Source organism: Macrobrachium nipponense, chromosome 11 (assembly GCF_015104395.2).
Source record: "Macrobrachium nipponense isolate FS-2020 chromosome 11, ASM1510439v2, whole genome shotgun sequence".
Classification (NCBI taxonomy): Eukaryota; Metazoa; Arthropoda; class Malacostraca; order Decapoda; family Palaemonidae; genus Macrobrachium; species Macrobrachium nipponense.
The window spans coordinates 105,803,425-105,868,001 of record NC_061087.1 but is presented as its reverse complement, the minus strand read 5'-3'; the positions used below and the strand labels follow the sequence as shown (position 1 = coordinate 105,868,001).

General features: G+C 40.5%; 1 long non-coding RNA gene across 1 annotated transcript; it reads left to right on the top strand.

Moving 5' to 3' along the window:
• Positions 1 to 4,701: 4,701 nt before the first annotated feature.
• LOC135210714 (uncharacterized) lies at positions 4,702 to 22,738 on the top strand. Its single transcript, XR_010313569.1, has 3 exons — positions 4,702 to 4,777; positions 20,852 to 20,958; positions 21,972 to 22,738. It is a non-coding gene; the product is annotated as an uncharacterized LOC135210714 (long non-coding RNA).
• Positions 22,739 to 64,577: the final 41,839 nt, after the last annotated feature.

The window sequence follows — 64,577 nt, the reverse complement described above, 5'->3', positions numbered from 1 at the left end:
TATATATGTATATATATATATATATAATTTTTTTCATGTGATTTGGTGGGATTGTGAAGGAGTGCCAGCATAAAATGATTGCATTAGTTAGGGTGCCATCACTGAAAAAAAGATTGAGAACCACAGATAAAAGTGAATGTAATACACAAGTAAAAGCTAACGTACGTATCATATTTGGCATAGATTAGGTAAGTGTGGTGACTTGAGTATTTTATTTCACGAAGACCTTTATCGGGAAAAAGGATAAAGACGACGACTGCTGTTAGATCGGAAGGAGTGCCTACGGCTCATGTTGACGGCGATGATGATAAGGACGTTGGTTGACGGTATAAAGTGACGTTTGAAGTATCTTACATTAATTTGTAATCCATGTAGGCCTGTAGGGAAGGCTGCTGCCTGGTAACGTGGAAAAAATGGATTTTTTTTTTTTTGGTCAATCAGAAGTTACGTGCAAGTTTGGTAAGGATTCCAAACTTGATTACTTTGCTGTTTTGAGCGCTAAACTATTATGATTGGCTCGTATAGGTACTTACAGAATATATTCCATAACTTTGATGTAAATGTAATGTTAAAACAAAACTACGCTAGGTACGTATTCATGGCCCAATGGTATTCTTAAGGTTTTATGTATATATGTATATACTATGTAATTTTGATCGATTACTGCACCCTTGCAATTAGGCCTTAGCGATCGACGGTCAATTGAACAAATAATCCTTCGTCTTGGATGATGTGATTTAATCGATTTAATTTTTTTAAGCTCTAGTAGTAACCGACATTAAGAAAGAACATTGTGTCTTATGGCAATATTAAAAAGGCAACTATGAATGTTGGTGGTGTTTAAGCTTTTATATATTGAGTTTGGTTACGAGCAGTGAGGTATATTTAGCACTTGTTATTGCGATGAAACATTTTTAAAAGATAACGTGGAATTTTGCTATTGATGGGTAAAAGTGAAGCCTATTGCTTATGTTGACGGTATGTAAGTAAAGTCATGTTTTAGGTAAATTTATAGTTTTTTGTATTAAAGGTAAAACTGATGATATAGGTGGTGGGGTGGTTAGGGTTGGGAGTGGAGGGTTAGTGGAATAAAGCGAGGTTCATTTTAGTTTTAATGTTTCTCTAAAACAGATTTAATTTTTAAGAATAGACTTATTGCACGTAGCTGGTCGTCATCATATCTTAAAGCGCCATGCTTAGCTGGTGAGTTGTGCTATATAATTTTCGGTGACGTAGGATATGTTAATTCTTCGGTTGTTACCCGAAAGTGCTGTGTTAATACCTGACTTGGTCTGGTTACAAGTTAATTTTATGGGAGCGGAAAGATACCCAAGTCGATATACTGTAATACCAAAGGAAATGTGTTTCTGGAGAGACTGTTACTACAGTCGTACTATACCGACTTGCTTATATAATCATGATACGTCATTAGTATATTATTTCTATAGCTATTTGTTGATATTTAAGCTACAGATCTCTTGTGGAACTAACTCCTCTTGAGTTATGAATATAATGGCGATATTTTTGTTTTATTAATTTAAGAAATAAAAAAAAATTGAAAAATGACTGGGCTGAGCACGCACACTTCCTTGTCTGATTTCTTTCAGCAGGAAGAACTCACACTTACTTGTGTTACGAATAATATTTCGTGCTAGGGTATTATTTGCCGAAGATGGCCAAGGGAACTGGAAGTGTTTTTAAATACCTTACATTTTTTCAGATAGCCAGTATAAGTACGCGGTTTTATATTCGTACATTTCTCAGCCATTCTTAGGCTGAGGTAATTGGCCTTTTGTAACACATTTTTTCTTCCTTATTTCGATTTCACAGCTCAGAAAATACCATAAAGTATTGTACTGTTATATGTAATTGCAATAAATAATGAAATAAACGCTGCAACATCTAGAGACACTGGAGAAATGTCTCCATAAGGGCTTGCATGAAGGAAATGACTCGGTACCCACCACTCAAATTATAATTTGTCAGTTTGTATAGAATACGAATGATAAAATATTCAAGATCGTTCTCAGTATCAGAAATTTGCAACAATAATCACTCAGTTGCTGTGGAATTATTGAATGTTCTCGAGACATTTTTCCTGGTCTGTGACACGACAACAGGACGATGTAATGGAGAGTTTTGACAACCAGTACCGAGACGATTATGAATAATAGCTCGGGTCTTGACTGCAATATAACAGACTACGATTTGTGATTATCATTGACGCGTAGGTATACAACTTAAAGAACGATATAGTCGAAAACCTCTGCAATTGAACATTCATCGACAATTATTAGTATCGAACCCCTTTTCTTAACGGGTGATTAATGTAGATTTTTTTTCACAGGCAAATCGCTTTAAGGGCTAAAGGCATTTCAACTCAATTCGTTTCAGTACATCCATGAAGCCGATTCGATACAACCCCGGTCTTTCGATAGCTCGGTTAAGTCATTAATTGCCGAAAAAAAGTAACAGTTTTAAACAATTGAAGTTACCGCGTGTAACAAAACTTTCTCTTAATTTTCAAGACATTTAAGTAAAGATACAGCACTCGATAAATAAGCAAACCTAATTCCTTAACAGGGAACGTACCTGTTATTCAGCAAAGCGAAATTTGCTACATTGCCTATTATTGCAAATGTGTCATTTCAAGATAAGTACGACATTCGTCTTTGGAACAAACATTGTCGTCAGTCAGTCTATGAGAACCGCATTTCTAAGCGTGTTTAGTACGTACTTGTTTTTGTTTTGTGCAGTCAATTAGCATCTCGAAGTCAATAAATTAATTTTACCCTTGAAAATTTAGATTTGCGAAATTAAGACTAAAAAAGAAATAAAAACTAACGAGTATGAGGGCTGTAAGAGATAAGAGACATTCGAATTATGTAAACTTTGTTAAAATTGTAAGAGATTTTTTTTTTTTTATAAAAGTCAGATACGTGCCTATAAATCAAACGTAAGCGAAACAGTTTTGATAAAGATACACGTAAATATTTAAAGAAATAAGTTTTAGTGTTTCAATTGTTTTATGTGGAAACGAACGCGGCTGTATCAGATTGTCTTGATGGATGTATTGAAACATCAGTTTAAATCAAAACGATGGAGGAGGAACAACCAGGAACGAAGTAGCATGAAAACATGTAAACGCGGCGAGGTACAAGGTGCTATTCAACCATCATGACAGAAAGGGCAGGAGTCGACGATTGAATTTGGTAAGTTTATCTGGTTAGAGAATCTTAAAAAAAAATAATGTCGATAATTACGCAAGCAAATATTCACGTATTCACATTTAGTAAGAAACGCTAAAGGTTTTATAAATAGTTCCAATATAAATGTATAAAGGTTTTATATATATTCATATATAAATGTATGAAGTTTTTATATATAGTTCCTATATAAGTGTATGGAGGCTTTATATATTGTTCCTATATAAGTGTATGAAGGTTTTATATTCCAATATAAATGTATGAAGGTTTTATATTAATTCCTATATAAATGTATGGAGGTTTGATATTAGTTCCTATATAAATATGTGAAGGTTTTTGTATATAGTTCCTATATAAGTGTGTGAAGGTTTTATATATAGTTCCTATATGAGTATATGAAGGTTTTACATTAGTTCCTATATAAATGTATGAAGGTTTTTATATATATAGTTCCTATATAGATACAAGAAGGTTTTATATATAGTTGATATATAAATGTATAAAGGTCTTATAGTTCATATATAAATTATGAAGGCTATATACTTAGTTCCTATATAATTGTTACCATATAAAAAAAGCCTTGAGGAGGGGTGGGGGTAGGTTAATTAAATTTACACAGTACTGAAGTCTAAACCTAAAACGAGAAGTGTCTTGTTAAATTGTACGATTATAGGGTCAGCATTCCATTCAAGCTTTGATTCTTTTTCTCATTGAAAATTAGTTTTGTGGTACTGAATGCATTTCATAAGGACACTCGTCCTATGCCTTTGATTTGTTTACAAAACCTGTCAATTAATAATAGGTTGGTGAGGCACTGGTATGTAATGTCCGCAAAATAGAAGCTAAACTAGTTTCTTAAGGTTGTTAAATGATGTTCCTCGTGAAGGTATCATGTCTCAAATTCTTTGTCTGATAAACCAGAGGTTTATCAGACCTTAGTTAATCACTGAAAAATTCCGAGCATCTTGTTATTAAGATATATCAGATATATCACAATACTACCTGCTCTCCATCATCCATCATATTGGCTAAAAGGTATAGACTTAGTTTCTCCTAAGCCCATATCACACAACTAATAGTAAAGTTATTTTGTTTTGTGAAACTTCTTGCAGAGTTCATTCATCCTTTTAACTTGATTCTGTTTTTATCTGTGTTCAGCAAGCTTGACTCTTCATCCAAGCTGTACTATGCATAGGTACTACATGATACCTGACTCATTGCCTTTCGTATATGAAATAGAGCTCCGAAGAAAGTCGGGATAGCATGATTAGGTCAAGGTTTTAGGCGTAGTTGTGTTCCTGAGTGTTCCAGAAATGACAAGCAAGCACTTGTGTCTACTAGATCTGTTCATTCACTAAATAGACTTGCTGCTGCTTTTGTCGAGATTTTTAGCCTCCAAATACCACATTAGGTCTTAATCCTTTGTCAGCGATAGGGTTAAATTCAGTTAACACTGTACTAATAATAAAACCTGGTTTCCTAGGTCACTGGGCGTTATGACGAGTTATCACGTCTGAAGTCTTAAGATATTGCTACGGAAATGTCATCCTTTGGCCAATTATTCTTGAAAGGTAAGGAAATGTAACATATTTTCCCAGTTTTCAATCCAGTCAGTGGTAAATAGGTACAGTAGTACCTCGTATTTCGAACTTAATCCGTTCCAGAGGGCTGTTCGAAGTACGATTTGTTCGAAATATGAAACAAATATCCCCATAAGAAATAAAGGGAATCAGGATAATTCGTTCCAGCCAACCCAAAAATTCCCCCTTTTCACATTTTTTCTATTATTAATGTGTTCAAAAGTTAAATCAAGAGTGTAAAGTAATGAAACAGTACTTTATATGAAGTAAAATTTTATAAATTTTATTTTTTCTGTGTACGATTTACGAACTGTTTGGTAAAAACGGCGCCGGCCGGCTGGGGGATGGAGGAAGGAGAGACGGGAACCCTCTTGAGCAAACCGAATTGATTGCAGTATGCAAAGGTTGATAACAAAATACATTCTATTCACATTAGGTACAAAGATAATTAAATGAATCGATAGTGTGTGTGTGTCGGATTGTCTGAGAGAGAGAGAGAGAGAGAGAGAGAGAGAGAGAGGAGAGAGAGAGAGAGAGAGAGAGAGAGAAATCAGCGTGTTTACACTTGGTTCTTAAGTGCACGAAATAGATTAATTATGCCACAATACATCAACTTACTGTTGGAAAACGGCAGACTTTTAAAACGAACATGAGGATTTTACAAATAAATAAGTAATAAGTCAAGAATGCAAGAAAAGGAAAGAGAAATAAAATAACTTTTCGCAAGGAAGCCGTTTAAACAAACAATCGAAGGCATGCAGAAGCTGAAAGCGGCGCCACTTTGTTTATTACAGAGCCGAGTTACTTTTACAGTAGTGAAAATATAGTTAAAAGCAATTATCACTAGATTGGTATTTTACCGCAACAAAGATAAGTGATTTGGACAGATCGAGTGTGAGTGAAAGAAATGAGGGAATAATCATCCCAGATCAGCTAATAAGTCAATGGTAAGCAGAGCCGTTCTCTCTCTCTCTCTCTCTCTCTCTCTCTCTCTCTCTCTCTCTCTCTCTCTCACCGAACACTGACTCGAGCAAGCGTTTTTTTTTACCGTGTTGCATTTGTTTTCATGTTTTATCATTGTTAGATATAATTTTTTGTGAATTGGTACTGCTTTTACGTACACATTATATAGTAAAGATTTTACTGCCTCTTCTTTTCTCCTCAACAATACCACGACGCACGATAACTTAAAATCATTCATTCATTATTCCTAAAAAGTATAAACGCTACCTCCCTCTACATCAAGTTAGCTGTGTATCACCGCAATGACGAATGAATTTGTTAATCATTTGTGCTAAGTTTTAATGTGAAAAGCTTTGTTCTTGCATTTACTATTTTGTTAATATTGTTCAACTCAAGGTCCAAAGAGTATAGGAGGTCTTGTCAGCGCTGACCCAAAATAAGCTTCTGTCAGGTCGAGAGCGTGACGTCAACTCAACCTCGCCCTAGGCTACCACGAGGAAGGTCCTTTATTAATCCAATGGACAACAGCAAATACTATACGTGTTTGCGGATGCTCTACATCTAGTTAAGCTTTTTAGAAATAATTCTCTTGACCATGGATTCATATTGGCGGATGGTACAGTTGCCTCAAAGTGTTCCTTTACCCCGTCCCCTTCTGTTCCAGATAATGGTCTAGTAACAGCAATGCAGCCTGTTTGTCTTGTAACGACGGATGTGAATGGTCGAGCTATTGATGCCAATGTTCATATTTTCTAATCCCTACTGTAGACAATATGTTAATGATATACGAATAATAGTTCACATTACCAGTGAACTGAGTCGATGTTAAACAAATAGAAAAATAGTATAGTAACAGAGCAATAAAAACAGCAATGGTAAAAATCATATTCAGTCCTTATTAATCATAATCGTCAACCTTTGTTCCATTCAGGTGTGGCTGTGCAGGCGCTTGCTGGGATCCTAATTTTGTTCATGGTAGATCATTATTAGGTGTCAATTTCAGAACGTTATTTGAATGGAAATACGCTTAGGATTTACACAATCCATCTATAAAGTAATGAAATTATAAACCTCAAATACCAAGACCTATAAATATAATTTCATAAAGGTAATTATGATAGTCATTGACAGGTTAGGATATGGAAGGCTTTGGAGAAAAATTATCGACCACCAGATATATAAAGGAACTAATGTCTCCAGTGTGTCACTCAAACTTGTTTTTTATTCAGCCACTTCTCACCAGAGTAGCCTAGATGGAAATTTCCCTGGCCGGTATTTAACTCGAGTCATCCGAGTAGTAACACACCTTAACCGCCCTGATGGTCCTTATATACCAACCCAAGAGTGGATAAAAAGGAAGTTTGCAGTCGATATGAGTTATCATTTCAGTCTTTTGTCTCGTGGGATTCGTGACTGGATTTCTTGTCGCTTCAGTCTCGAATTTGTCGACTATTTATGATCCCGTGGATTTGTCAGTTTAATGAATTCAAGATACATTTTGCTAATTTTGCGTCCTTGTGCACTAATTTTATTTTAATTTTTAATAAAATTTTAATTGAAACTGAATTTGATTAGTTTTTTGTTTGTGAAAATGAGCACCAAACTAATCTTGAAGGGAACATGTAGTTCATTTGGCTACATCCACTATAATTGTTATTCATACTTTTTCATGTTTAACGAGTATTGTTCCTGATTCCAGTAACTGCAGCTTTGTATTATCCTGACCCTTCCCTGATTAGAGCATCAGTGTCGATTTTTGCTTTCCTTATCGTTAGGATCAAATTAAATGAGAGTCAGTTTAACCAACGGCTCCCCCACCCCCATTACTGATTCTCCAGCCGCCACCCGCCCCCGTCCCTTACCTATCTTCTAGTCCCACCCTCCCTCCATCCTCAGGTAGCCCTGCAACCCCCCAGGTCACTCATGACGAGATATGGTGTGGAAAAATCAGTAATCCTAAAATTTCAACGATCACATGACCATTCTTTCCCCTCTTTTTCAAAACTCCGGAACTGCTGTCTAATAAGTTCTGTTTGCCTTTGCTTAAAGGTCAACCCTTGATATTCTAATATCTTGTTTGTTGTTCTTGATTTTTTTTTTGGGGAGGGGCTTTTGGTTTGGTCATAGCACCTAACCCATTCATTCTCCTCATGATTAGAAAGCAGCAGTGCTTAGGTCTAACAGAATTTAGTGCTGCCCTTGACGTGGTAGCCAAAAGGCTTCTACAAATGATTAACCTGTTATTTAATTTTCTGCGTAAATTTGATTTGACTGGCATTTCACCAAGCTTAATTTTCCTTTCGAAGCAATGAAATCTTTACAACCTATTATATATGTTTATAAGATGCAGATAAAGCTTCCTGACAGCTCAGGATATAATTATGAGATGAAAGTGTTTTTGAAAGTAAAACAACAGGATGCACAAACTTTTTGTTCCTTCTTTTGGTGCTTTTCCTGTCAATCATGAACATCTTAAGCAGGTCAACGCCAACCAAACCTACATATGAGAAGTGATAGACGTTTTACATACACACACTGCATTGAAAGTAGTGTAGAGACCACGGGGGTGGATTCTTCTGACCTTAGCCTAGGCCTATGTCTGACATTGGAATACCATGACTGAAACTGACATAGTCTCTCTGTCTTCAGCCCTTGAAAATTTAGGCCAAGGTCACAATTTATATAATGTATGTCATTGGTTTCGATACTAAAAGGCCAGATTCTTCTGACCTTGGCCTAGACCTAGGCCTAGGCCTACATCTTGAGCAGGACATTCATTGAATGACTCATTAACTTAGTCTAGGGTTCTATGTCCTTGATGATTTAATCTGAAGCCACAATATATTTGATGTGTTAATAGAGACTAAGCACTTCTGCATTGAAGTCTCCAGGTATATAGATAACTACTTACTGAAGAGCAAGCAGCATTGAAGTCTCCAGAAATATGGACAACTACTTAACCCTTATTAGACAGGTAAATATATCAATATGCAGCCAATCAAGCTGGGTAAACTTTGAGGTGGGCCAGTTAATGAAACAATGCATCAATGGAAAGAGGAAGATATGCAGGAATATGGATAACTACTTACTAGGGAGTAGCATTGAAGTCTCCATGAATATTGATAACTATGTACTTACTGGAGGCAGCATTGAAGTCTCCATGAATATCGATAACTACTTACTGAAGAGAAGCATTGAAGTCTCGAGGAATGTAGATCACTATTTACTGGAGAGAACCATTGAAGTCTCCAGGAATATGGATAACTACTTACTGGAGGCAGCATTGAAGTCTCCATGAATATGGATAACAACTTACTGGAGAGAAGCATTGAAGTCTCATTGATGTAGTTAAACTACTACAGGAAAAAGAGGCATGAAGTCCAGAATATGGATAAACTGACTTACGGAGGAGAGCATTGAAGTCCCAGGAATAGGATAACTTGGATTAACTGGAGGAAAGGGTTCTCCATTGAAAGTCTCCAGGAATATGGATAAGTACTTACTGGAGGCAGCATTGAAGTCTCCATGAATGTAGATAACTACTTACTGGAGAGAAGCATTGAAGTCTCAATGAATGTAGATAACTACTTACAGGAAAGAGGCATTGAAGTCTCCAGGAATATGGATAACTGCTTACTGGAGAGGAGCATTGAAGTCTCCAGGAATATGGATAACTGCTTACTGGAGAGGAGCATTGAAGTCTCCAGGAATATGGATAACTACTTACTGGAGAGCAGCACTGAAGTCTCCATGAATGTGGATAGCTACTTACAGGAGAGAAGCATTGAAGTCTCCATAAATGTAAATAACTACTTATAGGAGAGAAATATTGAAGTCTCCAGGAATATTGATAACTACTTACTGGAGAGCAGCACTGAAGTCTCCATGAATGTAGATAACTACTTACTGAGAGAAATGGAATATGGATAACTACTTACTGGAGACAGCATTGGAGTCTCCAGGGATATAGATAACTACTTACCGGAGACAGTAATGAAGTCTCCAGGGATATAGATAACTACTTAGTGGAGGCAGTATTGGAGTCTCCAGGTCACAGATAACTACTTAATGGAGGCTGCATTGAAGTCTCCAGGGATGTAGATAACTACTTAGTGGAGGCAGCATTGGAGTCTCCAGGGATGTAGATAACTACTTAGTGGAGGCAGCATTGGAGTCTCCAGGGATGTAGATAACTACTTAGTGGAGGCAGCATTGGAGTCTCCAGGTCACAGATAACTACTTAGCGGAGGCAGCATTGGAGTCTCCAGGACACAGATAACTACTTAATGGAGGCTGCATTGAAGTCTCCAGGGATGTAGATAACTACTTAGTGGAGGCAGCATTGGAGTCTCCAGGTCACAGATAACTACTTAGTGGAGGCCAGATGGAGTCCAGGTACAGATAACTACTTAGTGGAGCAGCCTTGGTAGTCTCCAGTCACAGATAACTACTAGTGGAGGCAGCATTGGAGTCTCCAGGTCACAGATAACTACTTAGTGGAGCAGAATTGGAGTCGGCCAGGTCACAGATAACTACTTAGTGGAGGCAGTATTGGAGTCTCCAGGTCACAGATAACTACTTAGTGGAGGCAGCATTGGAGTCTCCAGGTCACAGATAACTACTTAGTGGAGCAGTAATGGAGTCTCCAGGTCACAGATATACTAGTTATGGAGGCAGTATGGAGTCTCAGGTCACAGATAACTACTTAGTGGATGCAGCATTGGAGTCTCCAGGTACAGATAAACTACTTAGTGGAGGCTGCCTTTGAAGTCTCCAGGGATGTAGATAACTACTTAGTGGAGGCAGCATGGAGTCTCCAGGTCACGGTAAATACTTAATGGAGGCAGCATTGGAGTCTCCAGGATGTAGATAACTACTTAGTGGAGCAGAATTGGAGTCTCCAGGTCACAGATAACTACTTAGTGGAGGCAGCAGTGGGAGTCTCCAGGTCACAGATAACTACTTAGTGGGAGCCGCTGGAGGTCTCCAGGTCACAGATAACTACTTAGTGGGGGCAGTATTGGAGTCTCAAGGTCACAGATAACTACTTAATGGAGGTGCATTGAAGTCTCCAGGATGTAAATAACTACTAGTGGAGGCAGCATTTGGAGTCTCCAGGTTCAACAGATAACCACTTAGTGGAGGCAGGCATTGGATTCTCCAGGTTCACAGGATAATACTTAGTGGAGGCAGCATTGAGTTCCAGGTCACAAGATAACTACTTAATGGGGGCAGCATTGGAGTCTCCAGGGATGTAGAAACTTACTTAGTGAGCAGCAGTTTGGAGTCTCGCATGTCACAGTAACTACTTAGTGGAGGCAGCATTGGAGTCTTCCAGGTCACAGATAACTTACTGTGGAGGCAGCATTGGGTTCTCCAGGTCACAGATAACTTTGTTGGGGCAGTATTGGAGTCTCCAGGTACAATAACTCTTATGGAGGCTGCATTGAATCTCCGGATTGGGTAATAACTACTTCGTGGAGTGCTAGCATTGGAGGGTCGTCCAGGTCACAGTAACTACTTATGGAGGTCAGCATGAGTCTCCAGGTCACAGAGAACTACTTAGTGGAGGCGAGCATTGGAGTCTCCAGGGATCACAGATAACTACTTGAATGGGCAGTATTGGAGTCTCCAGGTCACAGATAGAGCTACTTTAGTGGGAGGCAGATCTGGAGTCTCCAGGACCCTCGCTACCGATAAGCTACTTAGTGGGAGGCGCGATCTGAGTCTCGCAGTCACAGAGAACCTTACTATAGTGGGGGCCAGTAATGGAGTCTCCAGGGGTCACAGATAACTACTAATGGAGGCTGCATTGGAAGTCTCTGCAGGGATTGTAGATAACTACTTAGTGGAGCGAGCAATTGGACGTCTCCAGGTCACAGATAATACTATGGAGGCAGTATTTGGGTCTCAGGACACAAGTAACTACTTAATGGGAGGGCTGCATAGAAGTCGTCCAGGGATGTAGATACTACTTGACTGGAGGAGCATTGGAGGTCTCCAGGTCATGATAACTACTTAGTGAGGCAGCATTTGGAGTTTCAAGGTCACAGATAACTCCTTAGTGGAGGCAGCATGTGGAGTCTCCAGGTCACAGATAAACTACTTTAGGTGGGGCGAGTATTGGAGCTCCAGGTCACAGATAACTACTTTAGTGGAGGCAGCATTGGGAGGTCTCCAGCGATGTAGATAACTTACTTAGTGGGAGGGCAGCATTGAGTCTCCGAGGTCACAGAGTAAACGACTTGTGGAGGCAGCATTGGAGGTCTCCAGGGATGTAGATAAACTACTTAGTGGAGCAGCATTGGAGTCTCCATGGGGGTCACAGATAACTACTTAATGAGGCAGTATTGGGTCTCAGGTCACAGATAGTAGCCTTAGGTGGGAGCAGCATGGAGTCTCCAGGTCAACAGATAGACGTTAACTTAGGAGGCTTGCATTGGAGTCCTTTCAGTCACAAGATTAACTAACTTCTAGTGGAAGGCAGCATTGGAGGTCTCCAGTCACAGATAACTTACTTAAAGTGGAGGCAACGCATTGGCAGTCTCCAAGGTTCACAGTAAGGCTACTTTGTGGAGGCAGCATTGGGAGTCTCCAGGTCACCAGGATAGACTAACTTAGTGGAGGCTGCAAATTGAAAGTCTCCAGGAGTGTTAGATAACTACTTTACTGGAGGCAGCATTGGAGTCTCCAGGTCACAGATAACTAGCTTAGTGGAGGCAGCATTGGGGAGGTCTTCCAGGTCACAGATTAACTAACTTAGGTCGGAGGCCAGATATTGGGAGGTTCATCCAGGTCAGCGATAACTACTTAAAGTGGGAGGCTTGCAATTGGGGGTACTCCAGGGATGTAGATACACTACTTACTTGGAGGCAAGGCATTGGAGTTCTCCAGGTCACAGAAACTACTAGGTGGAGGCTTGCAGGTGGAGTTCCCCAGGTCCATTAGATAAAACTACTTAGTGGAAGGGGGCAGCCATTGGAGCATCCAGGGTCACAGATAACTACTTAGTGGAGGCAAGCATGGAGTCCTCCAGGGATGTAGATAACTACTTAGTGGAGGCAGCATTGGAGTCTCCAGGTCACAGAATAAACTACTTTATGGAGGCAGTAGCTTGGAGTCTCCAGGGATGTAGATAACTACTTAGTGGAGGCAGCATTGGAGTCTCCAGGTCACAGATAAACTACTAGTGGAGCACGCCATTGGAGTCTCAGGTCACAGATAAACTACTTAGTGGAGGCAGCATGGAGTCTCCAGGTCACAGATAACTACTTAGTGGAGGCAGCATTGGAGTCTCAATCAGGTCACAGATAACTACTTAAGTGGAGGGCAGCATTGGAGTCTCCAGGTCACAGATAACTACTTAGTGGAGGCTGCAGTGGAGTCTCAGGGATGTAGATAAACTACTTAGTGGAGGCAGCATTGGGAGTTCTCCAGGTCACAGATAACTACTTAGTGGAGGCAAGCATTGGAGTCTCCAGGGAAATCCACAGATAATCTACTTAGTGGAGGCAGCATTGGAGTCTCAGGTCACAGATAACACTTAGTGGAGCTGCATTGGAGTCTCCAGGTCACAGATAAACTACTAGTGGAGGCAGCATTGGAGTCTCCAGGTCACAGATAACTACTTAGTGGAGGCAGCATTGGAGTCTCCAGGTCACAGATAACTATTAGTGGAGCAGCATGGAGTATCCAGGTCACAGATAAATACTAGTGGATGGCAGCATTGAGTCAGGTCAGGTCAGATAAAACTACTTAGTGGAGGCAGTATTGGAGTCTCCAGGTCACAGAATAACTACTTAGTGGAGGTCTGCATGGAGTAATCACACCTCCCGGTCAACAGAGAACTACTTAGTGGAGCTGCATTGAGTCTACGGGAGTAGAAATACTTAGGGGAGGCAGCATTGGAGTCTCCAGGTCACAGATAACTACTTAGTGGAGGCAGCATTGGAGTCTCCAGGGATTGTCGGATAACGACTTAGTGGAGGCAGCAATTGGAGTCTCCAGGTCACAGATAACTAATTAGGGAGGCAGCATTGGAGTCTCAGGCACAGATAACTACTTAGTGGAGGCTGCATTGAAGTCTCCAGTGATGTAGATAACTATTATGGAGGCAGATTGGAGTCTCCAGGTCACAATAACTAATTAGGTGGAGGCAGCATTGGATCTCAGGTCACAGATAACTACTTAGTGGAGGCAGTATTGGAGTCTCCAGGTCACAGATAACTACTTAGTGGAGGCTGCATTGGAGCTCCAGGGATGTAAGATACTACTTACTGGAGGCAGATTGGAGTCTCAGGTTTTCACAGATAAACTACTAGCTCGGAGGCAGCATGGAGTCTTCATGGTCACAGATAACTACTTAGTAGGAGGCAGTATTGGAGTCTCCAGGTCACAGATAACTACGTAGTGGAGGCAGCATGGAGTCTCCAGGTCACAGATAACTACTTAGTGGAGGCTGCATTGGAGTCTCAAGGTCACAGATAAAGCTACTTAGTGGAGGCTGCATTGGAGTCTCCAGGTCACAGATAACTACTTAGTGGAGGCCGCATTGGAGTCTCCAGGTCACAGATAAATACTTAGCGTTGGTGGGTGCATGGACGTCACCAGGGATGTAGATAAATAATTAGTGGAGGCTGATTGGAGTTCTAACAGGGATGTAGATAACTACTTAGGGAGGCTGCATGGAGTCTCAGGGTGATGTAGATAATACTTAGTGGAGGCTTGCATGGGGAGTCTCCAAGGTCCAGATAACTACTTAGTGAGGCTGCATTGGAGTCTCCAGGGATGTAGATAATACTTAGTGGATGGCAGCATTGGAGTCTCCAGGTCCACAGGATAACTAGTTAGTGGAGGCTGCATTTGGAGTCGCCAGGGAGTAGAGAATACTTAGGAGGCTGCATTGGAGTCTCAGGGATGTAGATAATACTTTAGTGGTAGAGGGCAGCATTGGATTGGAGTCTTCCAGGTCAAAGGATAATACTTAGTGAGGCCGCATTGGAGGTCTCCAGGTTCACCAGGATAACTACTTAGGGAGGCAGTATGGAGTCTCAAGGTCAACAGATAACTTAACGTAGGTGGAAGGCTGGCATTGGAAAGTCTCCAGGGATTGGTAAGGATAACTACTAGTGGAGGCAGCCATGGAGGTCCCAGTTACAGATTAACTACTTAGTGGAGGCAGCAAGTGGAAGTCTTCAGATCACAGGATTATACTAATCACGTGGCGGGTGGGCATTGGAGTCTCCAGGGATTGGTAGATTAACTACCTTAGTGTAGGCTGCATTGGAGTCTTCTCCGGGATGTAGAGAACTACTTAGTGGAGGCGAAATTGGACGTCTACAGGGATGGTAGGAAACTACTAAGTGGAGATGCATTGGAGTCTCCCAGGTTCACAGATAATTACTATGGAGGCAGTATTGGAGTTCTCGTGGTCACATATAACTACTTAAAGGTGGACGCAGCATTGGAGGTCTCCAGGGTCACAGGATAACTACTAGTGGAGGGCAGATTGGCAGTCTCCCCAGGTCACAGATAACTACTAGTGGAGGTGCATTGGAGTCTCCACAGGGATGTAGATAACTACTTAGTGGAAGGGCTGCATTTTGGATTCTCCAGGTCACAGATCAACTAGTTAGTGGAGGCTGCCCATTGGAGTCTCCATGGGATTGTAGATAACTACTTAGTGGAGGCAAGCATTGGAGTCTCCAGGTCACAGATAACTACGACTTGTGGAGGCGAGCCATTGGAGTCTCCAGGTCACAGAATAAACTACTAGTTGGGGCTGCATTGGAGTCTCCAGGGATGTAGATAACTGCTTAGTGGAGGCTAGCATTGGAGTTCTCCCAGTGTATGTAGATAACTACTTAGTGGAGGCGCATTGGAGTCTTCCAGGGATGTAGAGAACTCTAGTGGAGGTGGGCATTGGGTCTCCAGGTCAACAGATAACTAAACTTAGTGGAAGGCAGTGTTGAAGGTCTCCTGGTCACAGATAACTACTTAGTGGAGGCCGCAATTGGGAGTCTCCAGGTACACAGATAACTACTTTAGTAGGAGGGCAGTATTGAGGTCTCCAGGTTCACAGGATAACTCTTAGTGGAAGGCTGCCATTGGAGGGTCTCCAGTTATGGTAATATGAACTACTTAGTGTAGCAGCCTTGGAGTCTCCAGGTTCACAGGGATACTTACCTTAGGTGGAGGCAGCATTTGGAGTCTCCAGATCGACAAATATCTACTTAGTGGAGGCAAGCATTGGAAGTCCTCAGGTCACGAGATAACTACTTAGTGGAAGGGCAGTATTTTGGAGTCTCCTTGGTCCACAGATAACTACCTTAGGTGGAGGTCCACGCATTGGGGTCTCCAGGGATGTAGATAACTACTTAGTGGAAGGCAGCATTGGAAGTCTCCAGGTCCAGGATACTAACCTTAGTGGAGTGCGGCATTGGGAGTCTTCCAGGGATGTAGATAACTACTTAGTGAGGCAAGCGTTGGAGTACTCCAGTTTCCACAGATAACTACTTATTGGCAGGCCAGCATTGTGTTGGAGTCTCCAGGTCACAGATAATCTTAGTGGAGGCAGCATTGGGAGTCTCAGGGATGTAGATAACTACTTAGGTGGAGGCAGCATTGGAGTCACCAGGTCAAGATAACTACTTAGTGAGGCAGCTTGGAGTCTCCAGGACACAGTATAACTACTTAATGGAGGCTTGCCATGAAGTCTCCGGGATTGTAGATAACTACTTAGTGAGGCAGCATTGAGTCTCCAGGTCACAGATAACTACTTAGTGAGGCAGCATTGGAGTTTCCCCAGGTCACAGATAACTACTTAGTGGAGGCGCTTGGAGTCTCCTGGGTCCAGATATTACTTAGTGGAGGCAGCATTGAAGTCCTCCATGATGTAGATAACACTTAGTGGAGGCAGCATTGGAGTCATCACCAGGTCACAGAATACTACTATGGAGGCAGCATTGGAGTCTGTGCAGGTCAAGATAACTACTTAGTGGAGGCAGGCATTGGAGTCGTCAGGTCCAACAATAACGACTTAAGTGGGAGGCGCATTGAGGCTCCAGGGATGTACATACATACTTAGTGGAGCAGCATTGGAGTCTCCAGGTCACAGATAAACTACTTATAGGAGGCAGCATTGGAGTCTCCAGGTCACAAGATAATTACTTAGTGGAGGCAGCATTGGAGTCTCCAGGGATGTAGAGTAACTACTTAGTGGAGCACATTGGAGTCTCCAGGTCACAGATAACTACTTAGTGGAGGCCAGCTTGGAGTCTGCAGGTCACAGATAACTACTTAGTGGAGGCCGCATTGGAGTCTCCAGTCACAGATAACTACTTAGTGGAGGCGGCATTTGAGTCTCCAGGGATGTAGATAACTACTTAGTGGAGGCGCATTGAGTCTCCAGGTCAGACCGATAACTACTTAGTGAGGCAGCATTGGAGTCTCCAGGACACAGATAACCTCTTATGAGGCAGCATTGGAGTCTCCAGGGATGTAGATAACACTTAGTGGAGGCAGCATTGGAGTCTCCAGTTCACAGATAACTACTAGTGGAGGCAGCATTGGAGTCTCCAGGACACAGATAACTACTTAATGGAGGCAGCATTGAGTCCCTCCAAGGGATGTAGATAGCTACTTAGTGGGAGGCAGCATTGAGTCTCCAGGTCACAGATAACTAATTGTGGAGGCAGCATTGGAGTCTCCAGGATGTAGATAATCCTTAGTGGAGGCAGCATTGGAGTCTCCAGGTCACGATAACTACTTATGGATGCAGCCTTGGAGTCACCAGGGATGGTAGATAAACTTACTTAGTGGATTTGGGCAGCAATTGGAGTCTCCAGGTTCACAGATAACTACTTATGGAGGCAGCAATTGGAGTCTCCAGGACACAGAATAACTACTTAATGGGAGGCATCCCCCCCCCCCCAGCATTGGAGGTCCTCCAGGGATTGTAATAACCTTACTTGTGGGGAGGCAGCATTGGAGTCTCCCAGGTCACAGGATAACCCTAACTTAGGTGAGCAGCCTTGGAGTCTCCAGGTCACAGATAACTACTTAGTGGAGGCACATGAATTCTCAGGGATTAGATAGCTACTTATGGAGGCAGCCTTGGGTCTCCAGGTCACCAGATAACTACGTATGGAGGCTGCATGGAAGTCTCCAGGATGGTAGATAACTTTTTACTTAGTGGAGGCAGCATTGGATTTTTCTTTTGTTTGTGCAAGGGGAGGGGCGAAGGGGGACTTGAAGAAAGGTCCATGTTGCTGTTATGTACAATAGACAAGAAATTTGTTTAAAAACTTTTTGTAAGCAGTGCTGAAGTGATTGTGCAACATTGCAAATGACTAGTGATTATCATTGACACATATGTACATAAATTATAGGATACCATAGTCGAAAACCTATGTAATTGGAGACTTATTAATCTCTATTTTTTTTATAACTGACCCTTTTTCCTCATAAGAAATTAATATAAATATATATTTTTTTACAGACATTTCTCGTCAAGGGCTAGGGCCACTTCGATTCAATTTGTTTCAATACATACATCCATTAAGGCAATTCGATACAACTCCGGCATTTCGTTAGCTCTGTCAAGTCATTATGTTTCAAAAAAGGAAAGGAGGAAAAAACGTAACGGTTTTAAACAACTGAGGCCACCGCTTGTAACAAAACACTTCTAATTTTCAAATCTTTTTAAGGTCAGATACGGCACTTGATAAAAAAAGTAAACCCAGTTGCTTAACAGGGAACGCAATGTTACTCAAGGAGGCTAAATTTGCTACGCTGTTTGTTTTTTAAGATTATTGTTTTGTGGTAATCAGTGTAAGTACGACATTCGTCTTTGGAACAAATTTTGTCGTCAGTTAGTCTTTGAGAACCACTTTGCTGAAAGCGTGTTATTTAGTACTTGGTTTTGTTTTGTGGATTAAATAAGATCACGAGGTCAATAGATTAATTATACTCTTGGAAGTTTAGATTTGCGAAATTATTAAAACTAAAAAGCAATTCAGAAGAACTAAAGGGTAATTTATGAAAGTTGTAAAACATACAAGATATATGAATTATGTAAGCTTAATTCTAGTTGTAAGAGGCTCTTGTTTGTATGTCAGATACGTGTCCATAAATGTAACGTCAGCGAGACAGTTTTGATAAAGATACTTGTAAATGTTTCAAGAAGTAAGTTTTAGCGTTTCAATTGCTTTTTGTGGAAATGAACTGGGCTGTATCAGATCGTCTTCATGGATGTATTGAAACGATATTAGTTTGAATCAAAACGACGGAGGAGGAACAACCAGGAACAACTTTAGCATGAAAATATGTCAACACGTCGAGGGTAGAGTGCTATTCAACCCGAGCTCTAGACCTATGATAAGATCTTAAAAAACAGGCCCTTTCATCTGTCTATGACCTAAGGTCGATACGCGAGCAAATATATTCACATTTAGTAGGAAACGTGAAAGGTTTTACATATAGTTCCTGAATAACTGTATTAAGGTTTTATATGACCGTGAATTATATTGTTAAAACAGAATTATATCTAATAAAACGAGCCCATAAAAACGCATAAACGTAGAAAGTAAGTTCTATATTTCAGAGATCAGATGCTTCTCTCTGCCCAAAGAGAGCTAGAAATGGTCTCCGAAATATAGTATTTACTTTCTACATTGTGGCGTTTTTATGGGTTCCTTTTATTAGATGTGCCTATGTAAACGTTTGGAGGTTTTATATTTAGTTCCTATGTAAATGTTTGGAGGGTTTTTATATAGTTCCTATGTAAATGTACGAAGGTTCGTATATAAATGTGTGTAAGTTTTATGTGTTTCTGCATAAATGTAGGAAGTGTTTAGATATGTCGGTATATAAATTTATGAAAGTTTTATACATTGTTTATAGATATATGAAGGTTTTATATATATAGTTCATACAAAAATATATGATTCATGAGATGGGGGCAGTTTAACAAAATTTACACAGTACTGATTGTAACCTTTTACTAGGGGGTGTTATGTTCAATTCTAACAAAACTAGGGTCAGGAAAATTCTTATAAACACCATCCCATTTGAACTCTGATCCAGGTTTCAAGCTGAATATTAATTTTGTGGTACTGAATATATTTCATAAGGATATTCATGCTACGCCTCTGATTTGTTTACAAACCCTGTCGATTAAAATAGCCGTTCTATGTAATGTTTATATATAAAAAAACCGAACAAAAAACCGAGCTGTTTCTTGAGCTAATTAACTGTTGTTCCCCATGGAAGCGTCCACTCTGACATTCGTTGCTTGGTAAACCAGAGGTAGAGACCATAGTTACTAAAAGACTCAACATCTCGTTGTTAATACATCACATTATTTCTGTACTTCCTCGATATGTATTATAGTGGCTAGAGGGTTATATATGATATGAATTCACCTTTAATACTACTGCTGTGCTACCTACAATCTAGCCCCCTTATTACGTTAGCGAAGTTCAGTGATGTTTTCGTGTAAATGACACCCCTATCTGTATATTATAGTTCTTCCTTTCTTACCAGTTTTTCGTGTAAATGACACCACTTTCTGTATATAGTTCTTCCTTTTTTACCTGATATTCGTGTAAATGACACCCCTTTCTATATATAGTTCTTCCTTTTTACCTGATTTTCGTGTAAATGACAACCCTTCTATATATAATTCTTCCTTTTATACTGGATTTTCGTTTAAATAATACCCCCTTCTATATGTAGTTCTTTAATTACTTGATTCTGCGTTCATCACACGTAATGTACATCAAGCAAACTTGACTGTTCCGCCAAAGGCTACACGCATAGATAAATAGATAACAGATTCTTCTCAGGTGTAAAACAGAGCCAAGTTCTTAAAGGGGTCGGGACAACTATAATTAGATACAGTTTCAGGCATCGTGGTGTTCTTGAGTATTCCAGAAATGACAGGCGTTTGTGTCTAAGTCTGTCCATTCACTGCATAGACTTCCTGCTGCTTCATGAGTCGAGATTTTTAGCCTCTACACAGTACACTGGGTTCCATCTTTCTGTTAGTGTTGAGGGTAAATTTAACCGACTCCTTACTAATACAGGATATTTTGTTCATAGGTGTCTGGGTTTTTCAACCGGTTGATCACGTTAGATCCACGACAAAGCAGCTTGAAGTCAAGTTTTTTCCTAAGAAAATAACATCCTTTGGCCATCACTCGTGAATGGTAAGGAATTGCATTGCGCATTTTCTCTCTCTCTCTCTCTCTCTCTCTCTCTCTCTCTCTCTCTCTCTCTCTCTCTCTCTCTCTCTCTCTCTCTCTTTCCAAGTCAATGCTGAAGCACGCAGCCTATGTACAATGTATCAGAAAATAGCGACAATATAAACGGTTGTAGTTAATTTTTGTTCACTGACCTAGTTTTCAGTGGAATAGAGGGTAATGTTCTCATTATAAAGGTTAGAGATTGCATGATAATGCGCACTGATATAAATATTGCATCCTCCAAAGCATTCACGGTATTAGTTTTTCCTTTCACTTTCAGTATTTCAGACAAATGTTGGTTTCCTCAGAAACCCAGAATAAAAAGTGTAAGGTCCGATATTTTAGTAGTCTCAGGTGGTATTCATAACTTTTGACACTGGTTTAATGATTAAATCTGTGAGAAAAATGGAACAGTTTTTGAGGGGGGGGGGGGGGGGGGCGAGCGAGGGACTTGAAAGACTTGAAAGATCACACTTACCCTTTTGTACAATTCACAACAATCTGATTTGCTTTAAGCTTTCTGTAACCAACTGACATTCGAGGTAACAAGTTATTGCGTAACCCTACAGAAGGGCATTAAGAATCTTAATTGATTTAACCCTCTGATAAGTGTGACGTCGTCATCTGGCGAGTTTGGCAACGATGCAATAAAAAATAAAACCATTTGTGCAGAATGTCATGTTGTAAAAGGAATTGGAATTGACTGATTCTGTAGCATTGTACTGAACCCTTTACAAATGACTTTCCAGGCTGACCTTTCTAAGGATATAACGTATATTTTTTTTTATTAGTTACCTAAAATATTATTTTTCATTTTTTCTGCCCATTTTATTCAGTGTCACTTGTGTTCCATACATATCATACTACATTCTTCGTATTGCCAGGGGGTACGTTCATTTGGGGAAGGTTTAAACTATATGCTTAGACTATTTATTATTTCAAGGTATGTTCAATCTAACGATTTTTTTTTCTTCCAGGCTCATTGCTAAAGTACCTTCTGAGGGAAGTGAAAGAAAACAAAAAAGGTTCAGAGGGATTCTGAAGGTGAGAAAGCAGGCAGAGCGAGTTTACAGGCTGCTCTATGAACAAGAGTCCTTGCTGGCATAACGCCAGCTTAATCATGAACAACAACAAGGCAGAAGACGACGATGTACTACCAGATGGAATTTTTACAAAACAAACACTTCAAGTTACTGTGGCTGGAAAAGGATTAATATAAAGGTTATATGACAACTTGCTATATACGTATTAGGATGCACAGGCTTTATTGTAAACTTCTTAGTTTAAATCAACTATCAAGTAGTTATGTATGTCTTATCTTCCGCTTTAGCGAAAGATTGTGTGTCTTTTCTTACGACTGTTATTCGTAAGCATTGTGGTTCTGCCTCTCATCTCGTAGACGTGATATCTAGTTGGTTCTTCTTTAGAATAAGGGAGATGATTCAAACGGAGGAAGTTGAAATCTTAACAGCTTTATTTCTCAACTCCATCACTAGAGAGATGGTTTGGTCAGATGACCGCTCCGTTTCGTAACTAGAAGAGAACTAATAATACAAGGCATCGTGTCGATAGCGAAACACTAGCTATCTCAGCGATTTACACATAAAATGAATACGTAGTCCGCCGGCTCGGAAGTCATGAGTTTCCGGTGCGGGTTAACAGGTCAACCGCTTCCCATGGAAGGTGTTGTGATCAGTTGACAAGATACATAAACTGATGATATACCCAAATGCAAACCAGGCTACTGCAAGCATCGCACAGCGTGATCTAGATTCGGATTGTCACGTAGGACGCTCCTAATTCACCAATGACCCCTTAGGTCGCGGGTTCTATTTACAGATATGGAATTATGTTATAATTAATGTATTTATTACATTAGGCTCGGACAGCTACCATTCAAGCCTTGAACAACAAAAGTTATTTTAAACATGGTTTCTTAGGAGTGTGCCCGTAACATATATTTAGACATAATCATATAAATGGCATATAATGTAAATAATGATTATTAGGTACCAGAAAAAAGATTAAAAGGTTAACATGTATACATGAAGATTATAGTAATAGGTAACCTGATTAAGAGTAGTGGTTACTCTGTAAAGATACATAACATGATCATGGATAACTGTTCAAGAGTACTTGTTACTCTTTGTAAAGATATAAAGATAACATATAATTGTGCACAGATATAGATTCCTGGTATGTACACACACCAACAGTTTAATATCTAGGGCTTCAATATTTTACTAGGTGCCCAAAAGATACTCTTATGTATTTTAATATATAGGGCTACAATATTTTATTAGGTGCCCAAAAGATACTCTTATGTATTTTAATACATAGGGCTACAATATTTTATTAGGTGCCCGAAAGATACTTTTAATTGTTCATGCAAAGGCTTGGAGTCTCTTGTCCTACATATTGCCAGCATACAGACCGCTTTTCACACACAACACCATTCCAGACAATTTTCCTCGGAACCAGGTGAAATGGCCAGTTTCAGATGGCTCTGAAAGTAAACGCTTTTAACGCAACAGGAGTGTCGTCTGGACGCGGCAGAACGTTCCTTTGAAGATCCGTCTGTGTTCGCCTCAACCTACATCAAGCAAAGATGTTAACGGCGATAATAATCATTGCCGTAACACAAAACACGGTTAGCAGCACGTAGAAACGAAAATTTTCTCCTCCTGCATAAGTCGGCGACGTGTGGTCCATCTCAGCCAGTTGCGTCAAACAATGAGCCACCCGCGCGTTGTATGGGAGAGGTAGTGATGGGATAATTGTAGTCGCCCACGTATAGTTGGCAAAATAGGTCCTCTCACGTATTATAGTGTGGACCCCTCTGACCGTGTAGTTCGTACATGTTCCAGTACAACCGTCGGCTGCGACAAAGACCTGGGAATGGGCTGTGGTCCCGTCCGGACATGCCACTTGAAAACCTTCCTTGTCGTATCGGATCCACGAGCCGTTGTTCAGTCTGTAATTGAACTTATTACTGTCAAAAGGATAAAGTTTTCTCAGACAACCTTCGTGTGTATGGGAGAGAGAACCGTTTAGCACTATGCCTAACTCGCATGAATCCATTGATATAGGATGGAATTCAAAAGAGTCAGCTGTACAAACTTTATTATTCATGGCTTCTGAACAGTGAGTGAATTTATCTAAGTCTTTAATGACTGTATATGATTTCCTATCGGGAAATCAATACGTGTCCCGTCAAATTGGGAACGGTGCTATTTTGTATGATTGCCAGGCATCAGAAGAATCAAAGGGAATGGTTATCATAATCCTGTAATTTTCAACGCTTACCGATATTAAGCTATAATAAAACTCTATTTTATGGCGTCTATTTTATGGGCGTCTAATAAAGGAATATAACCTAGTTTCTCCCGTCCGTTCTCCAAAGTTAAAGTCAGATCTTTAATAGACATAAGGTGTGGGGATAACACACCCTTTGTTGCTAGCGTAATAGCTTCTACATAGTCCTTTGATTTCTCAATAAAATGTGATATTTTGATACGGATATGATCTATTTTCGAACTATAATAAGCTAATGTAGCCAGCAAGTGTTGTACTTCCATAATCTGATCAATATTACTAGAATGTTCGTTCACCAAACTCATTATTTGATTGATTGAGGATAACTGGCTACGCAGTTCGGACAAAGCTAATTCGGTTTTATGTTGCAAAAACTCAATTCTCTTATTTTGATTATTTATCTTAAGGCGATTTGAAATTCCTAAGCCTAAACTTGCAACAGATCCCAAGATGTTTAATCCAGCAAATATAAGCGGGTTGCGACGTTCGAGAGTATTGTGCCGCACAGACCACATCAACAGGTCTCGAGCCAGATCTTCTGCCTGGGCGGTTTTGTTCTGCAAGTCGTATGATAACATTTCCACGATGCTGATGGTTTGAGCTAGCGAAACCTCTTGAGTTAGCATGAAAATGACGTTGGTGCATTTCCTTTAACGAAACAGCAAACCTCAACAGGTCACTCTTTAGGTTAATGACGTCATCCTCAGGCAGAAATATCGCCTGCATATCGACTTCTATGACTATATTGCTTGCGGTAATGAAAAAGTCTTCTGTTCTTTCTACAATAGTGCCATGAGTAAAATCTAATTCTTTTATTTTAGTGCTCTTCCCACACGACAAAGATGTCTGAACGAACAATATCACTCCTAACAATAACAGATTCATTTTGGAAACCTGCAATGAGTAAAATATATGTAATAACTCATGTTAAAGAATATGGTTACATACAAATATGATATATATATATATATATATATATATATATATATATATATATATATATGTTATTATACAAGTTTCATAGATACAAAAATTTCCCTCACTTCCATCTACCCTTCTTTTTAATTTCTGATATGTGCCAATGGAACGATTCTCATATCAGTGGGTTGGGATACGTTTTGAACCCTAAATCTATTGGCCGTTAATGTTTCTAAAATGTTAAACGGGCCTTCAAACTTAGGTGTCAGTTTGTAGTTTAAACCTTTACGTACGTATACTTGTATGTATACCTTATCGCCCACGGCATATGTTTTAGTTGGCTTAGCTATTTTATCATGATTTCTTTTCATTATAATTTCTGATTCTTCTAGATTCTTACGAAGTATATTATATCGACTTATGCTTGCATCCATAACATCCTTTAGAGGATTTGATAAATTGGTTGTAGGCGTTAATACATGGAAAGGCGTTCTAGCTGGGGTACCGTACAGTGCCTCGTGCGGCAACATTTTAATAGATACATGATAGGAGTGATTAAGAGTGCTTAGTACCGCAGGTATGGCAATGTCCCAGTTGGGGTCCATCCCCCCTAAGGTGACCCTTAAAATGTTTAAAACCTTACGATTTGCTCTTTCCACTAGCCCGTTAGACTCTGGGTGGTAGATCGTGGTATTGATTTTCTTTATGCAAAGGAATTCACACAAGGAGTTAAGGAAGTGATTATTGAATTCTCTGCCAGAGTCGGATATGATCATGTGTGGAATTCCATGTTTACAAATCTAGCACTCGTAAAACTTCCTAGCGCACTCGGCTGTGGTTTTTGTTTTAAGCGCTATCAGTTCTGTATATCGAGTCAAGGCATCTATGATTACTAGGAGGTGCTTATTTCCTCTGTCTGACTCGTAAAACCCTGTTAATAAATCTAAGTGTACTCTTTCAAAGGGTTGATTGGGCACGGGATAAGCCCCTAGGCTGACAGGTGTCTTCGTGTGCCCTTTGTATTCTTGACAAGTGCGACAATTAGCTATGTGCTTTTATATCTGTAAGCATCGTGTGCCAATAAAATAAGGATTTGGCTTTCTGTGACATGATGGAGAAACCCGGGTGTCCATGCAATGGATTTGCATGCAACTAATTTAAGACACTGGGTATGAGTGAAATCGGTACCACCACCTGGTCGTTATTCAGCTGTGGTGTGTTGCGGGTTTTCCTCGTCACGGATCTACACAGGATATTATCTTTGATTATATAATTCTGCTGCTTATACTTTATATATTCCTTTTCCTTAAGGCCTGTCCACACGACCGGGCCTGATCGGCGTGCTCCGGGGTTGACGGGCAAATTCTGGCGGACTTATTCGTGAATGTTGTCCACACGGGTGAGGCGATGGAGAGGTGGGCGAGCCCGACGATGCCAGTAGTGTGTTCAGTGCGGTACGATAAACATGGTGCCTACCGCAAAGGAGAAGATAGTGTAGCATGATAATTGCTTTGTGTATGATGAAAAAGAAGAGAATATGGTGCAAAGAATGGCTCAGAAAAAGAAATGTATATGGTTAACGTACGTCTGCCAGGGTCGAAGCTCAAGCCATCGGGCACCACCATGGTGATTTTGCTACAAGACCCATCGGGCAATTTGACGGTTTGCCCGTCAAGTGTGCCCGTTAGAGGGGAAGTCCGCCGATCAGGCCCGATCGTGTGGACAGGCCTTTAGGATTTCCGCTTAACGCGTTTATGATTTTTTCTAATTGCTGATCTTTTCTTTGTTCCGTCTGTAATAGTTCAGCACTCCAGCCCAGATCTTCCTGTTCAGATATAGTTTTAACAATAGGCGTGGATATTGATATATCTATTAATTCAGCTAATGGCTCCGTACAAGATGACGAGGGGTTGCGTGATAATGCGTCAGCAATGATATTTGCTTTCCCAGGTAAATACCCGATCCTCGCGCCAAAGTCTTGGATGATCATATGCCACCGAGTTCGTTTAGGGCTGTGACTAAAGCCTTTAAAGAAGTCGGTTAGGGGCTTATGATCAGTGAGAACCTTGATGGGATAACCGTATATTATGAACTTAAAATGCACTAGCGAATTAACAATAGCGAGCCCTTCCTTGTCTATTACTGCATATTTTTACTTTTGGAAGGTCTCAGTTTACTTGAATAAAAAGCTATAGGGAAAAACTGTTTGTCATATTGTTGAAGCAATACCCCACCTATTCCTAGGTATGAGGCGTCTGTTGCAATAAAGAATTCCTTACCGAAGTCAGGAAATTTCAAGATAGGGGAACTACACAGTTCATCTTTCAAGGTATTGAACGCCTGTTGATGTTTCTCAGACCACATGAAATCTACGCCCTTCTTTATAAGATCGGTTAGGGGAGCGGCTATGATTGAGTAGTTGCATATAAAATGCCTGTAGTAACCACTACATCCTAGAAATTGCTGTATTCCCTTGACGTTAGTAGGTATCGGAAAGTTACGGATAGCCGATACCTTATCATGGACTACTTTAAGACCTTGACTAGACACCGTGAAACCTAAATAGACTAGTTCTGTTTTAAAAAATTCACACTTACTTATCTTTACCCTTAGGTTATGCTGCCTTAGTCTTTGTAGCACTAACTCTAATTTATGTAGATGTTCTTCTAAGGTATTAGAAAAGATTACAAGGTCGTCCATATAGGCATGTAGGATATCTCCTAACAAGTTTCCAAACACAATGTTGATCATTCTAGTAAAAGTTATGGGAGCACAACGTAAACCAAAAGGCATACGCAAAAATTCATAATGTACCCTGGCTGTGCTGAAGGCAGTGTATGGGATACTCTCTTTTTCCAACGGAATCTGGTGGAAACCTTTGAGTAAGTCCAAACTGGTAAAATATTTGTTCTGACCTAGTAAAGATAGAATATCGTCAGTACATGGCACTGGGAATCGGTCAGGGATTGTTTCCTCATTTAAGCGATGGAAGTCTACGCAAATACGCCAAGTTCGATCTTTTTTCGGTACAACTATTAACGGAAAATTATAAGGGCTGTTTGATTTCCTAATGACTCCTTCTTTTAGCATTTTACCTACTTCCTCATTTATCTCATTCTGGAATTTCATAGGAAGTCTGTACGAAGGTACATAGATAACTTTCTGTTTGTCTTTTAACCTTATTTGATGCTCGATAACATCCGTTTTTCCTAAGGATCCATCCGTAGTGGAAAAAACATCATGATATTCAGTAAAAAGATTAAAAAATTTCTGCTGAATTTCTTCCTCTTGAATGTCTTTATTGATTTTATTTTTTATAGACTGCAAAAGGGATTCATCCGCAACTGATTGAGCATGATTGATCTCAGCTACGGTAAGAATGCGATGTTTATAAACTTCCACATCCAAGATATGTGATTTTTGTGAATTACTAAAGTGGTATTCAAATGATTACAGACTTCGATGTTACATTGTTGTTGTGAGCCGACTGTATAAATGGCTTGTGTGACGGATAATCCGTGTGTTTTCAGAGTGTCGGAAAGGATTAACATTTCAGATCCCAGCAAGGTTTTCTTTACACGCACTAATATGTTCGAAGTTACGTTCGGCTCAAGAGTTTGCGTGCAAGCTGATATTACGGGTGAGCGAGAATTCTTTTGGGTCGCATGGATTATTTCTTGGTTCATGAGACAAGTGATTGGTTCTTCAATGTATGTTACTACTCTATTTGCTGTCTCCTTATTATCTAAAACTGATTTTAAGGTGTTAGAAGACTTATAGAATTTTCCTTTGATATACACGCCGTGTTTTGCAGGGGGTAAGGTAATGTTTTGAGTGCCCCTAGACGGGTATCCTATAATTACAGCGGGATACATATCAATGTTTTGTACAACGATAAAGGTATCGGAAAACGTGCACTTACCGACCTTGTACTGAACATGAGTTACTCCTACCACATTTAATTCATTATTTCCTATACCCGAGAGTCTTACTCCGGACTTCTCTATAGGGAAGTTTGAAAAAAGCAAATGATGAGTCCGCAAATCCATGATATTACGTGGACTACCAGAATCAAAGAATAATGTAAATGACTTATGGTCTAAATTCACTGCATGTAAGGTTGGGCGTAACTCATTTTGACTTATAATTGCGTGAATTTGTTGCAAATCTACGGGAACTTGCACAGATTTTTTGGATTCGGCCATGTGTTTCATAGGAAAATCGATTGCCTCACAATGATCTGGTAAATTATTAAATTGATGATTTGATACAAAAGATGTTGATATGGATGACCCAACATCGTCCTCTCCCCCCCTGGAGCTTACTATGTGGTATTTGCTTTGTTTTGCACTCCCGGAAAATTCGTCTGACCTTGCAAGTTCTGGCTAGACGGCCCAGGAACAGAGGTACTTGAAGCACGATTTGTTTGTTTCTGCTGTTGAGCAGTATTACTGTTCGCTTGTTTCTTTTTAAAGTACTGAGGGCCCTTCTTTTTGTTTTCATAGGCAACTGTTTGTGTGTTTTTAGGATTCTGCTGTTGATTTCGTGAGAAGCAACGATTATATGAATGAGTGGAACTGTTGTGCATTGAACAAAAATGCGTCCGACAGTCTGAAATCATGTGACCTGGTCTTTTACAGTTATAACAAACCATCCCTGCAGCTTGATTATTATTGACCACGTTTACTTGTTGTGGTTTATTCTCATTTTTTGCAAAAACTTGAGTAAGCGAGGGATCAAGGTCAGTACATTTAGACATGTGTTTTTTTATCTGTTTATACACATCTAGTTCCGTACTGTTGGGCTGCAGCTTTTTGTCAAAACACTGCACTAAAGCTTCAGGCAACATGACTGTCATACACGTGAGGTAAATCAGACGTATAAAATCTTCCACGGCGATTCTGGAACTTGTAACCCACTCGGAGTTACTTAAATTTACTTGATATTCATTTAGCCGGTCGGCAATTAGCGCCGCCCGCTCTACAACATTAAGCTGAGTCATAGAGGCTTGGTTAAGGATGTTCCTTAAAGCCAGCACTACGTCTAAAGCCTCTTCACCGCCATATACAGCACGTAACCTAACTTTGAAATCGTCCCATGTAACCGCCTCTTGGAAAGAAACACCTCTCAGATATGCACTTGCGTCTCCTTTAGCAAAGTCTATGAAGCTTTTGGCTTCCTGTAATTGTACAGATGGGTCTGTGATGCCTTTTGCATTTAAATGAGCGTCTACAGATGAGATCCATGACTCAACGTTTTGAGGCAGGAACCCATTGACCCGACCTTGAAAAGGGACTGTTGCTGACCTAGCACTGACGAGAGTCACAACATTGGGGTTACCCGGTGCGGGAGAACCAGCCACAGTAGTTGCCATGTTAACTTTTACTTTTTTCTTGTCACTCCAATTTCTTGCGATCCTATCAAAATATCTATAAGAGTACACACAACCACTACGTAAACGCATATGCAATATAAAGTAAAAATGTGTTGCAAATAATAGGAAAATCCCCCAAAAAAGATAATATTTATACAGATAATTTGATAAAGATATTTCCCGGAGAACTCCTGGAAGAAAAAGCGATTAGCAACAACGAGAAAAGAATCTGCGGGTGAGAACTCGTAGTTGAAGATTGATTCCTGTAATGAATGAAGATTAAGATTGAATAACTCACCCCAGGAATACTGGACGATCGACTCTTGATGTACAACACTTCACTGAAAAAAACCTGAATGGATAAAGGATGTACTTAGCTCTGGTATATATGTGGAAAGAATGTTGACGTTCCGATGACGTCACAGCCTCCCTCTCTCTCTCGCGTCGCAAGAAGCCGTTGATGTCGTGATGACGTCACAGCCTCTCTCTCTCTCTCTCGCGTTGCTTCCTCTTGACCTAATCTTCTACGTCCTTGCTTGTGATCGCGCGTTGTCTTCTATGTTGGTTTCTTCCTTCCCGTTGATGTCCGATGCTGCTTCGCGTCCGGTTTTGATTCTTGGAGATATATGATGACAGTCGTTCACTTAAACGTCGATGTTGATGCTCGAATTCGTCTCGATGAATGACATATCTTCGTATTCATAGGATGTTTACAGTTGCATGTTGATTGAAGATCCCGTTTCCTCAGTTTATTATTGATTTATAGCTGGGATTCGATGAGTTAATTCTTCGGTAGACGTATATGGTTCTTGTGTATGTTGATTTTCGCTTGCCACCATTTCTTATCTTCCGCTTTAGCGAAAGATTGTGTGTCTTTTCTTACGACTGTTATTCGTAAGCATTGTGGTTCTGCCTCTCATCTCGTAGACATGATATCTAGTTGGTTCTTCTTTAGAATAAGGGAGATGATTCAAACGGAGGAAGTTGAAATCTTAACAGCTTTATTTCTCAACTCCGTCACTAAAGAGATGACCGCTCTGTTTCGTAACTAGAAGAGAACTAATAATACAAGGCATCGTGTCGATAGTGAAACACTAGCTATCTCAGCGATTTACACACAAAATGAATACGTAGTCCGCCGGCTCGGAAGTCATGAGTTTCCGGTGCGGGTTAACAGGTCAACCGCTTCCCATGGAAGGTGTTGTGATCAGTTGACAAGATACATAAACTGATGATATACCCAAATGCAAACCAGGCTACTGCAAGCATTGCACTGGCGTGATCTAGATTCGGATTGTCACGTAGGACGCTCCTAATTCACCAATGACCCCTTAGGTCGTGGGTTCTATTTACAGATATGGAATTATCTGTTATAATTAACGTATTTATTACATATGTTGCAGGATACAGAGTTTCGTCTTTACTCGGATCTAGTATTTTGATATCAGTTTGACATGGGTAGTTTAAATTCCTTATTCAATATTAGCTATCTGGTATGTTTCAGGATACGTGCTTCTTTTTTCGTAAGATTCATAACAGTTTAAGATAAGCTTTATAAACCTCAGTTATTCCTGGATAAATACATTTCATCCACGTAGATATCTTAAGAGTTCATTGATATAGCTATGCTTCACGATACACAATTGTCACTTGAACTTCTTAGCAGTGCTATTAGCTATTAAGTAGCTTAGTTCGTTTCTAGATTCATAATTTTTACCCACAATTCTCATTAATTTGATAGCTATCAGGTACTCCGTTTCAGGATTCATAATTTATATCGAAAAGTTACGTATCTTCAAAGCTATTTTTTTTATTTAATGTTCTTATTTTTTATTTGAAGACTCCAGTAAGTCATTGTTCATTGCATATGTACTCACGTGGCTATGAAGGTAATCTTAATTTTCATTCATTTTCCAGAAGTTCATGTAAAATCGTAGCAAAATAATTATTAATCATTTAGAAGTTATGGTTTTGACGATTGGGTAGAATAAAACAGGTCATATTTTCAGCTTAAATACAGATGATTCCCGATAGATTTTCTGAGTGAGTCTTGTTGGTAGATACAACTAATAGGAAGGACTTGGAATTAAGCTTTTCAGGTGTTCCTGGCAGCCACAAAATCTAGTTTGTTCCAGATAGCAATTCATATACGATTTATGTAAGAGTTCCGTCAGAATGAATTTTGTAGTAGTTTCTAGGTCCTTGTTATTGAAATATTCTTTGAATTACAAGTCAATGGCGCCTCTAGACTTGTTCATTTTGAAAGAGTTCATCCTCTGAATAATAATACGTACTGTAATAATGTTAATGTAAGCATTGGTAGGACCTTTCACTTTAAGACTTGGATTATAGAAAGTTTTTTTTCCAGAGAGAGAGAGAGAGAGAGAGAGAGAGAGAGAGAGAGAGAGAGAGAGAGAGAGAGAGAGAGAGAGAGAGAGAGAGAGAGAGGGGTCACTGTCAGAAGCATTTGCGTGTGTACTCTCATAAGTGAAGATATTTCAGTTTGATAAGTTTGCTCTCAATCTTGATAACAGATGTGAACTTGTAATTTTTAAACTGAATTTTGTACAAGGCTTGCCTTGAAAGTAATTCCTCTTGTTTAACGTTAAGCACAAGTCGATGAAAAGGTCTGATGTACTGTAAGTACTGGAATGTTATCTTATGAAAAGTTTTATTATCATGGCATCTCTGCATATTTCAAAACACTGCTGGCACGTGAAAGCCACAAACTAATGTCTTACTTTGAGGGTAGTTTAGTATTGCTAACAAATAGATTTAATTGATAAATGATTCCATAAGTAAACTGAGAAATTCAATTTGGTGCTTAATTAAGTGGTGTTTGGAAGAAGTACTGACAATGGTCTTCTTGGTAAATGGAAAAGTCATTACTCTAATCGCATGTCTATCATTTCAGTACAATTTGGTTCTTGGTGAAAATGGTATTGTAGATAAATGAATCTAAGTAAACTAAAATTCTAAAAATTGCTTTAAAAAAATTAAGTATTGTTAACAACGTTATCTCGAGTATATGAATACACTTAGAAGTGCTCTTTTAGAGGGGATTTGTCAAGGATGTTTTTAAAATAAGTAGGTATTCATAGTTATATGAATGGTTCATTTGTCTTCATTTTGAATTGATAGGTACTCATTCTAGAATGTTCAAAAACATCTTGAGATCTAGCCAGGACTTTATCAGTAGCGCTCTAAATAATTTCCAGTCATTTGATATAAACAAAATTTAATCCTTTCTTAGGGGACAGTTAGCTAATAGTGTGCCCATTTAACTACCATTTTAATCTCTGAAACAAGTCCTTCTCATCTCTCTCCTTGTACGGTTCTCGCAACAAAAGGATTGTTTTCCAATGAAAGGTGTAGATTAGAGTGAGGTTGGGTTGAGGACGTTGAACAGCAAAGTGGAAAAGTCTAAAGGGATAAAAAAGTTAAAGGAAGATTTTTGGTATTCAGGGATTTGTGTTGTGCGTACACCTGACCCGTAGTAAATTGTTTTGAGTTACATTCGAACGACATAGACCTTAGGAGTTTGGGGCTTTGTTAATGCAGTAAATTGTTTGAGAAATTCACATTAATTATTGCAGATTTAAAGGTCTTTGTAGATATTAGAATAACATGCCCCAGTGTGTCTTGACATATGGAGAAGTTCTTAGGTTAAGTTATTATTATTATTATTATTATTTTTTTTTTTTTTTTGCTCTATCACAGTCCTCCAATTCGACTGGGTGGTATTTATAGTGTGGGGTTCCGGGTTGCATCCTGCCTCCTTAGGAGTCCATCACTTTTCTTACTATGTGTGCCGTTTCTAGGATCACACTCTTCTGCATGAGTCCTGGAGCTACTTCAGCCTCTAGTTTTTCTAGATTCCTTTTCAGGGATCTTGGGATCGTGCCCAGTGCTCCTATGATTATGGGTACGATTTCCACTGGCATATCCCATATCCTTCTTATTTCTATTTTCAGATCTTGATACTTATCCATTTTTTCCCTCTCTTTCTCTTCAACTCTGGTGTCCCATGGTATTGCGACATCAATGAGTGATACTTTCTTCTTGACTTTGTCAATCAACGTCACGTCTGGTCTGTTTGCACGTATCACCCTATCCATTCTGATACCATAGTCCCAGAGGATCTTTGCCTGATCGTTTTCTATCACTCCCTCAGGTTGGTGCTCGTACCACTTATTACTGCAAGGTAGCTGATGTTTCTTGCACAGGCTCCAGTGGAGGGCTTTTGCCACTGAATCATGCCTCTTTTTGTACTGGTTCTGTGCAAGTGCCGGGCATTCACTTGCTATGTGGTTTATGGTTTCATTTTTCGTATTGCACTTCCTACATATGGGAGAGATGTTATTTCCGTCTATCGTACTTTGAACATATCTGGTTCTTAGGGCCTGATCTTGTGCCGCTGTTATCATTCCTTCAGTTTCCTTCTTTAGCTCTCCCCTCTGTAGCCATTGCCAATTGTCATCGTTGGCTAGTTCTTTAGTCTGTCTCATGTATTGTCCGTGCATTGGTTTGTTGTGCCAGTCCTCTGTTCTTTCTGTCTTTCTCCTGTCTCTGTATATTTCTGGGTCTTCGTCTACTTTTATTAGTCCTTCTTCCCATGCACTCTTTTTATTAGTCCTTCTTCCCATGCACTCTTTATTATTATTATTATTATTATTATTATTATTATTATTATTATTATTATTATTATTATTATTATTATTATTATTGTTGTTGTTGTTGTTGTTGTTGTTGTTGTTGTTGTTGTTGTTGTTGTTGTTGTTGTTGTTGTTGTTGTTGTTGTTGTTGTTGTTGTTGTTGTTGTTAACAACTTGCTGGATAGATTTCCCATTGAATTTTAAAAATTTGATCAGATCAAAATTCAAGTAACTATTACTGTTAATAATTAAACTTTAACATTAGAATGGGACAAAGATTGTAATAGCATATTGTATGTTGAATTTATTGTGCGAAGACCCCTGTATTTCAGCTTTGCTCAGTTCTCACCAAGCTCTTGGCCCTCATATAGCTAGAAAAAGTAATTAGTGCCTTTTTAAGTTCCTAATAAAAACAAAACAATCCTAAAAACTAGTTAAAAACTTTAGTGGCACCAAATAATCCAGAAAATTACAATATCCGTGTCTTGCGTAGATCTAAGGTAGCATTATATTTTTTTGCAATCTTATCAGCCATAGAAACCGGATATAGAAATGAGGTATTGTTCTCAATTTATATCAATAACTGATACAATAGTGTACTCACTTCTTCCTGTCATCCTTTCATTCTGCCTAGACTTTCCTCTTTTAAGAACTTGAACCACAACACTACGTATTCAAAAGAATTTTTTCAGTCTCCTGTTAAAGCTGTTACACAGAAACACTGGGGAATTACAGTACAACTTGGAAGCTGCAGAATTGGACGCTTTTTCACTGTTGAAGAAGTTATGACCACACTTGACATGCTTTGCTGAAACCACTATACGAATACACATACACATTCACACTGCACACCTGGACAGTTTTGCCATTGCTTCCAGACACAATGATTATATACCTAACTAATACCATTCACACTTGCGCTCTTACTCTAAACACACACACAAAATATACTTAAACTGCACACTAAACTATACACTAGAGAGTTTTTTTATATCACTTCTAGACAGGGATTAATTTACTCACTCGTACTATTTTCACAATTGAATTCATTCTACTATAAACATACTACATTTAAACTAAACACAAGAAGCTTTTGCCTTTGCTCATCGGGCACAGTGATTAAGTACCTGACTCGTATTACCAACTTCACATTTACCATTTTCACCCTTATACTCCTCCTCTAAACACAAGTTTAAAACACTCTTAAGTATTCAATTGTACCATATTAATAGATATTTGTATCTCAGATTGTCCAGGTATAAAACTTGGGTCAATCTTTGGATATAAAGATACTTTCTTTTGCCACCCTATTCTGAAGTGAATTCTGAAGTTTTTGTGTTCGATTTTGAGTAGTACATTTCTTCTTGTGATTTTTAAAAATTTGGAGTCCACTTTTAAATGGTGTGTACAAAGAAAGTGAGAAACTAAACATTTATCCGTCAACCTGAATAGTTTAAGAATATGAACTGTTGCTCATTATTAAGGGACGTAAGCTGAAGTACAGAAGTCCTCATATTTATATATATATGTTTGTGAAAACTGGAAAGATTTAAAATAAAGTACTCCTATGGGACAGCAATGCTATTCCCCGGAGGAGGGAATGCCCCCGGCAGGAGGTATATGCAGCCAGTCGGTTGCCAGCTTTGAAGTCGACCCAAAGGGCTTAAGTTTTCTAAGCTGACAACTTATTGCTGAGATGGGAGGAGCCTTGGAGACTTTCATTGTGCTCTCCCAAATGTCTTCCAGTTTTCTATGTTATTCGTGAGGAATGCTGTAATAGCCCTTTCAAATGTCGAAGAAAACGTCAATACAGAGAGTCAAGGTGGGCCTGGTCAAGTTACCATTGAGACAAGCGTAAGCTTACGTTCACTCTTAGAACTGTGACTTTGTACTTAGGCAAATTCTTGCTTGGTGTGTAGTGTCTTATGAACGATGGCGTTGAAACCTAATTGACTTAGACCACCAGAATTTCGTTACGAAGTGTAATGGCCCCCACAAAATAATCTTAAGTCCACTTCCTCTATGGATAACTTTGTATTAAGTCTACGGGTGTAAACATACATATTTGGCATTCTTATTTCCATTTACTTGAAATTTCGAAACTTTAAACGAGTTCCTCACAGATCCTCTTAATAGAAAATGAGTCCCTAACGTAGATTTAACCTCATAGAAAACAGGAATACAAAGGAAGAGACGGTGACGAATGAAATGAAATAAATTTTTTAGCTGACAATTCTTTCCTTAGAGCCGTGTGTAAGTTTACTTGTAAACATTTGTAGATAGAATCATTTAATCTGTCTTCAGTGATATTTATTTATAAGATTGGCTTCTTTTAAAGGTTACTGATAAAAATTAAATTTGGCAATGTAATACGGAGAATTCTGACTTGTGAAGCTTAATATACCAAGATTATAGAGATTAATTCCTTGGGGAGAATTATCATTCTTGGCTAATGTTGGATTGGACTGACTGTATCACAAGATAGTTTTTGTTTTCTTAATATCATTTATATCCTTCCAGATGTCACACAAACATCTAAAGTAAGTCTCTGAGAATATTTTGAAAGTTAAAACTCATCCTTTTGGTCATGTTTATGACAAAACTTTTGGTTACATTTGTGACACATGTCGTCATTTCAAAAGGTGGTACCAGCTTAGGGCTCAAACACCTTCTCGTCTTGGGCTTGACATTTCATTCGTGTATGTGAAATAAAGAAAGGCAAAAATACCACGATGGCCAGTTTTAGAAATCTGTGTGAGAAACTTTACAAGTTTATCGCAGAGTCAGTAATTAGTCAACCGGGTGTGTGTTAATTAGGGGGGATTTTGGCAGAAAATAGCCACCTGACTGAGAAGCCTCTTAAAAATGACAATTTGTCCAAAATTGCATTTTTCCTAACTATACAAACCTGAGGTCCTTTTACAATAGGAAGGTACTAGCGGCAGCTGGATAGGTCGTAAGCTTTCGAACAAGGGGTTCGGTAGTTAACTGCTTGTCCGACAGGCGCGCGCGCGCGACTGGGAGGTAAACAAATCACTTTTGCTTTTGGCCCAAGCAAAAACTGCAGAGTGAGGGGTGGCATGAGGTGGGACTATGTGTAAAAGGACCTCAGGTTTGTATAGTTAGGAAAAATGCAATTTTGGACAAATTGTCATTTGTTCCGACACGGCATACAAACCTTCGGTCCTTTTACAATAGGAAGACTCACTTCTTGGTGGGAGGAATCTGAGTCTTTTGTGAACAGACTGGTGTTCGCCCAACCTTGGAAGCCTCCCTGGTCGTAAGAGCGAGGGAGGGATCCAAGCCTCTGTCCGATTGATCGGGGTGTGCACCGCAGGATCAATGGTCAGACCTCTGGACCGAGTACTAAGAGAGAGGCAAGCGTATCTCTTCATACCAGCAATGTAAGAACTTGTTCCTGTACAGGAGCAAATATAAAGTCATGGGTTTGTCTCTTGTAGGCATCCACTTACCCCCCCTTGTAGGAGGAAATGGTGGATATTCTGCTCCTATCCCTAGTGAAAGGGATAGGATGGGGCTCTGTCATATAGCTCACCTGCATCTCGTCCTCATCCAGTGTAGTGACGACCGTGGCCCTCTGCCCACAGGTAGAGGAGGAGGAAAAGATGGGAAGAGGAAGCCAGTCACTCACTCATTCACACATCCATCCGCACAGTCACACCAGGACTCGATGCTGTTTCAGCCTGCGAGGGTCTGGGTTAGCTACACAACTTGTTGAGCAGCCACCACGGGTCCCAAGGAAAAGGTATCCAAGGACCTGTGGGCAATATCCCGAAGGTAGAAGGAGGTGAAGGTAGTCTGGTTAGACCAGACACCTGCCTTCAGGACCTGCGCCACGGAGAAGTTCTTACGAAACGCCAACGAGGGGCCAATACTTCTGACTTCGTGAGCTCTCGGACGGGACGTACGGATGTCGTCACTACCATCAGCCTCATACGCCCTCCTGATGACCTCATGCAGCCAGAATGAAAGAGTGTTCTTGGACACTTCTTTCTTGGTTACCCTGGTGCTAACGAAGAGGCGTCGACACTCAGGCCTGAGGTGTTGAGTTTTCTTCAGATAGCGCCGTAGCGCCCTCACAGGACAAAGCAGCATCTCATCCGCATCATTATCGGTGAAGTCCATTAGGGAGGGAATCGTGAAAGACTCGAACCTGTCGTCAGGGACCGACGGTTTCTGAGTCTTCGCAACGAAGTTCGGGACGAAATCGAGCGTCACAGATCCCCATCCCCTGGAGTGTCGTACATCATAGGAAAGACCATGAAGTTCCCCTACTCTCTTCGCCGATGCCAGGGCCAGCAAGAAGAGGGTCTTGAGGGTCGGATCCCTGTCTGACGACTCTCGGAGTGGCTTGAAGGGTCTTCGAGTCAAACTCCTAAGGACGAGAGTCACATCCCACGCAGGGGGCCTGAGTTCCCTGGGTGGGCAAGACCTTTCGAAGCTCCTCATAAGCAAGGAGATCTCGAACGAGTTCGAGATGTCCAATCCCCTCAGCTTTAGGACAAGTGCCAGGGCGGCTCTGTATCCTTTGACTGTGGGGACTGAGAGGAGCTTCTCTCGGCGAAGAAACACGAGGAAATCCGCTACCTGCTGAAGAGTGGCTCTGAGAGGAGATAGACACCGTCTACGACACCAACCACAGAAGACGGCCCACTTCCCCTGGTACACAGCTGCAGAGGACTGACGGACGTTTCCAGCCATCTCTGTTGCTGCGCTACGAGAAAAGCCTCTCGTTCGCAAGAGATGGTGGATAACAGCCACCCGTGAAGTCGTAGGGACTGGACTGCTTGGTGGTACCGCTCGACGTGTGGCTGGGCGAGAAGGTTGTGCCAAGGGGGAATCTCTCTCGGTTCTCTGCGAGAAGAGCCAGCAGGTCCGGATACCAAATGGCCTGTGGCCATTTGGGAGCCACCAGGATCATCCTGAGATTCGGGGTGACCAGTGCTCGACTGATCACCTTGCGAATCAGGCTGAACGGGGGAAAGGCATAGGCGAAGAGGTTGTCCCACAGGTGTTGAAGAGCGTCCTCTGCAGCTGCCCATGGGTCCGGTACGGCTGAGAAGAAAACCTGAAGCTTTCTGTTGTGCCGGGTGGTGAACAGATCCACGACTGGTCGCCCCCACAGGTCGAAGAGCCTTTCCGCCACGTCCTGGTGTAGAGACCACTCGGTCCCTATCACCTGATCCCGACGGCTGAGCGTGTCTGCTACTACATTCCTCTTCCCTGGAATGTAGCGTGCCGACAGCTCTATTGAGTGTGCCTCGGCCCACTCGTGCACCTGCCGAGTCAACTGGTACAACGGGAGAGACACTAGGCCCCCCTGTTTGTTGACGTAGGCCACTACCGTGGTGTTGTCGCACATCAACACCACTGAGTGTCCCATCAAGCGGTCCTGAAACTCTTGGAGAGCGAGAAACGCTGCCTTGAGTTCCAGTACATTGATGTGAAGGTGCTTGTCGTTCTCGTCCGACACTCCTGAAGTCAGCAACTCCTCCAGGTGTGCGCCCCATCTCTCGGTCGATGCGTCTGAGAACAGCTGCATGTCCGGGGGGGGGAGTGCGCAGAGGCACTCCTCTTAAGAGGTTCCTGTCGTCCAGCCACCAGGCTAGGTCCTGCCTCACCTCCGGTGTCAGTGACACTGGAAAGCTTGGGGGATCCGTCGCCTGTGACCAACTCTCCTTTAGTCTCCACTGGAGAGACCGCAGGTGAAGACGCCCGTGAGGGACTAACTTCTCGAGTGACGACAGGTGTCCAATCACGACTTGCCATCGCTGAGCTACCTGTTCCTGCCGAGACAGGAACTGGTTGGCTGCCTCCCTGAATCTGCTGATCTGCGAGTCTGCGGGGAAGACTCGCCCTGCTACCGTGTCGATCAGCATACCCAGGTACTTCATCCTCTGCTTGGGCTCGAGATCGGACTTCTCGAAGTTCACAACGATCCCCAGATCGCGACAGAACTCGAGTGGTCGATCCCTGTCCTGTAGCAACGACTAACCAATCGTCGAGATACCTCATCAGACGTATCCCGTGCGAATGGGCCCAAGCAGACACCAGAGTGAACACTCGCGTGAACACCTGTGGGGCGGTTGAGAGACCGAAGCAAAGTGCCCTGAATTGGTACACCGTCCCGTCGAGGATGAAGCGGAGGTACTTTCTGGAGGACTGATGAATGGGTATTTGGAAATACGCATCCTTCAAGTCCACTGAAAGCATGAAATCGTTCTCCCTGATGGAGTCGAGCACGGAACGTGCCGTCTCCATCGTGAACTGGGTCTGGCGAACAAACCGATTCAGGGGAGAGAGATCTATCACCGGGCGCCAGCCTCCCGTAGACTTTTCCACCAGGAAGAGTCGACTGTAAAAGCCCGGTGACTGATCCGTGACGATTTCTACAGCTCTCTTGCTCAGCATGGTCTTGATCTCCTGTCTCAATGCTACGTCCTTCGATGACCCTGGAACGTACGACTGCTGTTGGACCGGGTTGGAGGTGAGGGGTGGCCGAGATTCGAAGGGTAATAGATATCCCTCCCGAAGGACATCTACAATCCAGGTCTCGGCGCCGTAGCGCTGCCAAGTTGCCCAATGGCTGGCCAGGCACCCCCCCACTTCCGGCAGCAGGTGAGGGGGAACGCCGTCCCTAGCGTTTCCCTCCTTTCTTCGACTTCTTCCCAGAGCCTCCTCGGGAGAAGGAGGGCTGGGAGGAGGGCTGGTTACGGCTCCCCTTTGCAGAAGTCGAAGAAGACAGAGTCTTTCCACGGGGCTTCGACGCTACTACCGTCTTAGCCACCGTGGAAGCGCTAGCCGAGCTCTTTGGCTTGGCCGCAGTTCGAGGCTGCCCAGAAGCCTTCGAAACTGCCTGGTGTACCAGACGGTCACTGTCGTCAGTGCGCCGTCTGTCCACCGCAGCGTCCACCATCTCTCCTGGGAAGAGAGACGTGGAACTCCGTAACGGTCCGTTGCGAAGTCCCATTGCCGCTTCACGCCCAGCCGTCCTGGAAACTCGAGTAAGGACAGCGTCCCTACGTCGGAGAACCAGGTTGGCCCACAGGTTTACCGTCTGGTGGGCAAGGAAGGAGATGGCTCTTCCCCCAGACTGGCAAAGTCTCCTAAAGGCCGAGTCATCTTCGGGAGAAATTCCCCCGGAGTTGGCTGCGACCTTAGATACTGTGAGGGACCACAGATCTATGCAGGAGACGGCCTGGAAAGCTGCCATGGCAGTGGATTCCAGGCCGAGTGCCTCTTGCTGCGAGAACCATAGGTTCTCTGACAGGAGCTGCTGCAGAGACACACCCGGCGTTAGCCTGGCTAACTCCGGGTTCACCTGTTTGGGCGGCATCGGGTCCTCAGATGGCACGTAAAAACGCCGCTGTCGCAGCAGAGGAGGTGGAAGCAGCTTGCTCGACCTGCCAGACTTGAGAGAACCGTCTTGCCCGGAGACAAGAGATTCTACCTGGTCCAGCACTGAGTCGGCAAGCTCAAACCGCGGCTAACCCACCGTCGGTCTGGGTTCCCTCTTCGGGCCCCAGAACGACTCGAGCCGGGACGTGGGCTCGGATGGTGGGAGCGGCGATCCTTCCCCAAGGTCGTTGTGCTGACGAATCAGCGCAATTACCTCGGCAAAGTTCCTCTGAATCTCAGGAGTGACTGCATCCTGCGGAGTAGGACCATCCAGTCCCTCGAACAGGAGCAGCTCCCGAGATCCTCCCCCTCGAGGGGGGGGGAACAGCGACAGAACCCCTCTCGGTCTCCTCCAGCCACTTGTGCATACGACCTGGCCGGTCCGAGAACCGTGCCTGGTACGTAGGACGTCGTGGTGGGATCCTGAGGGGCGCACCCCTCACGATCACTCCTCAATACCTCGCTCCTCCCGGTGTAACCCAAGGAGGTTGAAGGTATGGGAGGGGCAGACCTGACGCTCCCTCCTCGCTCGCTGGCAGAACCAGTGGGCTTGGAGGACTGCAGGCGATCGTCAACCCGCGGTGGCGATCGAGCTGCAGGCCTGGTCGAGCCGTCTCGCTGTGGAGAACGGCTGGACTGAGCACAGCGGCCCCGGTCTCGCGTGTCAGAAGAGCTGGTGCTGGTGGCCGTACCCGATCGCTCTCTGTGAGAGTGACGGTCAGGCGACCGGCGAGCTCCGCTATCACGGTGAGACCGGTGCGTATCCTCACGGCACGTCACGTCGCTGGTACCAGCCGTGGCTGGTGCCGGCGAACGGGGGGACCTCTTCCCAGCCTCAGCCCGTGGCCGGTCGTGGACCGTCACGTCAGCCCGGGTAGCCAGCTGGTCGCCGCGAGAGCGAGAGCTGGTCTGGTGAGAGTCGCGTGAGCGGCTGTCACCAGTCTTCCGCTCCGTGCCGTGAACCTGACGCTGAGCTGGCTCAGAGGTCTGGTTCCTAGCTGCACGGTCGCTGGTGGGTGACCGTACACTCGGTACCTCTCGCGAACGAGAGGCCGAGACGGATCCTGCTGCCGTGGTCGAACCACTAACAGCAGGCGAGGAAGTGCCGGTGTTAGCTGGCACCCCTCTGGTCCCCGTAGTCTTCTTCCTTGCGGAAGAAGAGACGGGTCCTGCCCCCGAAGGAGCAGGGTGACCAGCGGAAGAACCCCCCGTCTCACCGGAGCGAGACGGGCCCTTAGAAGCTCCCGAAGGAGACTTCTTAGGGGGGGAGGAGGCGACCTTCTTCTTCTTAGGCTGTGAAGCCTTAGAAGATGAAGGGGGAGAGGCGGCAGACGACGACGACGACGAAGAAGACGATGAAGACGACGACGACACCTTCCTCCTCTTCCTCTTCTTCTTCGTCAGCTTCCTCAGGACCGATGTCAGATCTGTCATCCAGGGCGGAGCCGGGGCTGCTGTTGCCGAAGCAACAGGGCCCGGACGCACCTGTCCGAACAGATCGGCATCGGGAGCAGCGGCGCCACGAACAGGAACAACGTCAGCAGGTGCAGGCATCACAGGAACAGCAGTGGAGACGGCAGGAACAGATACAGGAACGGCAGCAGTGGTCGGCAACATCACGTCCGTAAACAGCGGCTGGGCAGGTACGGCAGGTACGGCAGGCTGTACAGGCAGACCAGGTGGACGGACCAGCGGCACAGACATCCTAGGTACTGGTGGGAGGTCCAGGGGCGAGCTCTTCGGGCACACAAAGTCTGGTCGAGGCAGCACGGCAAACCCAGGCGGCGGCATCACACTCCCCCGTGGTACGGCAATTGGCCCCTGCACCGATGTAGTTGGTGTAACAGAGACTGCGTGCGGGGTGTACATCAGGTGAGGAGGTGAAGCATAGCCAGGAGTTGACAGGGTCGTGGTAGTGGTCGTCACCGTAGCGTGCGTGACCGCCACAGAGCCAGCGAGATGGTAGAGCAGCCCCTGGACACTCGGCACGCCCTGCAGGCCCAACGATGCCCACACCTGTCCGAGGTCGTCCTTCGCGGCAACAGCACCTGAGGAAGCAAAGGTCGGGTGATTAGCAGGATCCTCTACCCGTCCGTGCGATGTAGACGAACGGATAGAGGACCCAGAATACAACTCAACGTCAAGGTATCTCGCGCCCTCCTCCACACTCGACAGATCGGGTAAGGAGAAGGACCTAGAAACCCCCCCCGAAGGGGAAGGCGCCAAACGTGGGAGCTGAGCGGGCGGCAGGAAAGAAGACGAAGTGTCCGTAACCAAAGGAGTCGCGGGAGAGCTTTCCGACGACTCCTTTGCAGGCCTTCGCTTCTTCCTACCTTCGTACAAGCCCCACTGCGCCTCCGACCATGACATACATACTTCACAGGGCTCGGCTCGGGTACATTCGCGACCCCGACACCGAGCGCACAAAATATGGGGATCAATTTCTGGGAAGGAGCGGAACTTACCGCATTTACGCCCTTCGGTACCCGGGCACAATCTCCGGAGGGTAGCGGGGCGTGGAGACTCCATAATTGATCAGATTAATTATCAAGATGATGAAAAAGGGAATGATTGTACTTACAATGTTCACTCAAACACAAACACAACCATACAACCAAGGGAAAGCAAACGACGAGAAGCGGGCAGAGAGCGTAGAACACACACGTCCACTCGCTGTGAGGCTGAAAGCAAAAGTGATTTGTTTACCTCCCAGTCGCGCGTGCGCGCCTGTCGGACAAGCAGTTAACTACCGAACCCCTTGTTCGAAAGCTTACGACCTATCCTATCCAGCTGCCGCTAGTACCTTCCTATTGTAAAAGGACCGAAGGTTTGTATGCCGTGTCGGAACAAAGGGTGTGTGTAGTAATGTGACTTTCTTTATTATAGTGGAAAGGTGGTTATACTTTAGCCAAATGCCTTAACAGAAGGTTTTCCGAGATTTTGAAGCTGTCAGAGGGGATATTTAGATTTAACAGAATGCAAAAGAAGTGAAGTTTTCCCTGTTGTGGGACGTAGAAACTATCCCCACTATAAGGTTACATTTCTAATGGCAGGGTTAATTCATATGAAACTAATCCAATGAAAAGTTTGGTAAAATTTAGATGAATAAGACGCTAGTTGTTGTTTAATTACAGAAGTTACAGAACTCTAATGCCAATTTTAAAAATTTTTACGTCAGGTTGTAATAGTTGAGTGTCTTCGGATGTTCAATGTTCTTCTTGAAGGTCTATAGACATGACAGTGTTGTGCTGGTTTACTGAGCTTTGTGTTGGCTGTGAGGACTGGAGAAGCATGTCCCTGATGTGAGGTGCTTCAGTAATGGTGGTATATTATTACTATTTTGTTGCTGGGCGAGTATGTGATTCGAGATCTGATTTTATTGATCTTTTATTGGTATACAGTTGTATAAGTGGTGGTGTCTTTTCATTCCTCCAAAAGGGTCTTGTCAGGCCTTGGTCATAGTGCATTAAGAGGTCACTAGATTCTCAAGTGATTTTGCACTTAATATATCTGATCTTAGGTAACTTTAGATGCCGGTCATGATTTAGGTCAGAAATTTATTTTTTTTCCTATTGATGTGCAGTTTATTTTCATAATGTCAGTGGATTTGTGTAGAGGTTATCCGAGTGATATAGTAATAAAATTTAAGAAGCAGACTAAAATATAGCTCAGGATTAAGTAAGGTTTTTGGCTATAATGATTCTTTGTGGTTTTTGATGCCTTGGGATTCAAATGGTTATACTACGGTACTACAGCTTTGGGATACGATAAAGGTCGAAGTTTGGTGTTTATAGACCAATGCTCGGAATGAGTTTGGCTATTGTTAAGAGTTGTGCTTAATGTTTTCAGAGTTTGTAATCTGGAGATATTGATATACAGGAAAGAATGATAATGTCTAGCTCGTGACTGTTAAAAGAGATTTCGTTTTAAGATTGCCTGAAACATGATGTATGATCATGGAATATGGAATACTAAAGGAATTAGCTTGGAATAGTGGTGTTCGACATTAGTGCATGCCTGTTTGTGATCGCCTGGTATTAAAAGTTGACGTCAGGCTCCAGGCCTTGCTTGTGTCAATTTGGAACTGTCTTTTTGAGTCACAATGACCGAATCAGGATTCATCATCAATGTCTTTTTGGTGCACGATAATCGAATCATTTGTGTACATGATATGAAGATGAAAGCACAGGATATATTTGCTGGTATTCGAAATAAGTCCAGAAACAGAAAAATATTAGTTCAAGATCAACTGGGATTCAGGAAGTCTGCTCTTGCTTGATTTTGATTTAGATACTCTTAGTCTAAGATAGCTCTTGGTTTTTAGAGAGAGAGCATGTGATACTAATCCGTGAGTCTTTCACATTCCTTGGTCTGAGGTTTTAAGAAATTACTTTCTGATGTTTTGCATTATCTTTTAGAAAGTCTGCTTCTATACATGATAGTTTGCTTTCATACGTCTGATTTTGATATTTGTAGCATTCAGGTGGTGTGTTGGTTTTTAATATTTTTGGTTTTGATTGTACACTAATTTGTGATATTTTCCATAAAGTTATTTTGGTAGTTTGACATTTTTATTTACGTGTGTTGCTTTTACTTTCATTCACTCTGTTAGTGGTGTAGTTTTGCTTTCAGGAAGTCTGTTACCTTAATGATTAGGTTTTGCCTTCACAAAGTCTCCTACCTTAATGGTTTTGCTTTCACGACGTCTGTTACCATAATGGTTTCGCCTTCACAAAGTCTGTTACCTTAATGGTTTCGCCTTCACAAAGTCTGTTACCTTAATGGTTTCGCCTTCACAAAGTCTGTTACCTTAATGTTTGCCATCTAAGGCTATTACCCTAATGCTTTTGCCTTCACAAAGTCTGTTACCTTAATGCTTTTGCATTTGCAAAGTCTGTTCCCTAAATGGTTTTGCCATCTAAGGCTGTTACCTTAATGCTTTTGCCTTCGCAAAGTCTGTTACCTTAATGGTTTTCCCTTTATGAAGTCTGTTACCTTAATGCTTTTGCCCTCACAAAGTCAGTTACCTTAATGCTTGTGCCTTCCCGAAGTCTGTTCCCTAAATGGTTTTGCCATCTAAGGCTGTTACCTTAATGGTTTTGCCTTCACTAAGTCTATTTTGATACCTTGCGTTTCAAGATGTCTGAAAGTGTTAGTTTATAACTAAGGTGTCGGATTACTTTTTTCCTTCCTCCGCCTCCTCCTCCTCCCCTTCTTCCGTGATGTTTGCTAGTTTCTGATTTTTGCTAGTGGTTTGTTAGTTGCCATTTTTGCCAGAAACTGTTTGTTTTTGCCTTGGAGGTAGTTTTAGAAAGTAGAAAGTCTCTGATTTTATGGCTAAAAAATCTATTGTGTATATTCTTTTAAGAACTTTTCTGTTCAGAAGTCTGGTCTGGGCGGAGGTTTTGCTTGGAGAATATAGTGTAGGAGAATGCTTCAAAGTTCATCGGTGATTATCTTAAAAAGCCTTTGTCTCCTGAATTATTTGCATAGAAAGTTTTACCTAAAACATGTCAGGTGGGATCTCTCTCTCTCTCTCTCTCTGGAGTGTGTGTGTTTTAGTGTGTATCGCTGGAAGGGGTTGTGCATAAAAGGTGCCACTTGCCACTCCAATGTTTGTTTGGGAGGGGCTGTTGCCCAAAAAGTGTGTATAGTTGGAAGTGTTCTTTGACATTGTGCCAGTTCCTGAACGTTTTATGACTAGAGAACGTTAGGCTGATAACGTAATTTGCATAGAAAGTGTCAATCACCTTTTTCTTTCCTTGGTCAAGTGTCTTAGCCAGTGTTATTGCTGTTAGTTGCCCTACAAAGTTGTTAGATTTGCTGAAGTTTTGCTTTGGCTTGAAAGTGGAGTTAGTTTACTTATAAGGTGAGTCACTTTGGGAGAGTTGATTTTGCCCGGCAGTGGAGATTTGCCTTACGCTTCCTTACCTTCGGTTGATACAATTTCTTAGTGTTTCAATAGGGGAGACACTGTTTTTCTTATAAAGGGTCAGTTACGGAGCGGTTCATTTTTTAGAGAATTAGAGGAAAGATATGGAGAGGAGAGGTTTAGTGGAGGAGGACGATGCTTTTGTTTGTTTGTATTGTGCTTTTACGTTGCATGGAACCAGTGGTTATTCAGCAACGGGACCGCTGAGGCGCTATGATGCTTTTGATAGAAGGCAGTGGAGGAGAAGGCGTATCAGGCAACTGACCCCTTAATGTAGGGATACCGGTAGGAAAGAAAATGATTTAAGAGTACCCTAATTCTTTTCTGCACGTAATATAACAAATGTCAAAAAAGGTTAAAAGGACATTGTTTTATAAATTATATTTTAATAGTGTGCAAACTTAGACCAAGATTTAGAGTATCAAACAAATAGTTATTGAGACTTAATTTTCCCATAGTTCAGTTTTAGTGATTTTAAGGTAAATCTTGATATATGATTACTAAATTAAAAGCAGTAAATCTTCCATGAAACTTTTCCAGACCAGTACGATGGAAAAGGCAATGGTCATTATTCTGTGGACCTGTACTGTTTGATCAATACAGAATTGCAATTTTTTGTCTTGTAGTCATGGCCTCATGAGTATGTTAAACGGTAATTTTCGTGTTTAGGTGTGGTCTAGTGAGCAACAGGAAATTAAAATTAGCCAGCAATTTTCAGACCTGTGGGCAATTTCTATGTAAAACAAACTTTAATCTTTTTATTCCTGTACTGAGCAATATGAAAAGACTTTTTCAGTCTTGCAGTCATGTTTTGGAGATCAATACAAAACTGATTCACAAAAACTTAAAGCAGAAAGATTTGAGAAGACTCGCTAGCTTAAAAAAACCCGAGGGAATGTCCCAATCAAGTCCTAGGCATTCCTCCCTGATTACCTGGCAATGGGATAGATTTTTGTAAGACTTATCATACAGAATCTGAACTTGCCTGGTGGTCCACGTGCACGGTGAAGGCTGACGTTAGTCCGACCTGCTGTCCTGCTGGGGGAGGAAGAACTGGGCGGTAGGATATTAGCTTTGCAATTCTCTGACCATTTACCCGACTCAATCACTTACATTGAATGGTGTCATGAGGCCTATAAGGCGAATTTGTGGTTTGGTTTGGGGAGGGGGGGTGGGGGGGTTGATGTGCCTCAAGGCACACTTGTTCCACAGAAAGCATTTGAGTCACATGTCTGCACTTGGAGCGGCTGTAAGGCCCCGTCCACACGGTCGAGCTTTGGTCGACGATCTTTGTCCGATGTGACGTCAGAAGCGGAGAAACAGCGAGAAAAGTCAGAACTTTTCCGCAGTTTCTTCGCTTCTGACGTCACATCGAACAAAGTTCGTCGAGCAAAGCTCGGCCGTGTGGACAGGCCTTAAGAGTCTTGGTGTAATTTTGCTTTTGTTGTAACAAAAGACTATAGGATGATTTGTAAGTTATAAACTAAATTTAATTATATTTTGTTTGGTTTACTTGTTAAAGTTCCGTAATTCTCTTGTTCAAGAAGACATCTGAGAATATATATGAGTATTCTGTACTTTGCATATAATTTTGTAGAAGAAAGTAATCAACTGAAAACATAGCCAAATTAAGAATTTAGAATGAGTAAACTGAATTTTAAAGTAATTTACAAAAATTGTTTCGAACAAGTAATTAATTGTTGCACGGAATGCTAATAGACTAGGTCTTAAAAATGCTATTAAAATTCACCTAAAATTTTCAGTGGTAAAAAAATAAGGCCCTATAATCATGGAGCTTGGTGCTTTACAAGTTAGAATTGAACGTATGACAACATCAAATTTATTTGGGAAAAGTTATTTGAAGGAAAAAAAATCTCATTATGAAACCATTAAGTGAAAACTGACAGTTTGTCCTAAAAGTTTAAACTTAACTGTAATAATTTGAAAAATAATCGGGGATTTTGAAGTCACTCTTAAGGAGCATTTCTACATGGGATGGGTGTCAATCAAAGGAACCCATTTCCTGACAATAATTTCAAAATGGCAATATTGAGGCAATATTAAAGTCTCGTGTGTGTAACACTGTTATGGACTCTACAAAACTACAATTTTGCCGCCTGTATCGGCATTTTGATATCAAATTTGACGTCAAAATGGAGTAAGATGCCAGGTTAACTGGCCGTGTGAGGCCCTTAAAAAGTGTACAAAGTTATTTGAGTTAACTCCAAACGGAAAAGGAACAGGTCAATGACATATATAATTATCTATGGGCATAAGGATAAAATAGCCGCATGAATTAATATTTACAGATAAAAGACCCATCAACAGTTCTCAGCCAAGAATTGTCAGGTACAAAGTCTGTCAAATGGCTAATACATTCGATATATTTATCTTCGTTACCGTCTTTTCCTTTTTATTCCTCTGTTTTCTATGAAGTTAAACTTACGTTAAGAACATTTTCTATTGAGAGAACGTGGGAGAAACTCTAGTTTCGAAATCTCAAGGAAGTGCAGATAAGAACGCCAAAATGTATGTTTACCACCCGTAGACTTATCACAAAGTTATCATAGACTAGAGGAAGTGAACTTTGGATTATTTTGTGGGGACCATTATATTTCGTAACGAAATTCTGGTGGATTAAGTCTATTGGTTTTAACGCCATCGTTCATAAGACACTACACACCAAGCAAGAATTTGCCTAAGTACATTTTCTTTGACATTTGAAAAGGTCTATTAAAGCATTCCTCACGAGTAACAGAAAACTGGAAGACATTTGGGAGAGCACAATGGAAGTCTCCAAGGCTCCTCCCATCTCAGCAATCGGTTGTTAGCTTAGAAAACTCGAGCCCTTTGGGTAGACTTCAAAGCTGGCAACCGACTGGCTGTATATACCTCCTGCTGGGCGCATTCCCTCCTTCGGGGTATTGCAATGCTGACCCCAAGGATAAGAAAAAATTCATTAAAAGATGAGTGCAACCTTATCCAAGATTGTAATTATATTTTGGATTTAAATAAAAGTGCGTCCTGTTAATTTTGTTTTTATTTCCTCAAATATTACATTTGGTTCATACAAAAACATTGATTACGTCATAACATTTACTAGTCGAGCTTTGCCCAACGAACTGTTCGATGTGACGTCAGAAGCGGGAAAAGTTCCTCTTCTGGCGTCACATCGAACAGTTCGTTGGGCAGAGTTCGGCAAACGGTCTGCAAATAGACCAATAATGACGTCACCACTTACCTTTGAAAGTCACAACCTATGAAGTCACTAATTTACGTCATTCCACAGGCAAAACTTTGGTGACGTCATAATTTATCTGCGAATGTCAATATGACTTTGTGAAAGCCTTTTGCTGACGCCATAACCTTTAATATATGGTCTGAGGACCGAAGGATTAAGACAACCTATGATGCCATAACCTTTTACTAGTATGGTGAATAGATCGATTACGTCACCAGCTTTGACGTCATATTTCCATTCCAATGTTTTTTTTTTTTTTAACGAAGTCTAGGATACACATTTTCTATACCAATTCTAATGGACCATTTCACGTATTACGTGAATTTGTCAAGACTTCTTATATTCCTGATTTTGTGCTTTTTTAAAGATTTACTTAGGCCAAGTCTAAGTGTTCAACTGTGTACTTCCAACTTTTCGTTTCTACTTAATAAACGTTATAAGCGGCTTATTGCTTCTATAGAGAATTCGAATTTTAAAATTATAAAAACTTACCATTTCTATAAATCATCTGTGACCTTGGAGAGAGAGAGAGAGAGAGAGAGAGAGAGAGAGAGAGAGAGTTTTACCTAACAACGAAATTATAAAGACAGTTTACCCTAACAAATTTTACGAGAGAGAGAGATTTGCCTAATTGAAATTTTACGAGAGGTTTACCTAAAATTTTACGAGAGAGGTGGATAGTTTTACCTAACAATGAAATTATACAAGAGTTTTACCTAACAATTTTTACGAGAGAGAGAGAGAGAGAGAGAGAGAGAGAGAGAGAGAGAGAGAGATTTTACCTAACACTGAAACTACATAAGAGAGGTTCAAATTGTACGAGAGAGGAAAAAGGTAAGATTTGCCTAATCGAAATTTTACAAGAGAAAGAGAAGGAAATTTACCTACCTAACCGAAATTTTACAAGGGAAAGAGGAAGATTTACCCAACCGAAATTTTACAAGAAAAAGAGAGGGAGATTTACCTACCTAACCAAAATTTTACAAGAGAAAGAGAGGGAGATTTACCTACCTAACCGAAATTTTACAAGAGAAAGAAAGGGAGATTTACCTAACTGAAATTTTACAAGGGAAAGAGAGGGAGATTTACCTAACTGAAATTTTACAAGAGAAAGAGAGGGAGATTTACCTAACTGAAATTTTACAAGAGAAAGAGAGGGAGATTTACCTGAATGAAATTTTACAAGGGAAAGAGAGGGAGATTTACGTAACTGAAATTTTTCAAGAAAAAGAGAAGGAGATTTACCTACCTAACCGAAATTTTACAAGAGAAAGAGAGGGAGATTTACCTACCTTACCGAAATTTTACAAGGGAAAGAGAGGGAGAATTACCCAACTTCTTCTATTTTAGCTATAAAAGACACTCTCTATTTGTGCAATATCCTTTTGATACTGTAGTTACCATATCATATTGCAATATTCAAGTGGACTACGAACATATGTTTTATAAAGCATAATCACGTGTTCAGCTTTTCTTGTTTTGAAGTGCCGTAACAACATTCCCATTTTTGCTTTACATTTTGCCAATAGAATTGCTATTTGATCATTGCATAACATGTTCCTATTCAACATCACACCAAGGTCTTAAACTGCTTCCTATTTGTGATTGTCTCATTATTAGGTCCCCTATATGCATATAGCTTTCCTTCTCTATCTCCATAATTTATAGATTCAAATTTATCAGAGTTAAAAACCATCCTATTTACTTCTGCCCAATCATATACTTTATTAAGGTCTCTTTGTAGCGCGTTCCTATCTTCATCACAAGTAATTTCTCTACTTATTCTTGTGTCATCTGTGAAACTACTCACTACCGAGTCCTTAACATTACAGTCTGTGTCTGCAATCATAATAACAAACAGTAATGCAGCTAACACCGTACCTTGTGGCACACCGGATATTACCTTAGCTTCATCTGATTTCTCATCGTTTGCAATAACTATCTGTTTTTCTGTTGTGTAAAAATTCTTTTAACCATCTTCCTACTTTGTCCACTATATATGTTTTCTAATTTTCTTCGCTAATATATTATGATCTACCTTGTCAAAAGCTTTTGCAAAGTCTAGATAAACCACGTCGGTTTCATTTCCGTTTTTCATATTTTTGTATATGTTCTCATGGTGGACTAACAGTTGGGTTTGTGTACTTTTTCTGTGTACAAAACCATGTTGTCCTATATTAAACAAATTATTTTTTATTAAAAGTTTCATAATATTTTTTTTCATTACCCTTTCATACACTTTCATAATATGTGATGTTAGACTCACAGGCCTATAATTACTTGCCTCTAGTCTTGATCCACTTTTGAAAGTAAGGGTAATAAATGCTAATTTGTGCTCATCATAAATCTTGCCTGTATCTACACTTTGTCTTAATAATATTGCAAGTGGCTTTGCGATAGAATGAACTACTTTCTTTAACAAAATAGCAGGGACACCATCAGGCCCAGCTGCAGCTCCATTTTTAATTTCATTAATAGCCTGCACAATATCGGCTTCATTAATATCTATGTCTGATAAATATTCACTATTTTCATCCCTTATTTCTGTATCATTATCTTTATTATCAATTCTAGGGGTAAATTCTCTCATATCTTTCTACCAATATGTTGCATATCTCCATTTTTTCATTCGTTAATCTCCTTTCAATTCTTAGAGGGCCTATTTCTATTATTCTTTTATTCATCTTTTTTGCATACGAGTGCGGGGTTTTGCTTGATATTTACTAGGGTTTTTGCTTCCAAGTTCCGTTTTTTAATTTCTTTTGATTGTATAATCTTTTGTTCTGCATTTTCTATCTTAAGTTTTAGTTCGATCACTTTCCATGCATTATTTTCTTTTACAAGACCTTTTATCCACTTTCTGATTTTCTGGAACAAGATCCTTCTGTCTCTTGGTATGCATGACTGATGTTTACTTTTCTTCTTCGGTATATATTTATCCACTATTTTCTCTAATATTTTGTATAACATCACCGTATTTACCTGTATATCATCACTTAAGAAAATGTTATCCCAATCTTTGTTTAATTCTTCATATAATTTCTAACCCTTTTATCGTTTTACTGTAGAAATTGTATTTTCCATATCCTTCCCACTTTTTCATTTCTTGCTTATCTCTGTTTTCACTTGCTTTGGAATGGACTGTTAATTCTATGACATTATGGTCTGAAATACTTGCATTATTGTTTTATGGTGCTTTTACGTTGCATGGAACCAGTGGCTATTCAGTTACGGGACCAACGGCTTTACGTGACTTCCGAACCACGTTGAGAGTGAACTTTATCACCAGAAATACACATCTCTCGCTCCTCAATGGAATGGCCGAGAATCGAACCCGCGACCACCGAGATGGGACACCAACACCATACCAACCACACCACTGAGGCGCTGAAATACTTGCATTATAAACTATTATTTCTTTAACATAATTCACCTCGTTCACAAATACTAGGTCTAAAGTATTTTCCTTTCTTGTTGGCAGGCGATTTATTTGTTGAATGTTGTATTCTAGTAGCAGCATATCTAGTAGCTTTTCGAATTGCCTCATATCTTCTGAACTATTATTACTCTCTCTTATATATGTATAAATACAACCACGATCTCCTATTCGTTCTGTCCAGTCTACGAAAGGAAAGTTAAAGTCTCTGGATAGGAGAATAGTCCAGTCCTTGTGATTTTGTACATATATCATCCAATTTTTCTAGTATTAGGGGGTCTATATATTACTATGTTCATTAATTTTTCAGATTCAAATTCTATCGCTATTAGTTCACATTCTGAGTTACTATATTTCTCATATATTTTTCCTTGTTTTTTGTCTTTCCCATATATCGCGGTTCCCCCTTGATTCCTATTTTTTCTATCTGATCTATAAGTTTGGAACCCTTTTATTTGATCATCATTACCAGTCTCTTGGGAATACCAGGTTTCACTTATATTCATTAAATCTATTTTCTTTTTAATTTGGGTTAGTTCTTCTAAGAACTCTATTTTTCTTTTTGAGTTACTCGTAACTAAACCCTGCGCATTCATCACTATGATGGTTTGCGTGTTATCTTCTTCATTTAATATGGGTAATAATAAGGAATTTCAAATGTCTCTTTTCTGTTCTGGTATGTTGTTCTTTTCTTCATATCCAGAAATTCTGACATTAAAAAATCCAACTTTTCCAATGTATTTGATCTTCCTACATCATAATTATTCATTTTGTGTCCGAATCTGCAATTTTCTCCATATCTGCACCATCCCCTAGCATCGTACATACAGTATTTATCTCTTGAGCTGTATCTTGGAGCTGATGCTTGGAAATTCTTTGCCGACACTCCATATCACGGTGATGGCTTGCTTTTTTTCCTTCACCTCATGTTCTTTGTTCCTCTATTTGTTTCTTTTCTATTTTGGATTTTATTATTTAATTGATTTTGATTGATGGCTACAGGGTGCATATATTTACATTTTTTGTCGAACTTACATCCTTTCCCTTCTTTTAGGTTTTTGCATATTTTTGTATGTAGATCTCTGCATTCATCCTCATAGCCGTTTAGGTATGCACATTTACCATAGATTTCATAGTTATGCCTTACCTTGGGATGTTTGTAGTAACATCTTTCACTGAATCTGCAATTCCCTCTTTTCAAAAGGGTGCAGACTTTGTCTTTCTTTTCTATTTTTTTTATCTCTATCCCATCAGTATGCAGATCTGGGTAAAGCCTCTTCGGGATTTTATTTTGTGTTGTCATGTCATAATTTATTTCTTCATATGTATGCTGCTTGATTGCCTAATATGTATTATCTATGAGTATCTCTGCGTCCATACTCTTGTCTTCTTTGTTTTCATTATTTTTTCTGTCATTTCAGTTCTGTTTTCTTCTCTTCCGTTTTCCTCTTCTTTCTCTTCTTCTTCATCTTCTACTATCTGCACATTAAGTCTTGATTTAATAACATTGTCTATCCATGAGAGACATGTTGAGCAAAATACTCTGGTATCCTTACACGTATTTTGCATAACTTCAGCACATTGTGGATGCATGGGAATGTTGCATGCTGAACATTTTCTGATCAGGTTTTGTGGATTGACTATGCTATACCACACCTTACACAGTTTGCATGCTTTTGGCATTCTTTTTCCTATTGCATCAATTAGTATATTCACAATGTTCACCTTATTCATTTTCTTTGTCGGAATATGTTGATTGATGTAAATTTTCTTTGTAAGCCTCTTGACCACTTGAATTTTATTTGGAACTCCTTCAATTATTTTCCATATTACGAAAAGCAAAGCGTAAATTGTTAAAAATTAGATTTTTTCCCTTTAGATACTACAGAAGAAACATTTATAAGGTGACCAGGAATGGGCATGTCACAGTAAACGTGTGGGGCTGGATCTTCTTACATTGTTTGGATGATATCAACCAGGATTGAGTGGAGGTTCACTGGTGAAAAATACATTGAAATTCTTCAGGATTTCTAACTGCTTTCACTTCAACAGCGGAATTATTCCTCCCCACCTGCTCCTGTCATTTTCATTCACGACCGCTGCCCCATCCATACGGCCAAAATAGTCCAGGAATGATTTTAAGGTCGAGAGGATCTGCAGTTGCTTGACTGGCCAATTAAGGATACAGACATGAACCTCACTGAGAATATTTAGGCTGATTTGGTAAAATGTTGGGAGCCTAGGAGGAAGAGGAGACCAGATCAGCTTATGGACCACTGGGAACACAATGGAAGCTCTTCCACAACCGACCACAGATCGTCAGAAACCATGAATTTTCTACGCCTAACAGATTGCAAGAGGTGATCTAGAAGGAAGGTGGCTGGACTTCTCACTAATATTAAAAATAAATGTAAAAATTAAGTGTGTATATTTGGATTACCCCATGGCTTCCCCTGAACTTCCATGTCGTATGATGCAAAAAAAAAAAAAAAAAATCGTAAACAGACCTATGCATATCGTTTAGCTCCAGGTCATGATTATTATAATTTATTTATTAGAAAGGTGAATTTGATCTCTTAAAGGAGTTCAAAATCTAAAGGGAATTTCGCTATCTTGATTTTTTCTTTAAAAATTATCTAAAAAGAGAACCCTAGGACAATATCATCATACTACATTTCTCCAAATAGCTCTTTCCACAATGGACAGGTAAAGGACTGAAACGGCTGTTTAACAATAGAGACGTCTGTCTCTTATCCTCACATGAATGATGATAAGAGCGAAAGGAATTTCTGTCCGTATGACATTAAAACATGTATCACAATTAATATATTAGAAAATATAAGCCAAGTAGATATGTTTATCCATATCATGTAATAGTTATTGTAATGAACGACGTGTAGGGAATAACCTCTACAGTATATTCAAGAGGGAACACAAACCCAACCATGAATACATGAAACCTCTGAATACCAGCAATTATTTATCATTGGCAAACGAATTAAGTTTACCATATAGGAATGGTTAAAAGTTTGCACCAAGTTTGGGAGTCCTTCTTCACTTTCCATTACACGTTGTGGAATTTTCTCTGTCCCTAGTAGTTTCATTTTAATTCCTCATTAACGTCTAGTCTCTCTCTCTCTCTCTCTCTCTCTCTCTCTCTCTCTCTCTCTCTCATTCCTTTTCATTCTATATGTATTTACAAGAGAGAGTGAGTTTAACCCAATCCTTCTTCTTGTAAATGCTGTTGTATTCAGAAACAGCCAGGCTGAGGACATCGGTACAGCAAAAGCAAGAAGCTTGTCAGTTTGAATTACATTGTAGAATTCCAAAACCTGTAAGACGGCTTAACAACAAGAACTCATCCCCGACACCACTCCCCCCGCCCCCCGAAAAAATATATATGCATATATTAGTTTAGTCAAGATTAGAGGGTGTTAATGACATATCAAAACAGCATACTTAGCGCAGTGGTATTTCTAGATGACATGTCACTTTAAATTAACTAATATGAGAGAGAGAGAGAGAGAGAGAGAGAGAGAGAGAGAGAGAGAGAGAGAGAGGAGCTAAGGTGTCGGACATTTCAACACGTTCACTGAGTCTTGGGTATGTTCAAAGAAGTGCTGCTGCGCTTCTCTTTATAGCTTCCTATTATATTATTGGTAGGAGACGCACTGCAACCGATACTATAAACTTGGCTTACGTGATAAGGTTAAAATATCCTGTTATGATGTTCGTGATTCTTTCCAATACCAATATAACTCTTAAATTTTTATCAATTTTAAGTATTGCGTAATGAATATGACCGATATATAATAACAGACACGGTGGTAAGATAACGCCTTAGACGAAAGTTAAATTAAATCTTTATAAACAAACTTTTATTAAAAGTGAGACAGTAATCTTAGTTAGAGCGATATAACCTGCTCAGATTTTTTTTTCTTTTACTCCGTGTGTGTGTGTGCGTGTCTTTCTTCAACCATACCTAATGACTCCTCCTACTGAAAGAATTCCAGAGCTTATTGGTGGAACTCTTGCTAAGAGAGGAAGAGTCCTCCCCCCATCCCCCTCGGTAAACACTGTTACCATATAATTTTTCGAAGTCCCTCAAGATGGTGTACCATGGAAACCTGTGTCCCTACATACGAGATACGTAATAGCAATTTCCAAGGACAACATCATTTGCCGGTTTTCTTAACTCGGTGTTAAAGTGTGTAGGTATCGGGGGAGCTCAGAGCCCCAAGGGGGTTCGACAACATTGGTAACCCCCAGTCGTCTTAAATGTGTGACTGGCACTGCAACCATAAGCTTGCAGACCGTATCATATTTTTTCAAATTTCTGTAGAATGCCTTGTTTCAAACTGGCGTTGCGTAGGCCTCTCAATAATTTACGTAGTGATATATACTCACTCAAAACTTCTTCACAAGTAGGACGAACGAACCCCAAGTCTATTGCATCTTACTGACAAGAGCCGAATATATTCCTCTGACGATTCACCGGCTCCTTGCTTCCTACTCAAGAGTCTCCTGCCCCACAAGACGGCCTTGTTCACAGTCGACGCAGTAATATTCCAAACAGCCTCGAATGCGTCTTTTACTTTACGAGACGCCCATCGGTCTCTGGAAAACCTGGGTATCAATGGCGCTTAACTTTTCTTTGCAATTTAATCTGATGTTCAGCACCGCCTTCTCGCCCAGAGGTAGTATCCCGCTGAGCTTTTTCAGCCAATCATTCATCGAACGTCTCCATTCTCTTAATTAAGGCGCCCGTTGTCATTAAACACTTGCCTTTCTCGGCGGAAATAGGTTTGCCATGTGTTCATCTATAAGGGCTGTGTTCCCCAAGTTGGACAGGGTGCCGCCTGCGTTCTGCCTACACAAGCCTTTCGTAATTCGCAACACTTGTATTAAAAAAAATTCCCTGTCAAAACTCAAAAAGATACCAGCGAAAGTTTGCGTAATCTGGGAGTATACCAAAGCATTTCTCATGAAATAATAAAAACACTTATAAATAAAATTCACTAGTTACCAGGAAATGACATATAATATCACAACACCTTCAGATAACTGGAAAAAATAGAGACATTTGGATATCCTATAATTATAAGCCACAGAAAATCTTTTGGTTGAACGCACCAGCTGCGTACGATATTCGAGTCAAGTAATGACACTTACACTGTAATATATATTCGACCAACCCCCTCCAAGCCATTTCATATCAGATTTGCCTGAGATACGACAGACTATATGGAATTATTATAGAACAATAATTGACGAATACAAACAGTAAATATTTGCAACAGGCCTTTCTGTCATAACCAATGACTGTCGATTGCCGAATTCCACATTGTTTTTCACGTGGTGGTTATTTTGTGTGCAACAATAACCAGCGAATTTACCACGATGTTCTTTAAAAAAAAAAAAAAAAAAAAAACATATACAACTTTAAATAGCAAGGATATTTACAGGTTTGCCATTAAAGGTGCCACAAAATCGAATAAAAAGTCTTAACTATTTTGAATACACTTCAGATCACAATACGCACGAGAGACTCAATCACATCGTCTCAGTAGCTGAAACCTATAAGTACTATACTGTAATGAGTGATTTCATCAAATGCAGGACTTGAGGATCCAACTGAGAGAGAGAGAGAGAGAGAGAGAGAGAGAGAGAGAGAGAGAGAGAGAAATTTTTTCCGAGGGTTAACAACTGCAAGAAAGGCTTTCCGAGTTAACACACACACACACACACACACACACACACACACAGAATTTTTCCGAGGGATCTAACTACGAGAGAGAGAGAGAGAGAGAGAGAGAGAGAGAGAGAGAGAGAGAGATTAACCGATGGTTTTAATTACGAGAGAGAGAGAGAGAGAGATTAACCGATGGTTTTAACTACGAGAGAGAGAGAGAGAGAGAGAGAGAGAGAGAGAGAGAGAGAGAGAGAGAGAGACCTTACCTTACCTTACAGACCTTACATCTTGTTCGGGATGCCCCAGGTCCCTCAGTGTGAGGCACCTCTAATGTCTACCAGAGAGTTGCTAGTACATATTCCGGTATATTTTGCATCTTCCAATCTTGGATGGTCTGGGATGCAGCTTAGATATTTGTCGAGCGTATTCTTAAACACATCTACGCTCACTCCTGATATATTCCTCAGATGACCTGGCAATGCATTGAATAGACGCTGCATTATCGATGCTGGTGCGTAGTGGATTAATGTCCTGTGTGCTTTCCTTATTTTTCCTGGTATAGTTTTGGGCACTATTAATCTACCTCTGATTGCTCTTTCTGATATTTTTAGCTCCATGATGTTTTCGGCTATTCCTTCTATCTGTTTCCATACCTGTATTATCATGTAGCGTTCTCTTCTCCTTTTTAGACTCTATAATTTTAAGGATTGTAGTCTTTCCCAGTAGTCAAGATCCTTAACTTCTTCTATTCTAGCTGTAAAGGACCTTTGTACACTCTATTTGTGCAATATCCTTTTGATACTGTAGGTACCATATCATATTGCAATATTCAAGTGGACTACGAACATATGTTTTATAAAGCATAATCATGTGTTCAGCTTTTCTTGTTTTGAAGTGCCGTAACAACATTCCCATTTTTGCTTTACATTTTGCCAATAGAATTGCTATTTGATCATTGTATAACATGTTCCTACTCATCATCACACCAAGGTCTTTAACTGCTTCCTTATTTGTGATGGTCTCATTATTAGGTCCCCTATATGCATATAGCTTTCCTTCTCTATCTCCATAATTTATAGAATCAAGTTTATCAGAGTTAAATACCATCCTATTTACCTCTGCCCAATCATATACTTTGTTAAGGTCTCTTTGTAGCGCGTTCCTATCTTCATCACAAGTAATTTCTCTACTTATTCTTGTGTCATCGGCGAAACTACTCACTACCGAGTCCTTAACATTACTGTCTATGTCTGCAATCATAATAACAAACAGTAATGCAGCTAACACCGTACCTTGTGGCACACCGGATATTACCTTAGCTTCATCCGATTTCTCATCGTTTGCAATAACTATCTGTTTTCTGTTGTGTAAAAATTCTTTTAACCATCTTCCTACTTCGTTGACTATATTATGTTTTCTAATTTTCTTCGCTAATATATTATGATCTACCTTGTCAAAAGCTTTTGCAAAGTCTAGATAAACCACATCGGTTTCATTTCCGTTTTTCATATTTTTGTATAGGTTCTCACGGTGGACTAACAGTTGGGTTTGTGTACTTTTTCCGGGTACAAAACCATGTTGTCCTATATTAAACAAATGATTTTTTATTAAATGTTTCATAATATTTTTCTTCATTACCCTTTCATACACTTTCATAATATGTGATGTTAGACTCACAGGCCTATAATTACTTGCCTCTAGTCTTGATCCACTTTGAAATGCAGGGTAATATATGCTAATTTGTGCTCATCATAAATCTTGCCTGTATGGCTTTGCGATAGAATGAACTACTTTCTTCAACAAAATAGCAGGGACACCATCAGGCCCTGCTGCAGCTCCATTTTTAATTTCATTAATAGCCTGCACAATATCAGCTTCATTAATATCTATGTCTGCTATATATTCACTATTTTCATCCCTTACTTCTGTATCATTCTCTCTTATATCGTTCAGCCAATATGTTGCAGATTTCCTTTTTTTCATTCGTTAATCTCCCTTCAATTCTTAGAGGGCCTATTTCTATTATTCTTTTATTCATCTTTTCTGCATACGAGTACAATAGTTTGGGGTTTTGCTTGATATTTACTAGGGTTTTTTCTTCCAAGTCCCGTTTTTTAATTTCTTTTGATTGTATAATCTTTTGTTCTGCATTTTCTATCTTACTTTTTAGTTCGATCACTTTCCATGCATTTTTTTCTTTTGCAGGACCTTTTATCCACTTTCTGATTTTCTGGAACAAGATCCTTCTGTCTCTTGGTATGCATGACTGATGTTTACTTTTCTTCTTCGGTATATATTTATCCACTATTTTCTCTAATATTTTATATAATATCTCCGTATTTACCTTTATATCATCACTTACGAAAATGTTATCCCAATCTTTGTTTAATTCTTCATTTATTTCTGAACATTTTATATTTTTACTGTAGAAATTGTATTTTCCATATCCTTCCCACTTTTTCCTTTCTTGCTTACCTGTTTTCACTTGCTTTGGAATGGACTGTTAATTCTATGACATTATGGTCTGAAATACTCGCATTATAAACTATTTTTTCTTTAACATAATTCACCTCGTTCACAAATACAAGGTCTAAAGTATTTTCCTTTCTTGTTGGCTGGTGATTTATTTGTTGAATTCTTGTAGCATATCTAATAGCTTTTCAAATTGCCTCTTATCTTCTGCACTACTATTACTCTCTTTTTTATATGTATAAATACAACCACAATCTTCTATTCATTCTTTCCAGTCTACGAAAGGAAAGTTAAAGTCTCCGGATAGGAGAATAGTCCAGTCCTTCTGATTTCTACATATATCATCCAATTTTTCTTTTATTGTGTCAAACTCTTTAGTATTAGGGGGTCTATATATTACTATGTTCATTAATTTTTCAGATTCAAATTCTATCGCTATTAGTTCACATTTTAAGTTACTATATTTCTCATATTTTATCCTTGTTTTTTGTCTTTCCCATATATCACGGTTCCCCCTTGATTCCTATTTTTTCTATCTGATCCATAAGTTTGGAACCCTTTTATTTGATCAGCATTTCTTCATTTCCAGAAATTCTGACATTATAAAGTCGCACTTTTCCATAATATTTGATCTTCCTTCATCATAATTATTCATTGTGTGTCTGAATCTGCAATTTTCTCCATATCTGCAATATCCTCTTGCATCGTACATACAGTATTTATCTCTTAAGCTGTATCTTGGAGCTGATGCTTGGAAATTCTTTGCTGACACTCCATATTGCGGTGATGGCTTGCTTTTTCCCTTCACCTCTTATTCTTTGTTCCTTTCTTTATTTGTTTTTTTCTTATTTTGGGTTTTATTATTTGATTGATTATTTAATTGATTTTGATTCATGGCTACAGGGTGCATATATTTACATCTTTTGTCGAACGTACATCCTTTTCCTTCTTTTAGGTTTTTGCCTATTTTTGGATGTAGATCTCTGCAATCATCCTCATAGCCGTCTAGTTTGCACATTTACCATAGATTTCATAGTTGTGACATACCTTGAGATGTTTGTAGTAACATCTTTCTCCGAATCTGAATTTCCCTCTTTTCAAAAGGGTGCAGACTTTGCCTTTCTTGTCT